General features: G+C 45.4%; 3 protein-coding genes across 4 annotated transcripts; 2 read left to right on the top strand and 1 right to left on the bottom strand.

Annotated features, from left to right (window-relative positions):
• The first annotated feature begins 11,929 nt into the window (after positions 1-11,929).
• Positions 11,930-13,825, top strand: CCRL2 (C-C motif chemokine receptor like 2). 2 transcript variants are annotated; one of them, XM_081287688.1, is made up of 2 exons: positions 11,930-12,183; positions 12,739-13,825. In XM_081287688.1, exon 2 carries the CDS (start codon positions 12,751-12,753, stop codon positions 13,810-13,812), a length of 1,062 nt encoding a protein of 353 aa, XP_081143814.1. In that variant the 5' UTR covers positions 11,930-12,183; positions 12,739-12,750; the 3' UTR covers positions 13,813-13,825. The 2 variants fall into 2 exon arrangements, with proteins under 2 accessions (XP_081143814.1, XP_081143815.1); XM_081287689.1 differs by lacking the exon at positions 11,930-12,183 and adding an exon at positions 12,242-12,300.
• A 4,447-nt stretch (positions 13,826-18,272) lies between these two features.
• On the top strand, positions 18,273-20,211 carry LOC308645539 (ATP-binding cassette sub-family F member 1-like; the record flags this gene model as incomplete). Its single annotated transcript, XM_081287744.1, is given in 2 exon segments — positions 18,273-19,770; positions 19,774-20,211. Coding segments are annotated over 2 exon segments (1,896 nt in total). The 5' UTR covers positions 18,273-18,312.
• An 8,223-nt stretch (positions 20,212-28,434) lies between these two features.
• LTF (lactotransferrin) lies at positions 28,435-58,673 on the bottom strand. The gene is made up of 17 exons (XM_081287743.1): positions 58,554-58,673; positions 53,068-53,234; positions 50,897-51,005; positions 50,438-50,620; positions 49,928-50,075; positions 48,986-49,041; positions 45,663-45,841; positions 45,060-45,234; positions 44,011-44,165; positions 42,401-42,491; positions 41,162-41,212; positions 39,786-39,941; positions 38,254-38,395; positions 33,358-33,425; positions 30,950-31,134; positions 29,914-30,103; positions 28,435-28,627 (listed from the first exon to the last, which is right to left on the bottom strand). Exons 1-17 carry the CDS (start codon positions 58,594-58,596, stop codon positions 28,593-28,595), a joined length of 2,133 nt encoding a protein of 710 aa, XP_081143869.1. The 5' UTR covers positions 58,597-58,673; the 3' UTR covers positions 28,435-28,592.
• Between the last annotated feature and the right edge of the window lie 12,584 nt (positions 58,674-71,257).

Genomic DNA, 71,257 nt, shown 5'->3' with positions numbered 1-71,257 from the left:
ACGAAAGTGACCGACAGAGCCTCTCCCATCATGGGAAGGAGTATGCGAATTCATTCAGACTGGCTGCCCACAATGGGTGGATGGAAAGGTGGATGGATGGAAAGGTGGATGGATGGATGGATGGATGGATGGATGGACGGACAGACAGACAGATGCTGTGTGCATGGCTGTGAGAAGAGAAAAGTGAAAGGGAAAAAAAAAAAGAATTAGCTTTCTTTCAAGGGCCGTTGCAGTGGTCTTTCTTATCATAAACTCTAATGAATGCTACCCAAAATGAATCAGTCAGATTCTCACTTCTAGAAATGATGATCCCAACTGGACCCACTGAGTCAGACAGTGGCCACAGTGCCCTGGAAAGAAAACCCATGTCTGTCAAGGGAGATGCCCCACAGAGCTACCCTAGGTCATGGGCTTCCTGAGTGCAGATGCTTGGCCTTTCATTCTTTGCTGTGACCAACCATCTCCCAGGCTCCCCTTCATGGCTGGGAGCGCCTGAGCCTGACTCTCTACTGCTTGCATTTTGAGTGCCTTGACTAACACAGACACCCTCTTCTCCCTCTTTCAGAGAGAAGCACTTCTCCCCTCCACTTTCCAGCCGCTCCTCACTCATTAGCTTCTTCCAGTGGAACAGACGGGTTTCCACACACAGATGTGCAAGTACAGGTGTGCTCATCATTCCCACCGTGAGGTGCCTATCTTTATGGATGTTGCTTTCTTAAGGAACTTATATTTAGTACAAGAGAATATCACTTTGCCCCCCGCAAAGTGCCACCCCTCTTTAAGAGGTCAAACAGTATCCTTTCTCTTCTGTCCATTTCCTCTTACCAAGGAGTAAACAAAGGACGATAGTGGAAAGTGTCACTATAATTTGCATAAATTATTTGCATGAGTTGACAATTACTCATTCTTTCAACAAGTATCTATTGAGAAGCTATACTTGTGCTAATGCTGGTACAGGCACAAGTTCCTCTATTCAAAGAATGATGTAAAAGTCTAAGGGAAGCCAGAGGACAGACAGGCAATCACAGGCTCAGCTAAAACCTAAGAACCCAGAGTGGGCCTTCTGGTATCTTTAAGATTATCTTTGAACCCAACAATCTAGTCCTCATTCTCAGCTGCATTTGTTTTAGAACCTCAAGTTCCCTTTGACCCTCCCTCCATGTCCAATCCAACCCCATGGTTTTTGATAGCACACAAAATTCATAGGATTTTTCATTCAGTGCTCTCTAGCTAATCCCCCCCCCCCGTTCCCCACCCCACAGTTGATCCTCCTACTGCAGCAGTTCTCAACTAGGGGGGAGACATTCCCCGCATCGAGGAGATATCTGGAGACATTCTGGTTGTGACAACTGAAAGGTTATCAGCCCTAGTGGGTGAAGGCCAGGGACGCTGCCCAACATCCCACAATGCACAGGACAGTCCCCCACATCCACGGGGCCATGGTGGAAGCCCTCGGCTTTCAGTTTGCTGAAGCCTCAGCAGGGGGGATTCTGGGGGAGGACACTTCAAGGAGGATGTGGGAGGCTGGGGCAGGCCCCTCGAAAATTTCTGCAGCAGACTCTGGAGCACAGGTGTGCGTTCCAGAACCTAGTGGAGGCTTCAGCCCAGGTAGAAGCACTCTGAGTGCAGAAGTTCATGGATTCCAACACAACCAAAGAGTATGGACTTTAGGGGACGTGAGAGGGTCCAGGCTTGGGCCTGGTGAAAAGAGGAGCAATGGTTTCAGGGTGTGGGAAGATGGCTTCAGTTTTCCGAACCAGCTGAGTTAGAAATCCTGAGGGACATCCGGACAGTGTTGGGGAAGCTGGACGTGCTGGTATTGAACTCAGCCCCTGGGGTCTCAGCACCTGAGGTCACGACAGTGGACCCACAGGGGTGGACAAAATGGCTCAGATGGGGGCTGGGGTTGTGGCTCAGTGATAGAGCGCTTGCCTAGCATGTGTGAGGCACTGGGTTCCATCCTCAGCACCGCATAAAAATAAATAAAATAAAGGTATTGTGTCCATCTACCAACTAAAAAAAAATATGCATATATTATTTTTTTTTAAATGGCTCAGGTGGACATTTTCCCAGCTATCCCTCTCCTTGGTCTATACCCAAAGGACTTAAAATCAGCATACTACAGGGACACAACCACATCAATGTTTATAGCAGCACAATTCACAATAGCTAAAGTGTGGAGCCAACTCAGATGCCCTTCAATGGATGAATGGATAAAAAAAATGTGGCGTATATTCCCAATGGAATATTATTCAGCAATAAGAGAATAAAATCATGGCATTTGCAGGTAAATGGATGGCGCTGGAGAAGATAATGCTAAGTGAAGTTAGCCAATCCCCAAAAAACAAATGCTGAATGTTTTCTCTGATATAAGGAGGCTGACTCATAGTCGAGTATGGAGGGGGAGCATGGGAAGAATAGATGAATTCTAGATAGGTCAGAGGGGTGGGAGGGAAAGGGAGGGGGCAGGGTATTAGCAAGGATGGTGGAATGTGATAGACATCATTATCCAAAGTACATAAATAAAGACACAAATTGAGTGTCAACATATTTCATATACAGAGATATGAAAAATTGTGTTCTGTATGTGTAATAAGAATTGTAATGCATTCTGCTGTCATTTTTTAATCAATTAAAAAAATAAAGTAAAATAAAACTTAAAAAAAGAAAGACAAATAAATAGATACAGAATCGTGTCATTGGCAAAAAAGTGGGGGGGCGCTCTGGTGGAACCCTGAAGCCCACAGGCAGCAAAAAAGAACCCTAAGGAACAAGGAGATGTGTCCAAAAAGGCAGAGGTGTACCTCTGGGGCATCTTAGAGCCCAGAGAAAAAGGCTGGGGAACAAGAGGAAGTGTGAGCAACTCTCTGCAGTCAAAGGCTGCAGAGAGTGAGGCAAGACAAGGGCGGAAAAAAAACATCCCCAGGCACCAAGACGCCGCCCTAATGGCAAGATCACTTGATAACCCCGTCTTGGCTTCTTCCTTGACAAAGGAACATAACATTGCATTTCCCCCTTTTCTGGGGGAAGAGGGCAACTTTTGTCCCCAAGTTCTGGGCTCTCTGGAGGGGTCAGGACCAACTTTGTAGTTCAAAGGTCCTGGTTTACTGGGATGGAAGCACCTTTCTAGGATCCTTTCCAGAGGAGGTGGCTGAATCCTTGAGACAGGAAGGAGGTGAAGGTCATGCACTCTGGGACAGAGATAGGAGGTGGCTCAAGCCAACTCCTCTGAGGCTTCAGCCCCTGAGGAGTCTCAGGGGTACCATTGGCAGAGCTGGCAGGGAGGAAGCGGAGCCTTCACAGGTCCCAGCTTATGAGCTCATAAAGTCCTTGGCCCGGGGCCAGGGAGGACCCTGGACAGCCACCCACACTGAAGATCAAAATTAGGATGGGCTACAATTTAATTTTACTAAAGGGAATATTTTAAATGAGGATGCTAAGTGGTGTGTTTATCACTCTTGTTTTTTAGCCTCTGTTCATAAAAGAAACATTTCTTAGACATATCAACATTTATGATACAGATAATATTGAACCAGTGTCTATTCAACCCGACCCGAACCCATGAAAACTGGAGAGAAGACCCTTAGGCTGGGAAGAAGAGGCCAAAGAAAAGCCGGAGGATTGGGGCTGGGAATCCCAGTTCCTCCCTGACCCTCCTCTTCACACTCTGAGAACAGTGGGCGAGTGATCAACCAAACAACCTGGTGAAGCAATGGCATGTGGCCGTGTTGAGCCTGTGTTCTTCCTCCTCTGGTGTGCATGAGCCCTGTGGTTCCACAGTCTTGTGAAACTGTGGCTTTGGAAATTTTAGTTCCCATTTCTTGTTATTCAGGGTAGTATTCAAGATTCGCAGGAAATTCAGAATCCTCCGCGTACACAGAGGACGCAGGGACCTTGCCCAGATACCTTTTTGGTTACTGCACCTCCCCACCCTAGCTGCTATGAACAGAGATGCTGGGACTCACATCTGTGCCCTCACGGGCAACATCACCTACCTTCCCAGGGGATGGCTGGGGAGAACAATGGTGTGGTACAGTGGTCTGGTCATTCTCCAAAAAGTCAGCAACCCTGGAGGGCCTTGGCAGTTCCACGGCTCCTCCTGAGGGCTGAGGGCTCAGTTTTGCCACCCTGAGGCCACTCCTCCTGCTGCCTGATCCTGCCTCATTCCACCCACCCCTTACAGGTATGTCTGCTCGAAGCCCTGCCCAGCAAGTTCCCATGCACACCTCTCCCTCTCAGAGCTGGGGATTCCCAGGAACATGATACGAAATAACCTATTCTGGGTTTTACTTTTCTTATACCAGAAGTCAGTTACAGATGAGAAGCAATATGATGTCACCACCTTGAGTTCTATTACTTTTCCTTTTCTTGTCCCATCTCTAGGAGACAAGCAAATGGTCCCTCAAGAACCTAAAAAGAGAAGACATTCAGAGAAAAGGGGAGAAGAGCAAGTGGCCCCCACATGCCTGACCTGGCTAAAACCCACTCAAGCTTCCAGCCAGGATGACACCCACCCTGGGAAACCAGGGGCCCTGTTGACTGAGCCCAGGACCCTGCATGCTTCCCCAGCTTTGCTCATCTCCCCATGAAATACAACCAGCTGTGTTCCTGACCACATCCCTCCAGGATGTCAATGCACTTGGGAGATGTGTCCTTCAGGATCTTAGAGGACTCAAGTGACATATGCAAGTTCAACTGAAGAAGGCTTAATGAAAGGCTGTTTTACAAAGATCTGGATGGGGTGCAGGGATCGCAGTGCAGGTAGAATACCCAGGGCTAATGAGAGCGGGTTGCTAGTCCCACTGTGGGTCTGGGACAGCCAAGAGGAGGAGCCTTCTGAAACTCTTCATTAGGTCCAGGGACACATCAGCCACTGAGAGCACACCAGGAGGGGCCAGGGACTAAATCCCCTGACTTCACCTTCGGCCTAAAACTCCTCATTGGCCAAGCCCAAGTAAACATCAGAAGACACAGGAGCTTGTTCTCAACAAGGCGAGTGTCCCTGGACATGGAGCAGGGGGGACAAGAGTGAAGAGTGGATACAGAAGGACAAAAGAAAGATTAAGAGAGTAAGCACTCAATGTGTGTGACATGAATAAATGAACTATGGGATTCTCCAACAAATAGTCATTGAAATACTGCTCTGTGGATATTTACCATTTTAGTCACTGTCTGATGTAGGCAATACAAAGCCCTCACACATATATTTTTTTAAAAGGCTACTAAATATAACATCGACATGGGGACAGACAGCAATGTCTTGGGCTCTGTGAGAAAGGAACTGGAACTGAAAGTTCCTGGCACACAGTTAGCACTTAGGAAAATGTGGACTGCAAGGAACGCATCATACACAGAGGAGGGCAACTGGGCACCTGGTCTCTTTCTGTCTAGTCTCTAAGTGGTCAGAAGGAAGCTGCTCTGAAAATTTAAATCCTGAGACTTGTGGCAAATATGAGGTTCAATTTGATAACACCGAGACCTTGGGATGCAGCAAAAGCAGTCCTGAGAGGGAAATTTATAGCAATAAAACCGTCATCAAAAGAAGAGAGATCTCAAATAAACAATCTAATATTATAACTTAAGGAGCTTTCTAGAAAAAAAGACAAAGTGTGCTTAGCAGAGAAGGAAATAACAGAGGGCAAAGCAGAAATAAACAAAATAGAGACCGTTCCAGGTGCGGTGGCACACGCTTGTAATCCCAATGGGTAGGGAAGCTGAGACAGGAGGATCATGAGTTAAAAGCCAGCCTCAGCAATTGCAAGGTGCCAAGCAACTCAGTGAGACCCTGTCTCTAAATAAAATACAAAATAGGGCTAGGGATGTGGCATAGTGACTGAGTGCCCTGGAGTTCAATCCCCAGTACCCACCCCACCCCCCAAAAAAAAGCAAATAGAGACAAGGAAAACAATAGAAAATATCATTGAGATTAAAGGGTTTTTGAAAGATAAACAAAATTGGCAAGACTTTAGCTAGGCAAACCTTTCTCAAACAAATTTTTAAAAAGAGAAAAGACTCAAATGATATTAGAAATGCAAGAGGATGGGGCTGGGGTTGTGGCTCAGTGATAGAGTGCTCACCTAACATGAGCAAGGCCTTAGGTTTGATCCTCAGCACCACATAAAAACTCATCTCCCCATGAAATACAACCAGCTATGTAAGTAAAATAAAGTAAGTAAGAAAATAAAGGTATTGTGTCCAACTACAACTAAAAAATGAAAATTTATTTTAAAAAAAAGAAATGAAAGAAGATGTATATCTCAGAAATACGAGAGACTGCTGTGAACAGCTATACACACACACACACACAAAAAATGTATTACCTAAAAGAAATGGGTAAATTCCTAGAAGCGTGTGATCTACCAAGGCTGAATAAGGAAGAAATAAGAAATCTGGACAGACCAATGACAAATAAGAAGATCGAATTAATAACAAAGAGTATCGCATCAAAGGAAATCCCAGGACCTGATGACCTCACTGTTATACTTAAACAAACATTTAAAGAAGAATTCATACCAGTCCTTTTCATACTCTTCCAAAAAATTGAAGAGGATGGAATACTTCCAAACTCATTTTATGAGACCAAAATTACCCTAATATCAAAGTCAGACAAGGACACTGCAAGAAAACTACAGACCAATATCCCTGATAAACAGAGTTACAAAAAAATCCTCAGTAAAATGAATTCAACAACACAGTAAGAACATCATTCACCATAAAGCAGGATTTATCCAAGGGATGTGAGAATGGTTCAACCTACCTGAATCAATAAATGCAATATTCCACATTAGCAAAAATAAGGCCCAAAACCATATGATGACCTCAAAAAATGCAGAAAAAGAATCTGACAAAATTGAACATCCACTCATTCTAAAGTATCTCAAAAATATGTATAGACCTCAAACAGTGTGAAGGCTACATAGGACCAGCACACTTTTCACATCACATTACAGCGAATAAATGAAAGCTTTCTCTCTAAAATGAAGAACAATACAGGAAGGTCTACTCTTGCCCCTTTTGTTCTGCCACCACAGCAAAGCAACAATGAAAGATCTAGAGGAGGGGTGACAGGAGATTAAGAAAAACACAGAGACATTTTTAAGCAAAGCTGAGGCTAGGTGGGACACTGTCCTCTGATGGAGGAACATTGACCCAGAACCAGCTCACATGTTTATTATATAGAGTCTCATTATCAGGAAGTTAAATTACAGAAGCCTTGTAAATTGTCCAAAGCTTGTGAGTTATTGAGAGGCTTCTTTGTGCACTAAAAAGTACAGAATTAGGAATTTCTTGCGGCTATCCTGTTGTGCCCAGAAAACCCATTTTACCGGGCTACTTTATAACTGTTAGCATCAGAGCCGAGTGTCAAGGCTATTCCCACATCTTGCCTTTGGCAGGGAATGTTTCCCAGGCACGGTTTTGCCAACACACAGGATAGGCTAATGACCAGGACTTATTTGCTCTTCACATCATTCATCATAGTACTAGAAGTCCTGGCCAGAGCAATTAGACAAGAAAAAGAAATAAAAGGTATCTTATAGGGAAGAAGTGAAATTGTCTACTGATGACATGATATTATTTATAGAAAATCTGAAAGACTAAACACACACATTCTCTCTCTCTCTCTCTCTCTCTCTCTCTCTCTCTCTCTCTCTCTCTCTCACACACACACACACACACACACACACACACACAAAATAGAACTGACTAACAAATTAAACCAAGTGGCAGGTTACAGAATCAACATGTCAAAGTCAGTAGCATTTCTATTCACCAACAATAAATTATCTGAAAAAAGAAATTAAGAAACTAATTCCATTTATAATAGTATCAAAAAATAAATAAAATACTTAGGTATAAATTTAATCAATGAGGCAAAGGATCTGGACACTGAAAACTATAAGACCCTGATGAAACAAATTAAAGAAGATGCAAATCAATGAAAAGAAATCTCAGGTTTATTAACTGGAAGAATTAATATTGTTAAATTGCCTATACTACCCTAAGTAATCTACAGGTTAAATGCAATTGAATCCTATCAAAATATCACTGTAACTTTTCACACAAGTAGGAAAAAAATCCTAAAATTCATTCGGCTGGTAAGCAGGAAACCACCTGAAGGGTTCCAGTTAGGTTCTTCAGAAAAGTGGACACTCTGGGTCCTCAGCATGTCTCTGTCAAGAAAGCTGTTTTCAGAGGCTAAGCAAAACTCAGTAGGAGGTTACCCATTAGGTGCCACCAAAATTCAATAGGAAGTCACCTGTTGTAGTGTTTTCTGTTGCTATAACAAAATACCTAAGGTTAGGTACTCTGTGAAGAAAAGAGATTTATTTAGCTTATTGTTTGGGCAGTTCAAGGCTATGACACCAGTGTGGGAGAGAGAAAGAGCATATGGCTAGACAGGAAGCCAGAAATCTGGGAGAGGCCAATCTTGTTCTTTTATATCAGCTCACTTGCACCTCCTAAAAGTTCCACCACACTCAAGAGCACCAAATTGGGGACCGAGCTTCCAATGCATGAACCATCAAGAAACACCCTCCAACTACATCCAATTCTCAGCATGTGGGGTCTGCAAAATTCACTATAGGGTGGCCACCACCACGGGGTCTCCACACAGCACAGGCAAATCATCCCAAGGGACAAAAACAGAACAAAACAGAAACAAATTCTGGAGCCAGAAACTGAGACCCCTGCCTCTTATCATAACTTCCCTACGCCTCATATGCCAGCCAGCAAAGGAGATGTGCTTACGGGGCCCAGCTCTGGAATCACAGGGCAAGACGGAGCTGCAGTGCAGAACCTCAACAACTGTGTATGGTATCCTTGGCTTTTTGTTTATTTGTGCAGTGAGGGTCCATGCAGGAAGCCATCAGTGAATTGTCATGAACTAAAACAATGTTGAAGCCATTAGGCAGGAAAGGCTGGTTTCAGGAACTCCCAACAGCAACCCAGCTGGTTTGAGAATGCCTGGTTCATGTGGCGTCCTACCTCGCTCCATCACAAGCTCAGCACAGCATCGGAGATGGGGAGACCCAGCCTCTCAGAGATGGGTGTGGCTTGCCAAAATGCCCATCAACCTGCTTCCTGCCAGACCCCTGCCACACCAAGAAGCAAGCACCCAGGACTCCTCTGGCTGCAACCTTAATCCTGCCTTTGACGTACTCCCCCTTCAACAAAGACTCGGGGCCCTTTTTCAGTTGTTCACTTCCACCTCCTATCAGGACTTCAAGACCCGTCAAGCGCTCCCCTTTTTATAACTAATTTCTGGCTCTGGCTCTATTTCTTACTAATTATTTCAGACTTTTTATTTCCCAGGCAGCTCACACCTCCTGAGCAGGAACATACCTTGTTAGAGTGGCTGGTCACCCTGCAATATGATACGGAGAACCTGTCGACCTTGTCCATAAAATTATTTCTGAAATTATCACCCAGGGTATGTTTTCAGCTTCCTTGATACAAGAACTCAGCAGCAAGAAAGGCTGAGGCCATAAACTATAACTATGGGACCTGACTGTCCTGCGCCCACCTTCTCAGCAAGGCTGTTTGGACGACCAAACCACCCTTCCTATTCTCCTTCCTCACTTCCTCTTCCCATAGAGCTACTTTTCTACCAACCTACAATCGACTTGCTTCTTTGGTTTTAGTCTGTTGAGCGTATGCCCCGTGAAGGTCAGGATTTGGGGCTGTTTTCCTCATTGATGTATCCCTGGCACCAAGAACAGGCTGACCCTGTAAGACCCTCTTAAATGTTTTTTTGAGTGAACAGTTGATTTTCAAGTTGTAGGGGGGAGCGAGAGTAGGATAGGATGGCTTCTTAGGTTTAATCTGGGGTTGAAGGCTGTGATAAGGAGGAACCCAGACCTTTAAGGGTAAGGTCTGTGAGCCACAGGCCAAAGCCACAGAATGTGCTAGAGTTTCATCAGCAAAGACGGCTGCTACGCTTTGGATGAGCACCCCCACAAAGGCCACACACATGGGGAAGGTTTGGTGCCCAGCCTGTGTTTCTATGGCAAAGTAGAGAAACCTTTAAGAGGTGGAACCTACTAGAAGGAAATATGGGAACCCCTGCCCCTTCCTGCCTCTCTTTTTCACTTTGCAGCCATTTCAGCCTGGTTTTCCTACCACAATGAGCTACCTCATCACAGCCCCAAAGGCACCAGGGGCAAGTGAACATGGATTGAAGCCTCTGAATCCATGAGCCAACTTTTCCCTCTTTAAAGTAGATTATCTCAGGTATTTTGTCACAGTGAAAGAGCGCTGACTAATACAATGTCCAGACAGTCGAATGGTAAATGGACCTTTCCTTGTGCCTCAGCTTCACACCTCTAAACTTCTCCTTCCTACCAGTTTAGAAGAAGCTTCAGGAATCTCATGGCCTGGGTGTGACTAGTCAGAATGGTGGGAATCAAGCCAAAACCAAATAATACTGAAAGTGAAGGCCATGCTAATTGAGAAGTTAGGGTGAAAAAAAAACTGAGGAAAATTTAAATTTCATGTGATTCGGTGACATGTGGTGTATGATGTGCCTACCTGCTCTTTCCCCCCCACCTTTCCCCTCCCCCCCCCCAGCCGTCCATCATCTAATGAGCAATGTGTATCCTGGTGGCTTGTTCAAGTTTCGATTCTGACTTGGCTCTCCCTCACCTACCTGGGGCTGACCACTGAGCCACCCTCACCTAGCCACCTGCCTTCTAGTGTTCTGGTGTGGCTGCAGAGTCAGTGAGACCTCAGGAGGAGGGAGAGGAGCCGCAGCCATCACCAGCAGGAGGTCAGAGGTTTCCAGAGCCTGGTAACCCCACTCACTCACCCGAGAGAGGAGAGGACTCACTGGGAAGGTCTCACAGCCTGGGTTCCCGCTGCCCCAACCCATGTCTCCCTTTCTGCTGTGGCCATTGGTATATGCTTGCAGCTTAATGTCCTGTCACACATCTATCGGGGCTTTTTTATGCTTATCTTTCTCTTACTCTTCCTAGTTTGAAGGTTCGCTTTCTGAATTCCTTGCTACCTCAGATGCATCTTTAGTGATAAAAAGGAGGTCACTGAACCAGATTCATCCATGCCAGGCAGATACATAGAACTGATTTCCAAATTAGGTGGATCCCAGGTACCAAGAGTCGTTGACCCGACAGAAGTTCATCAACATTTTTTTCAGTTCTTTTAAGTTCCTCTTCTGAGCTCACACGCCTTCCACGTCATCCCCTGTCCCCTCCCACCTCTAGATCTGTGTGTGGGCTCGGTCTCCTTTCTCCACCCCAGCCTCAGTTTGAGGTTCCACTCATTTTCCTCGTGCTCTTTCCCACCTGACCTGAAGTCCCCTCCATGTCCTCATTTGGGATTTTCCCTCCTCTGGGTTCTTCACAGAACAGGGTCAGCTGCCCCAGATGTCCCCGCAGCACAGAGGACTTCCGGGTGCCTGCAGCACTCCTTGCTGTCTTCAACATCATTGCCCAGGCAGCCCTGCACTCACAGACACTGATGCCATCTCTGCCCCACTCTGTCCCCAACCTGTCCTTCCCCGCTGACTTCCCTCGGTGGCTTCCATTTTTCCCTCTTAGACCCTCAGCCAAAGCCCACTGTGCCTCTCGAAAATAACCACAAAGATCCAAACACACCCTGCTGGCGGGGGCTCTGAGGGCAGGTTCCCCATCCGGGCACTGATGCGGGGACGCTGCCTGGGGAGGGTCAGGACCCTCAGGTCTGGACTCCGGATGGCCACAGACACACTTCTCCTCTGGTAGCTGCCGCCTATTCAGAGCGCTAATGTCAGAAGCCAGAGGGGTCTGGGTGCTTCTCAGCAGGTGACGCCAGCCGCCAACTATCACTCAAAGCAGCAGTAGCTTAGTTCCCTTATCTACGGCTGCAGAAGGACAGTTGTCTAAAAGGCCATGGGGAAATTAAAGGCGGGGTCCAGGAGAAGAGGGGAGGAGAAAACTTCCCAGTTCCTTTCAGAGGCTCCTGAGAGGGTCCAGAGTTCAACTGGCTGCTGAACTCAGCTGATCCCTGCGATCCGAGACTGAAGGGGCAGAGCCACAAAGGGAATAACAGTGAGTGGCTCCTCTTGTCCCTGAGGGTCTCAACCAGCTCGCTCAGAAGGAAGCCGTCTTCCCCCTGCCCCAGGAATTCCCACGGCTCCCTGGATGGTGGATCAAGAGACTGTGCCCCTCCCCGCAGGAACTCAGTCAAGTGGTAAGCCCTATAAGTTCTGCCCACGGGGATGCTCTGCGTGGTTTCACTTTTGCAAACATTTGTTTATCTCCCTCGAAAGGGAAACATCTCCGCCTGTCACAGGAAGCTGTTTCAAGGGTGAGCAAACTTTTTGAACATGTAGATATTATTAAGACCTACACGGATTTCTTGCAATTCAAAGCTGCAGTATTCGGTATTCGGTTCTCTTTCATTGTATGTGTTCTTAAATATTGTTTCCAAGTAGGCTAGCCTTGTGGCAACTAGAAGAAATTAAGCCAAGATGATGTCATGCCTATTTTAATGCCCTGGGGCACCTAGCACACCACTAAGTACTTAAGAGTCAGATGAATATAGTCGCTGCTGCTCCAGGGAGGTGGGCACCTGTTTTAAAAAAAAAAAAAGTGTTTAATTTCAGCCTTCTGTGTTGCAGACCTACTCTGGTTAGAATAAAGCCAGGGGACCGTGTGGCTCTGTGGGTGCCATTCCTGATTGTGGTTTCTTCTGGAATATTATTACAGCCACAGGAAGGAGAAATAATCTCTTGTTTATCCACAGGACATCCAGAAAATGGATAATTACACAGAATCCCCAGACGACTACGACGTCTTCATCAGCGATGGTCCGAAGAAGAACGACGAGGTGGAACCACCACCGTGTGACAGATACATGGCCCAGGTCCTCTCAGCCCAGCAGGTGCTGCCGTTCAGCGGCACCCTGTTGGTGGCCGGTCTCCTGGGCAATGCCTTGTTTGTGTTTGTCCTGGTCAAATATAAAGGACTGAAATACGTGGATAAAACCTATTTTCTGAACTTGGCCATTTCCAAGATGTGCTTCTTGCTTTTCCTGCCCTTCTGGTTTCACACTGCTCTGGAGAGGAGAAGCGCCGATGAGCCGCCGTGCTGGGTTTTCGCAGGACTCCGCTCAGTGGGTGTGTTCAGTGAGGCACTTTTCAACACCCTCCTGATGATGCAAAGGTACGTGGTGTTTTTCCACGTGAGATGGTTGTCCTCAGCCTTCAGGACGATGCCAGGCACTGTGATTACAAGTGTTCTGATGTGGGTAGTGGCCTTTCTGGTCACTTTGCCTGAATACGTGCTTTATCAACCTCAGATGGAATTCCAGGAATACCAGTGGTGCTCCTTGAGCAGATCCCACTTTCTGCCAGCTCATGAGGCATTCTGGAAGCATTTTCTGACTCTGAAGATGAACATTTTGGTACTGGTTTTCCCGCTGCTCGTTTTTGTATTTTGCTACGTGCGAATGAGAAACCGACAGAGGTTCAGGGAGAGTCAGCCTGACCTTTCTAGGCTCCCTTTTGCCCTGACCGCCCTCTTCCTTTTGATGTGGGCACCCTACAACATCGTGCTTTTCCTGTCTGCTTTCAAAGAACACTTCTCCCTCCAGAACTGCAAGGGCACCTACCGACTGGACATGAGCGTTCAGGTCACAGAGATCGTGGCCATCGCCCTCTGCTGCGTCACCCCTCTTCTCTGTGTGTTTCGGAACAGGACACTTAGGAGATACCTCTGCAGGCGGCTCCTCTGGTGTAAGGACACCTCGCCTCAACCCAGCGAGGGGTCAGACTCAGGTACATCAAGGCAAGATGAAGTCCACAGCACTGAAATGTAAACCAGCTAGCACCAACCGCGGGACAAATAAATGTTGACTTTTGTCTCTTTGCATTGTTTTGTCCAATTTTTTTTTTTTACTCATTTGTACATGAAATAGAATATGGAAGAAAAAGGGGCGGGTGAAAGAACATTTATTAAGCCTTGGATTTGTCCCAGGCACTGTCTCTGGCTCTTTATGAACATGTGCTCTATCTCCCTGCTCCCTCAGTCCCATCCGGTGTGGATGGGATTCATCTCATTTCTCTGAGAAGGAAACTGAGGCTCAGAAATTAGAAAGTGGCAGGAGTGAGACACAAACCCAGTATCGTTTGCCCCAGACCCTACATGTTTTACCCAAGCAGGCCGAACTACCCGAAATTATCCAACAAAATACATGAAATAAATATGAGCTTTTAAAAACCAATTGGGGGCACATTCCACAATAAGAAACAACCCATTGATATGATTTTTCAGGCACATTTTCTCGCAGATGATCAGAAGGACTGGCTACGGAAAGCAAGGCACGGTGACCTGTTCTGTAGGAGTTCTCCAAGATCCCTTGGCTACTCAGCACCCCAACGCCCCCAGGTCTCCCTAACCCATGCACCTTCAAGGTTCCTAATATTTCCTCTGACTTTATCATAAAAGTGAGGGAATCTTAGGAAATATAAGTGCAAACTTCTGTTCGGAAAGGTCTAACAAGGGGCTGGGGTTAGAGCTCGGTGGTAGAGCGCTTATCTAACATGTGTGAGGCACTGGGTTTGATTCTCAGCACCACTTATAAATAAATTAAATAAAGGTCCATCAACAACTAAAAAAAATTTTTAAAAGAAAGAAAGAAAGAAAGGTCTAACAAAATAAACGCTTTGACCTTTTAATTATACCACACACCTCAGGCCTCACCAGCCCCTGACTACAGAATGTCCCACTTCCTTTCTACAACTGAATGACACCACACAGGACAGGCCCCACCTGCCACACCAGCAGAAAGCTAGCTCCCCACACAGAGTTCCCTCCCCCAGGACCCTGAGACCTGCAAGTCTGGCTCAGTCTTGGTCTCATCATCCTCTCCCTGACCCGTGTTCAGACACAGATTCCACACTCCCTGGTCTCTTGCTAACCCCATCCCTGTCCTTGAGGACATGGGCAGTGGCCGGGTCTTGTAGACCAGGGGCCTGGGACGGGGCATCATCCAGAAGGTCCAACATCCTGCTTGCCCTGGAGGCACAGCACTGACACTTGCTAAAGATGTCACCTGGTCACCTCTCCTGCTGCGATCCAGAGCAGCAGCCAACACAGCTCCCCAGCACTGGCCATCTGTTCGTGCCCTTGAACCTCCGTGGAAAGCAGCAGGTCCACATCCCTCCTTCACAGCTAAATGGGTGGGTACGAATAAGGAGGCACAGGAAAGGCCAAATCTTTGGCCAACCAAAAAGCATCCTTGATTTTGTCTCAAAACAGTGAATAGATATGTAATTTGTATCGATGAAATAAGGTGAAGAAAATCTTATTTTCCAAGCATCGGAATTCTTTCCATGTCACCCTGAAGACTCCCCATTTGTGTTAGGTGAAGTATTTCAAAAGCCTATCAGGACGTGGGATGAGACCCTCAAGGACTTAAGTAACAATAAATGACTCCAGAGTGATTCTATGGCAGTGGTCTCAGACACAAGCACACATCACAACCTCTGTGTTGAAGCATGGATTCTGGGCCTCAGCCCCAAGTGTCTGATCCATTAGGTCTGAGAATGTGCATTGATGACAAATTTCCAAGGGATATGGATATTGCTGGCCCTGGGACCTCGCTGAGAACCACTGTTCTAGGGAGAAGGAACTCAGCTAAGGTGTTTGGTTTTGTCCCCAGGTATAGTATGGAACTTAGAGCCAAGGCTGAATTGTTTGGGAATGTAACAGGGCATGGGGAGGCATTGGCGGGGCTACAGTGGGGGAGGTAGGGAAGACGTAAGAAATGGCTGTCAGTTATAGAGAAATTAGGGAGAGAAAGGACCAGTAAACCCTTCTCATCATTCACTGAGACGTTATGGCTACATATACTTTTCTATGATCGTGATGGGGTCCAAGTCTGGTCATCTCAAGATGAGCTGGAGTTGGGCTGGGGGTGTGGCTCAGTGGTAAAACACTTGCATGTGTGAGGCCCTGGGGGTCCATCTATCTATGAAGAAAAAGATAAAGATGAACTGGAGTGAGCACAGGGAACAGGTGTAACTGAGAGAGGCATCCTTTCCTGCACAAAGGACCTTCCATTGCAAAGGTGAATGCTAGCTGACATCCTAAAAAAGAAAAAAAGAAAGAAAGAAAAGAGAGAAGGAAACCAATGGTGACATTCAAAATGGTACCAAAATATTTCAAGAAAAACATGGAGGAATTGGAACTCTCACTTACCGCTGGTAGGAATATCCAATGGTAGGTACAACCACTTTGGAAAAACTTGAAAGGTTCTTAAAAAGTTAAGTTATTACACTCAAGAATATTTGCCCAAGAGAAATGAAAACATGTAGCCATCCACAGACTTGTTCATGAATGTTCACGATCACTGCATTTAAACAGTTCCACCATCCATCAACGAACATTAGCAAGCAGGAGCATATCTATATAATGGAATACGGTGCACCAGTAAGAGGAACAAAGTACTGATTCGCACAACAACATGCATGAAATCTCAAAATGCTACAAGAAGAAAGCCAGATATATTTTTAAAGAGTATTTATTTTATGAAGCCAAGTGCAATGGCGCATGCCTGTAATCCCAGCGGTTCAGGAGGCAGAGACAGGAGGATTGCAAGTTCAAAGCCAGCCTCACCAACAGTGGAGTGCTAAGCAACTCAATGAGACCCTGTCTCTAAATAAAATACAAAATAGGGCTGGGGATGTGGCTCAGTGGTCGACTGCCCCTGAGTTCAATCCCTAGTACCAAAAAAAACTTCTCCTAGGCGTCAGGCATTGATATTTCTATTTATTATATTAGAAATTTAGACACAGAAATTTTAGATATTTATCTTATGATTTTTAAAACAATAATAAACCTATTACATGTTAACATAAATATTTCTCTAAAAAAGATCTTCATTTTTTCAAAAGAAAAAAAATTAACAAGAAGTCTTGCTTTGCCTTTTTTTTTTTTTTTTTTTTTTTTGGCATGTTATCTTAATGGCTGACTCACTAAAAGAGACTGGATTCGCTTTCTCTTTCTGCAACCAAACTGTGGGAGTATCCATTGTCAGATAGCCCCTAGAGAATTCCACTTATGAGGGAATCAGAAAGAGAAATAACTTCTTGACATCCTTATGAAACTAGTTTGTCCTCTAGGACCCCCCTGAAAGTTTCACACATGGAGAAGAGCTCTAGACTGTCTCCTCAAAAATAAAATGACTAGATTCTAAGGTGTGCCCATGTTTGTAGCTTCGAGACCCTTCCACATGGCACCATTTACACTCCCAGCTTCACAAGGTTACCAGCTCTCCAGATGGTCAAGACTGTAAAGATCAGAATAGAATACAGGTCTTCAGTGCTTGAGTAGGCAAAGGAAGTGGTTTCATTAAAACGCCCTGCAGGCTGGGGTGCAGCTCATAGGTAGAGTGCTTGCCTCACCAGCCCCAGAACCACAGAGAGATGAGAAGGTCCTGTGTCAACTGACCGTCGGTATGAGAAATAATAAAATTTGACCTCTGCTCTATGTCATCAACAAAGGAACGTGTCACCAACATGACATGGCCATGAAGGAGGCAGACAGGAGAATCTATACTGTACGATCCCACTGACATCAAATTCAAAACCAGGCAAGATAGTGGTTACTTGGGGGAGAAAGGAGGCAGCATTGGAAAACACATGAGAAGGGCTTCTGCTTATCATGTAGGTTCCCTGACCTAGTTCTAACATAAAAACCTAAAGACATCCTAGGACTACTGGGGGAATATGAACGTGAGCAGGGTGTCAGATGACACGGAATTTTCATTTTCAAGCATGACACTGAAATTTTGATGATAAGAAGAATGTCCTTGTTCTATGAAATACGGTCCTAGTCAGTTCAGACAACTACAATGAGAACTCCATAGACGAGTGGTTCAAGCAATACTTACTTATCACGGTTCTGGAGGCTGGTAAGTCCAAGGTGGAGGTACCAGAAAGTCCTGTGCTGGCAGAGGGCCACTTCCACCTGCAGACAGCTGTCTTCTCCCCGTCCCCTTCCATGGCTGAGGGAGAGCAAGAGACCTTCTCCTGTGTCTCTTCTCATAGCTGCACTAATCCCATCATGGCGGGGAGACCTCCTGACCTAGTCATCCCCCACCATATTCCCATCTCTATATATCACTTTGGGGGTTAGGATTTCAGCATATGAATTGAAGGCAGCCACAAACATGTGGTCCATAACAAATGTCATTCAAATCATTCCATCACACACACACACACCACATAAAAAGAAAGAGGGGAAAATATGTCAAAATGCTAACAGTTGGGAAACAGCACAGGGCTCCGCCAGGGTAGCAGTAACTGCCGCCGCAATGCCGAAGGGACCCAAGCAGCAACCACTGGAGCCCGAGTGGATCGGGGACGGAGACAGCCCAAGTCCCGCAGACAAGGTGGTGAAGAAAGGGAAGAAGGACAAGAAGACCAAAAAGACATTCTTGGAGGAGCTGGCAGTAGAAGATAAACAGGCTGGGGAAGAAGAGAAAGTGCTCAAGGAGAAGGAACAACAGCAGCAAAAGCAGCAGCAACAGCAACAGCAGCAAAAGAAGAAGCGAGACCCTCGAAAAGGCCAGCGGAAGAAGGATGTGGATGATGATGGAGAGGAAAAAGAGCTTATGGAGCACCTTTCTGTACCTGCCAGTGACAAAGAGGATGAGATACCTGCCCCAATTCCCCGAGCAGGAAAGAAGACCAAGGGTGGTAATGTTTTTGCAGCCCTGATTCAGGATCAGAGTGAAGAAGAGGAGGAGGAAGAAAAGCCTCCTCCTAAGGCTGCTAAGCCAGAGAAGAATCAGATCGATAAGGCTGTGTCTGAGGAGCAACATCCTGGGCTCAAGGGCAAAAAGGAAAAGGAAGAAAAGTCGAAAGGGAAGGCCAAGTGTCAAAATAAATTTGCTGCTCTGGATAGTGAAGAGGAAGATGAAGAAGATGAAATGACGAAAGAAAAGGAGCCTCCCAAACAAGGAAAAGAGAAGGCCAAAAAGTCAAAACAGGGTTCAGAGGAAGGAGGGGAGGAAGAGGGAGAGTCAAAGGCAGATAATCCCTATGCTCACCTTAGCAAAAAGGAGAAGAAAAGGCTCAAGAAACAGATGGATTATGAGCGCCAGGTGGCTTCATTAAAAGCAGCTAATGCTGCGGAAAATGACTTCTCTGTATCCCAGACAGAGGTGTCCTCCCGACAGGCCATGTTAGAAAATGCATCTGATGTCAAGCTGGAGAAGTTCAGTATCTCGGCCCACGGCAAGGAGCGGCTCCACTACTATAGAGGCAATTACACGACCTTCAAGAAGATGTACCAGCAAAAGCAGAAAGAACTGCTGAAACAGTATGAGAAGCAGGAAAAAAAGCTGAAGGAGCTGAAGGCTGGTGGCAAGTCCACCAAGCAGGCAGAAAAGCAAACAAAGGAGGCCCTGACTCGAAAACAGCAGAAATGCTGTCGGAAAAACCAAGATGAGGAATCCCAGGAAGCCCCTGGGCTCCTGAAGCGCCTGAAGGAGTACACTGTGCGCTTCACTTTCCCAAATCCCCCGCCACTCAGCCCTCCTGTGCTGGGTCTGCATGGTGTGACATTTGGCTATGTGGGGCAGAAACCACTCTTTAAGAACCTGGATTTTGGCATCGACATGGACTCAAGGATATGCATCGTGGGCCCTAATGGTGTGGGGGAAAGCACACTGCTCCTGCTGCTGACAGGCAAGCTGACACCGACACATGGGGAAATGAGAAAGAATCACCGATTGAAAATTGGCTTCTTCAACCAGTCATATGCAGAGTAGCTGCACATAGAGGAAACGCCCGCTGAATATCTGCAGCAGAGCTTACACCTGGCCTACCAGGATGCACGCAAGTGCCTGGGCTGCTTTGGCCTTGAGAGTCATGCTCACACCATCCAGATCTGCAAACTCTCTGGTGGGCAGAAAGCCCGAGTTGTCTTTGCAGAGCTGGCCTGTCGGGAGCCCCACGTCCTCATCTTGGACAAGCCAACCAATAACTTGGACATAGAATCTATCGATGCTCTGGGGGAGGCCATCAATGAGTACAAGGGTGCTGTGATTGTCATCAGCCATGATGCCCGACTCATCACAGAAACCAACTGCCAACTGTGGGTAGTGGAGGAGCAAAGTGTTAGCCAAATTGATGGGGACTTCGAAGACTACAAGCGAGAGGTGTTGGAGGCCCTGGGCAAAGTCATGGTCAATCGACCCCGAGAATGAGATTTCCCTCCTGGAAATCTCCTGAGAGACAGGCTTATATGACCTAGAAATACCCCATTGTCTCCCTCTCCTTGGAAGCCTGCCTCTGCCCTGCAGCTGACCCAGCAACCACTTGGGCACATGAAGATGGAGCTGTGACCAGGATACTACTTTGATTGCTTCCTTTGAAAGATTTGTGTGTGCCACTTTTCTTCAGACAACTGAGCTGACTTACCCTCAGCAGCCCTCTACACAAACAGAGGTGACCATCATTATTGTGGGGTTCCATCCAACCAAGCTTAGGTGGCCTCTTGTCTTGAGACTCATTCCTCAGAAGACTGCCTCTGATCTACCCTAAAGCTTCAGGCCTAGCTGCCCCCACGGGTTTTGAGTGGCGCTTTTCTCTTTTGATGGATTTAATGCTGACTTACACAAATATCCATTTGGACCTCAAAATTGGAGGCAGGTGTCTGAGGCCTGTGCTGTTATCCAGCCTAAGATTTGGTGCCTGTGGTCACTTGACTGATTGGGGACCTGAGAGCAGGAAAGGAAAGCTGCAAAACTTTAATTTTCTTTTACACAGGGAAGAAATAAAGTAAAGGAGTTGCTGCTGCCAAAAAAAAAAAAAAATGCTAACAGTTGTAAATCCAGAGGGAGGAGAGACGGATGCTTATTGAACCCTTCTTTGACCTTATCTGGTATAAATAGAAATTTCCAAGAGAACAAAGTTGAAGGGGAAACTGATTTTTGATACTGTCTAAATAAGAACAAAAGAAGAGGCTGGTGTCTTAGTCCAGTAAAACAGTATCTCTCACAGTTCTGGAGGCTGGGAACGCAAGATAGAGAGGCAGGCATCACCCAGGTGTTTGGTGAGAGCCAACACCTGGTTCATAGTTGGCTGTCTTTTCACTGTAAGCTCACATGGTAGAAGGAAGGAGGGAGCTCTCTGGGGCCTCTTTTATGAGGACATTAATCCTGACCCTGAGGGCTCCGCTCTCATGACCTAATCAACTCCCATAGACCAGATCTTCTAATATCATTACATTAGGGATTAGGTTTCAACATATTAATTTGGGAGGAAATAAATATTCTGTCCATAGCGGTTGTCCACAGGACATATTTTAAAAGAATCTTCTTCCCCAGTCTCTAATAATTGGGGTCAAACTCAGTCTGTTGTGGAGCAAGAGACAGAACAAACCTAAGCCCCTCATTTTACCCACAATGCAGTGAGCCCAGAGAAGTGAAGGGACAGCTATTCAGCCACACACAGCAGGACTGGGTGAAGCCCCAGGTGTCCCACTGCCCAGGCCTCTTCTTTTACCCACTCAGGACAGGCCTGTGGTTATTTCTGAAAACAATCATCAAATAAATGATTCTGAAAGCCCTTCATAGGTGAAAGCCAATTCCTGGGGGTGGGAGGTGGGGGTGGGGAACAGGCATCACCTCAGGCTGTGACTCCACTCTCCCCAGACCTGAAAGCACAATGTCCCTCCTGGAGTGACAAGAGGTTTGCAGCCACACAGAGTGCTTGACTTTTCCCTCAAAAGTGAACCTACACTGCTGGTCAGGAGGCCACAGGTGCACCTGCCAGTCCTTCTGCACCAGAGCACCTGGCCGTGGCTCTACAACAAGTGCAGGTGGCAGCTCCAGAGCTCCTGCAGCTCAGAGGGCACCGCTGTGCCCACGCACACCTGCACAGTGGACAGCAGGCTAGGCCCAAGCAACTGAGGTGATGCTGCAGAGAAGCTTCCGCAGGCCCACAAGACACAGTGCAGTAGGGGCCAAGGTCATCACTGTTATGCTTGAAGAATATGCTGAGGACCTGGACCTGGCACATCAGGGAGCAGAGCCCACCTCAAGGAGTGGAAGGGAGGAGACAGACAACCAATGTCTAGATACTAGAAAAGGGGTCACCAAACTACTGCCCTGGGGCCACATTCAGCCTCTCGCCCATTTGCAGCCCATGATCAAAAAATGACTTTTACATGTTCAAACAGGAAAACAATCAGAAAATAATAATATTTCATGACACATAAAAATCATATGAAATTCACTTTTCAGTGCCCATAAATAGTTTTATTGGCTTACAGCCGTGTTCATTTACATATGTATGGCCAATGGCTGCTAGGAGTTGAGACAGTCTGTATGTGCCACTCTGGTGGCTTCCAGCTGCTGCTTGGTGCATTACCAGCCACAGGGAGCAGGTTCGCTGCAACAGTGTTCCCAGTCGATACATCATCATTCCAGTAAGACTTCATTTTATGTTTATAAGCAGTGTCTGTAGATCCAGTGACAACAAGAGAAAAGAGAGTCGTGGACTTGGAATGCCACATGAATTTGGAATGACACTAGGGAGCATGGATTATTTTGTCATCAGATTACATGGCAAAGCATTGTATCTATTATGTTCTATGGTTAAAATGGGTCCCCCAAAGTTCATGTGTTAGAAACTAAATTTCCAATACAACTGGGTTGAGAGATGACCCTAAGAGGTGATTAGGTTTCCCAAAGGTCATGAATATACTAATGTTACTATTACAGGAGTGAGTTAGTTATCTCAGAAGTGGGTTTCTGATAAAGCAAGATGGGCTCCTTCTTGCTCTCCTGAGCCATCTTGCCCTTCCATCTCTGCCATAGGGTGACATAGCACAATGACTCTCACCAGATGCCAGTTCCTTGACCTTGGACTTTCCAATCTCCAGAACTATAAGGGGAAACAATGCATTTTCTTTTTAAATTACTCAGTCTCTGAAATCCCATTATTGCAACACAAAACAGACTCAAGATGTGATGCTAAAGAACACATTGTGTGTTATCATGTTCACAATAAGCACTCAACACACAGTTCCCAATTCACAGGGGGAAAAGTCAGAAAAATTAGAAATGTTAAAGTGGAATAGCTCATCACAACAGAAATTCTTCCCCAAAACAGAAACTGAAAATGATTTTCTGAAGGGCTCATTTGTTAGGAAGCAAGGAAAGCCATTTACTTAGGATGAGTTAATTAAACCATATTTGATTACAGCAGTCAAAAAAAATTGAAACAAAAATAACCGCACTCATCTGCCTCCTAGAGCACCAAATAAGGTGCAAACTACTGACAAACTTTCACAATTAAAAAATCATATGTTTGCAGATTGGTATTAGCATTTGGTTGGAGATTAGATTTTTCCAAAGACTTAATTATGTTTCTTAAGAAATGTAACATAAAATCACAAGCCAGAACATCACTTATATATGAAACATACCACAGTAAATTTGATAACCGACGTTTGAATCATAAGAATGTTTATCCATCTTATGTGCTTTCCCATGCTGCAAAGTTAACATTAGAAATGAGATCCCATTTGCATATATGTTTGCATTAGATTTATTATCTAAGCTCAGACTAGAGTTTCAGTGTTTTTAAAAACCTCAATGCAAGGACAAAAAAGATTTCCATATTTCAAAACCAACCAAACTGTGAAGTTGAAGCACTTCAAGTGGAAGTGACCTCGAATCTAATGGCATGCCATGCTAGAAAGAAACAGAAAAGAAGCTCATAGAATTCTTTAAGTATCTTTCAACTAATAAATATTTCACTAGTCAGCTTTCCATCACAGTGACAAAAGAAGTGAGGTAAACAACTTATAAAAAGTAAAACCAGAAGAAAAAGAGGTTATACTCCATTTATGTTTGATGTGTCAACATGCATTCTACTTTCATGTATAAATAAATTGGAACAAATTTTAAAAAAATTATTTTGACTCATGCTTTCTGAGGTTTTGGTGTCTGGTCACTTGGACCTGTTGCTTTGGGCCTGTGGGAGAACAGCACATCATGGCAGGAGCACTTGGCAGAGGAGAATGCTCACTTCATCACAGCTGGGAAATGAAAGAGAGACAAGAAGGGGCCAGGCCTCAAAATCCCCTTCAAGGGCACACCCCAGTGACCTAACAAGCTTCTACTAGGTCCTACATCTGAAATGTTCCACTTCCTCCCAACAGAGCCACCAGCTAGCAGCCACGTCTTTAACACTTGGCAGCCAGGTCTTTAGGGGACATTTAAGGTGCAAACTACAGACAAAATACAATTAAAAAAATCATATGTTTACAAATTGGCATTAGCATTTGACAGCACCTAACTAGGTGAAGACATTTTCAAAGATGAAATATGTAAAATCTCACTACATATCAGCATCAACAGATGAACATTTGCAATTAATGGTAATAATGGAGAATACAAGGTCTAGGGTTGTGGCTCAGTGGTAGAGCCCTTGCCTGGCATGTGTGAGGCCCTGGGTTCCATCCTCAGCACCACATAAGGATCAATCAATAAATATCAAGGCCCATCTACAATTAAAAATTTAAAAAAATAATAATAATGGAGGATACCAACTTTGAAGCCCCAATTAAGCAAAATGTTTAGAATAACCCTCCAAAAAAAATTCAATCTTCTCATTAGTCGACCTTTAATACTAAAAAAAAAAAAAAAAAAAGTGCTTGAGTCCACACTGACACCTCCCACTCCAGCCCAGGAGGCAGGCTGTGCCTCACTTTGCCCATTCCATAGTCCTGTCTTCTTTCTTTCATGGTAACTGTGGGTCCCAAAATCAACGCTCATTTCTCAATTCTACACACACATAAAAAGGTTTCAGAATTGCTACCCTCATATCAGAACTTCAAACAGAACTTGTTTGCACTTCTTGTTCTCTTTTCCTAGACTGCAGCTATCTAGTTAAATTACCATGCTCAAATGTTACAGGGATTCCCTTTTCCCTGTTTTTGTAGTAGTTATGTTATGTTGAGTTTCAGTTCATTTGTTTTTACTTGAATTTAGTTTTGGCATTTTTTCCTCACCATTTTTGAATACTGTTATAAAACATTAACATGCTTCCAAAATGAAACGCCACATAAAAAGGTGAATTCAAGTGAGTGTTCTCCCTCTCCTCTCGCCCCTTCCACTTGTCTGCCCTAGTCCTTCAGGTCACTTTATGTTATTATTGTCTAGTTTACCTTTTTTTTTTTTTTCAAAAGTAAGGACATACATGTTTTCAACAGAAATGTTTGCATTGAATGTACTACTCTTTAATTTGCTTTAACAAACAATGTATCTTAGAGATCTGTCTCTGTTCTTACATGTGGATGGTCTGCATGTTTTTCCAACTGTTGTGTCATGTTCTTTAATACAGAAAATGAACTTTCTCATATTTAACTTTCTTATATATCATGCAACTCTGCAAGTTTTTCCATGATAAAACTGGAAAGGTATCATGGCAGCTCCTCGGTTCCTCCTGGCTGTTAATAAGTTAAGAATTTTGTCAAAATAAAAAATCAGAATAATGCATCATTGCTGAGGGGTTTATCCTTCCAGCATCAACTATGGAGATCTTGAGGGCGTGGAGAAACACTTCTGGAGATGGTTTCAGAGAACTGTGTCTGCTTTATTGCACAGAAAAAAAAAAGGAAAAAAATATATATATAGTGGATATGTGCCAATTTACATATAACAGTCATGATAGGCCAGAGGTGATACACCACATATTTTACAGGATCCAGACACCAAGAGTCCAGAAACTGCCATGTAGGCCAGCCTTATACCAACAGGGGAATAACTTCTTGTGAAAAGAACAAGGAAATGGTGCTTGCCAGTGTTCTGACAGCACTCTGCTCCATTCTATATTAGGACTTCACTGCTGCACAATGATCAAGATAAGCATTCCTCCATGAGGGTTCAAGATCAGGCCCTGCAACACATCATGACATGAATATATTTTTAAAAAGAATCTTCTTGCCAGGCATTGTAGCCCACTCCTGTAATCTCAGCAGCTGGGGAGGCTAAGGCAGGAGGATCCTGAGTTCAAAGCCAGCCTCAGCAAAAGCAAGGCACTAAGCAACTCAATGAGAATTTGTCTCTAAATGAAATATGAAATAGGGCTGGGGATGTGCTCAGTTCAATCTGAGTTCAATCCCCTGTACCTCCCTGCAAAGATAAAAAGAAAGAAATGGGAGGGAATTAACATGGAACTAGCCTAGGGATGCATGGAGCGCGACTAAAATCACTCTGAAAACCTCCTCTCAATTCCCACACCATTCCTCAGCTCCTCGCTTCCTCCTGCCTGTTAATGAGTTAAGTCCAGTAATTTTTATGGACATAAGAAATAAAGACTGTTTTCAATGAAAAATGTTAAATTGGATTTCATGATTGCGTTGGTAAAAAGAAATGCAGTCCAGGACACGGGGTGGAGGGGGTGTATACAAACCCTGGGGGAAAAGAATTCATAGGAATTGTTTAAAATTCAAAGAATTTTTTTTTAATTCAGTAGGAATTGGATTACTCTGAATCCACAGGGTATTTTGTTTGTAGAATACACAGAACCACAGGGAAAGTGGGAAACAAACATGAGAAAATATGGCAAATAAGCAGGGAGAGGAATTGAACTTAGAGAAAGGGTGGGGACTTAGCCACCCCAGTAGAGGTGTATGGCCAGGCTTAGAGATGACCTGGAGTGGGGGAGCCACCTGGGCCATGGAGACCGACTCTGTCACAAGGAATGTGAGCCAGCAGGGCAGGAAGGGAAGGTGTGGTGGCAGAGATGGACTCCCAGGAGCACAGGGCCAGCAGGGTCAGCAGCAGAGGGCCCACAGGAAGACAGCTGAAGTCCCTCACCTGATCATGGGAAGACATGGAGTCCTTTTCCTGAACCACTTCAGGGCAGTGACTAGGTCGGAGGCAAATCACCGGTGGGGAAAGAGAAGGGAAAGGAAGAAAGTGAAGATAATCAGCTTGGACCGTGCTCTGAAGAGCATGGGGGAGCCAAAGGGTAGAAAGCTGGTAACTAGAGATTAACCAGAGGGCGAGAGCCAATAAGGCCAAGGTCTAGAAGTCTTCACGCATTTCCCTATTTGGTCCAAATTTACACATTTACTATACCAGATGATATTTACTTTAAATACCAAATAGTCTCGAATCTTCCTTATATCCAGTTTTTTCACTCATCCTTGTATTCTTATATCCTCTATTTCTGTCCTACGTTGAAAACACTCACACACTGGAGTGAGATGATATCTTAGAGTAGTTTTGATTTGCATTTCTATGATTGCTAGAGATGATGAACATTTTTTCATATATTTGTTGATTGATTGCATATCCTCTTCTGAGGAGTATCTGTCTATTCAGGTCCTTGGCCCATTTGTTGATTGGGTTATTTGGATTTTTTTGGTGCTTAGACAATAACAATAAGTGTTGGCGAGGATGTGGGGGAAAAGGTACACTCATACATTGCAAATTGGTGGGATTGCAAATTGGTGCAGCCAATATGGAAAGCAGTATGGAGATTCCTTGGAAATCTGGGGATGGAACCACCATTTGATCCAGCTATCCCTCTCCTCAGTTTATACCCAAAAGACTTAAAAACAGTATACTATAGAGACACATCAATGTTTCTAGCAGCACAATTCACAATAGCTAAACTGTGGAGCCAAACTAGATGCCTTTCGGTGGATGAATGGATAAAAAAATGTGGCATATATACACAATGGAATTTTTTACTCAGCAGTAAAAGAGAATAAAATCATGGCATTTGCAGGTAAATGGATGGAGTTGGAGAAGATAATGTTAAGTGAAGTTAGCCAGTCCCCAAAACACAAATACCGAATGTTTTCTCTGATATACGGAGACTGACTTATATTGGGGTAGGGAGGGGGAGCATGGGAGGAATAGATAGGGCAGAGGGGTGGGAGGGAAAGGAAGGGGACAGGGGATTAGCAAAGATGGTAGAATGTGATAGACATCATTATCCAAAGTACATATATGAAGACACAAATTGGTGACAACATACTTTATATACAACCAGAGATATGAAGAATTGTGCTGTATACGTGTAATAAGAATTGTAATGCATTCCACTGTCATGTATTTTTTAAAAAATCAATTAAAAAAAAAAACACTCACACACACCTTCACGTGTACACACAAATGCTAAGGCATACACATGTACGCGTGTGCACACACGACCTGGACACACACATACATACACATGGGTCTACAGGCACACACATACACACATACAGAGACAACTGTGTGAATGAATCGGATCTCCCTGGGAAAAACAGTCACTTGGCCTGTCCCCAGATTCCAGACCACTGGGCATTGTGCCCAAAACTGCAAAAGAAAGAAAGGCACATGGCTTCATAATAAAATTCTAGAAAAAAAAATGAACGATGCTTTACAAAGAGAAAAATCCAAAAGCATTTCTAATTTTATTTCTTCCTAAGATGACAGCAGGGAATTGTGAAAGCTGTGGATTGGCAAACCGCATCCTTAGCCAGGGGAGGACAAGGCTCTGCACAGCCAGGCTCGGGGGGCTGTGGGCCCTGAAGGGCTGCAGATCCCTCCGGGAGGCTGGTCTGTCTTCTTGGGGTTTACTTCCTGAGGAAAGCACAGGCATCGAGGAGCTCTGTGGGACACAACAGAGCAGGAGATTCCAAAACTGATGGTTTAAATCAATTCTTTAAGTCAATAACCCAAGGAGGGCACTGGAAAGGTTTCCTCTGCCTTCTCCCACCCCCGTGAGTCAGTGTGGGCCTCTCCCACATTTTTCCCATCTCTTCTCTCAGCAACTGCAGTGTCCAGAGAACACAGGCATGTCTAGCCTTCACCAGCCAGGGCGTTCCCCTGCTCTGGCCTAAGGGACACTGCCACCCCTCCCTACTATCTCCAAGTGATCAGTTGTCACACTCTCAAGTTCACAAGGCAGTAGTGGTCTTCTAAGTTCCAGAAAGTGAGCCACTAATGCAAATTTGTTTGCAACCACATTCTTCTACCCACTCAATCATCCCTCTGCAAACACTTCCCAAGCTCCCACTTTGCATGAGTCACCATGCTGAGAATGCCCCTGAGGTCAGCAGGAAGAGACAGCATCCCTCAAGGGCACACAGTCTCCACAATCCCCTGCTGACTGAAGCTGTAGTTATCAAAATGTGGTCCTCCTTAGCATCAAATGACCTGAAATGTGCCTCAGTCCTGGATGGGATTTCTCACCTTGACGCCATTGACATTTGGAGCCTGGTGATAACTCTCTGTTGTGGGCAGCTGTCCTGTGCATTCATTAGTAGCATCCCTGGACTCTACCCATCTGATACCAGCAGCATCTTCTAAATTGTGGTAATCAAAAATGTCTCCAGGCATTGCTAAATGTTCCCTCACAGGCAAATTTGTTCTGAGTTGAGAACAAGCCTCTGCCTCCCTGGGTGAGGGACCAGGAATACAAATCTGGTTGATCACCGTGCACAGAGGTGTCAAGCTAGCTGGAACTTGAGGATCATCATTGGAAGACTTACAACACTCTGAAATATCTTCTAAATATTTTTAAAGGATTTAATTATGATCGGTACATTTCCCTGGTTAAGTTTCCCTACATTTGAATTTTTTTTTTTTTTTTTTTTTTGCTGGGGAGGGGTGCTGGGGATTGAACTCAGGGGCACTCAACCACTGAGCCACATCCCCAGCCCTATTTTGTATTTTAGTCAGAGAGAGGGTCTCACCATTGCCGAGGTTGGCTTTGAACTTGCAATCCTCCTACCTCAGCCACCGGAGCCATTGGGATTACGGGCATGCGCCACCACACCCAGCCCTACATTGGAATCTTTTGAGAATCTGCATTCTAAGATGCATTTTGACCCTAAAATCTTGACCTTTACCAGTGATGGTTTCTCAGTGATGCTCTCTCTAGGGTCCTCTTACCAGAGGTTGAGCATTGCTGCAGATTAGCAACGGCTGTGATATACTGCTGTCCCAGATACTTCTCACTTGTTGTTCTGCCATGGAGTTTAGCCAGACACTCAGTGTTGTCATTGAACAGAAGGTTTTTGGTATCAGACTTGAACAGGCAGAATTCTCCTGGGCACCTACTGCCTTTTCTTCCAAACTTAACCTGTGTCAAAAGGTCAGACAGTACATGAGTAGCCAAGGGAAACAGGAGAATGTATGAACTGGGAGGCTGTTTCTTCCATTCTCACACCACTTCTGATCTCACCTCCTGCCACCTTTCCTCCCTTCTAAATTTGTGGCCTCTTTCCATAGACCTTCTTGCAGGTGACTAGGGGACAGCTGAGTATTTTTGAGGCCTGCCCTCCAAGAACTGATCACCTAGAAAATTCTAACATGTCAGCTTTCTCAGAGAGTCAGTCTTTCCACCAACCAAGCAGTTGCCCCCAGGCAGGATACTCAGCCCTCCTTAGCTGCACACAGCCTCTTCTCCATACCCAGGGTCATGGCCTTGGAAGCACCCCTGGAGTAATGGTGTCGTGATATAAAAATAGAAGTTCTAGTAGAGAATCTCAGATTTTCAGGAAATTTTAGGGTTTCCTTCAAATCACATTCACATTGATGGACCTACATCTATGGAGAAAGCTCTGAGTTTGTGGTCTCAGGGGACTTTGTCCAGAACATTATTCAGTGGCCCAGCCTCGGGAAACTGCCACAGTCACCACTCTCTGAGAGAAGAGGATGGTAATTGCCTCTTAGCCACACAGGGAATGTGAGCCCAGGGCACAGAGACTCGGGCAGAAGTCAAGTCGGTCCCAGGAAGCCCAGAGTCAGAAGCCTCTGTGGTTTCTCCTTGAGATTCCCCATGGCTCAGAGCAAATGGTGCCCCCACCAGCGTCGAGTGGAGGGGCCAAGAAGGCTTGTGCAGGCTGATTCACCTGGCTCAGGGGTTACCCAACCTAACAGGAGCCCACAAAGTTAAGAGCAAGCCAGGGGCCCTGGTGGTCCATACCTGTTGATCCTGCAGCACCTGTTCAAGGTGTGCTGCCTTATCTTTCCTAGATACCACAGCATGATTTGGGGCCACCGCCAGATGGCAACTCCGAGCCTCAGTCACAGGCTTCCGGGTGCCATCAAGGCACAGGAGCTCAAAGTCATCCAGCTTCAGATCCTTAGCCCATGCCTCCGGGTTCTTTCCTACCAAGACAAAAGAAGGTGGTATCAGTCACATCTGCCCTGCGTGGAGCCAGGGGTCTTTCTGGGTGGATGTGACCCTCCCACTGACCTCTCAAAAATATATTCACTGGGGTTGTGGTGCTGTGAGGGAGAGAGAAAAAAGCTTTGTTCTGGGCAGTGACTCAAACTTCAGACAACCAAACATTAGCATATAGTGGGACACTATTCAGCAATAAAAGGAAGCCAAGGTCACACACGGACAGGCCTCAAACACTAAGCGAAAGAAGACATCACAAAAGACCACAAGTCATGATTCCATTCGCATGAGTAGGCAGCGCCACAGAAGCAGAAAGTGGACAGTCACCTGTGCGGAAGGAGTGGGGAGGGGTGATGCTACTAGGGAGTAGGTGGCCTTCATGGGGTTGTTCAAGTGCTCTTTGCTCTGTTGGTGGCTGTACAGCTCTGTGGGCTGGAGACCACTGAATGGCACACTTGGAATGGGAGAAACTTACAGTCTGCAAATTGTATCTCAATAAAGATATTAAAAGTTCTTTAAGTTTTTTTTTTTTTTTTTTTAAGAAAATGCTCCATCTATGCCATATTTTCCAGTGAATTCCAGAAAGGAAAAAAAAACAGGTTGAGTATTTTTTTTTTTAATCAATAATGTCTGGGATCAGAAGTGCTTTGAATTTTTTTTAATTTTGTCATATTTGCTTATACAGAATGAGATAACTTGGGAGTAGGACCCAAACCAAAGCACAAATTTCTTTTATGTTTCATATACCCATGATGCCCATGAACTGAAGATAATGTCATACGGTGTTTCCAGTGTTTCTAGCCTGAATTTTGACTGTGAACCTATCACATAAGGTCAGGTGTGAAATTTTCTTCTGGGGGTGTCATGTCAGTATTCAAAAATCTTTGGGAGCATTTCAGATTTTTTAATTAAGTGTCTCAACCTATAGCTCATTTATATTCAAGAGGAACATTTCCTTTCCTTTTCAAATGCTTTAAGTGTAACCAGAGAAAGGATAGGAATTTCTAGGATTCTTGAAATTAAATTTGACATGGATCTGGTCCCTGGAGACCACTTTGATTGACTGCCATAGATCCTAAATGCAATTTCCCATGTGTCTGTGGGCGCATATCCGGGCTCACGTTCAGGCCCTGCTTGTCTGTCTCTCCTGCCCTCCCACCTTAAGGAAACACCTCACCGTCCTCTAGATCCCACTATTTGATATTGACATCCTTCTGGACCCACAGGTCTGCCCCTAATCCCTTTCCAGGAGACAAGAGGAGAGGCAGGAAGAGAAGGGAGAAGTGGCTGACTGCAGGGCTCACTGAAGGAGGGAGGCAGAAGTGGAGGCTGTTCTCAGGGAACAAAATAGCCAGCCATTGCTAAAGCTGAGGGGTGGGAGGCAGAGCAGGGCTGAAGAAGGGAGATGCTATTTGGAAGACAGCAAATAACTGAAGAAGCTTTTTTTTTTTTTTCCAACCTGGAGATCAGAAGAGTGATTGCTCTACCATCGGCTGGTGAATTACCTTTCTCATCTGCATCCACCTGTAATTTTTGTCCCCACTCTCTCCCAAGGAGCTTCCAGAACAAAGGCTCACATGAGGCTGAATGAGGCCTCTACTTCCTTTTTTACTCTATTTTTTATTTATTTGTTTTTGGTAGCAGAGATTGAACCCAGGGGTGTTTAATCACTGAGCCACACCCCCAGACCTTTTGATATCTTATTTAGAGGCAGGGACTTGCTAAGTTTCTGAGGCTGGCTTTGAACTTGTGATGCTCCTGCCTTAGCTTCTCACACCGCTGGGATTACAGGCATGCATCATTATGCCCAGATCTACTTCCTTTTTTTTAAAGGGAAATATTATTTTCATATGTTCAGTTTTAAAAATCCACATCATCCACACTCATAGGCATGTGTGATCTGGTCCAGGCAGATGGTGAGTTTCCTCAGCTTAGACAAAGCCAGGGAGACCTTTGCTACTGAGTATGGTGTGTGTATATGTATGTGTGTGTGTGTGTGTGTGTGTGTGTGTGTGTGTGAATTCAGCTTCACAATCACTGTATCACCTACAGATGTGACCATGTTGCCAACTAAGGTCAAATTTTGGAATTCTTTCAGTCAGTCTGGGAATTGCTGGAATGCCTCCTCACTGCAAAACCAAACACTGAGATGTGTTGTGATGCCAAAGACTCTGCTTTGAAAGAGGAAGGGAAATATCTTCACCTACCATCAGTGTTCTGCAAGACAGTGACATCTTTCAAAAATGCAACGTCTCCCGCCTTCTCAGCCAGGCACCTGAGAAGTTTCAAAAAAAACAATACATTACAAGAGAAGAGAAACAGAATTTTTGTAAATATTTATACTATGCATGTCAAAAACGGAAACACGAAAGTAAACATGTAAAAGATGAAAATATTTCTGGGAGTTTATGGTTTAAAATGACAGGTAGAACACATCTGTGTTCTCTCCCTTCCTCTAAAAGTCCCAATGAAATGACATTGATGAGATTTTGTTAAAACCTATTAAAAAAGAGAGAGAAAGAGAAGATAATAATCCACTTCAGAAGTCAGACAGCAAATAGCTGAGCAGTTACTGACCTAACAGAGCCAAGAAAGCTGTACTATAAGCTGGAAGGGGTTGAAACTCAGAAGAAAGCTAATGTGCACTGCAGAACCCCGGGGCGGGGTGGGGGGGGGGGGGGGCATGGCAGTTGGTGCTCTACATATCACTGAAAGTGGCTGAGAAAAGAAGGCACCCCACACCCCATGCACCTCCTCCTTCACCCTGGCAGATGGGTAAAGGTTTGTCCACTAGGAGGTTGAACCTAAAGAGTACTATAGTCTAGAGAATCAAACACAGCTGAAGGCAGACATGGAACACTGAAAACAAAGAGTGAAATGAAAAATTTATATTCTAGAAGATTAAGTCACAGCCCTTTTCCCCAACTCAGTTTGCAGAAGGCTGATTGTCAAGGCTGTGATTTCCCCCAAGAAGCAGATAGTAAATTTCTTTGTTCTGGGGAATCTGATCAACTCAAGAACAATAACCATAGAATCTGATAATCGGTTGCTCACAATGAAATGTCACAAACCAGAAACCCGACAGGAAGACCCGGTGCTTGCTGAGATTGGCAACTGATAGGAGCTAACAGTCAACACCAGAGATTCCTTCTTTTTTTTTCCCCCCCAACTCTTAATATGGATAGTCAGAGGCCATCAAATATTTGAAGGAAAACCACAAGAAATGGAGATCAAAACAATTACACTCAAAGGATACAGAAACAATGTAGGGGAGATGATAAAGCTTTTTTTTTAACTACAATTAATATTATTAAAGATATGAAAGAAAGAAATTCATAAAACAAGAATAGAAAGTTCTAAAAAAGAAGAATCAGAATACAAAAAGAGTTCTTAGAAGGTAAAAAAATAATCATCATCATAAAAATTCTTTTAAACCATATAAAACTAAACTGAGCAGATATCCCAGAAACTGTAAGACAAAGAAAAGATAATAAAATAAATAATAAGGAATCAGATGATAATCCAGAAAAAAAGTTTAAAGAGAAAATAGAAGGATGGAAATTGTCAAAGAAATAAGAATTTCCCCATACTAAATAACTTGAGTTTCCAGATGAAATGGTCAACCAAGAACCCAATCTAATAAATTGGGGAAAGACCCACATAAAGAAATAACAATCTGAAGTTTCAAAAAATTTGCCATAAAAAGTAGCTCAAAACATTTTCAAGAAGAAAGTCATATACAAAGAACCAGTAATCAAAAATGATACCTCATTTCTCAACAGCAACTCTAGAAATAATGACAGTGTACTAGTGGTTTTAAATTTTTAAATTTGTTATATTTTCCATTGTTTGTTCTTCCTGTGATACATTCCAGATAATTTATTTTTTTCATATCTTCCACCTTACTAACTTCCTTTTTAGCTATTTCCTGTTAAACTAATGGATCACATAGTTCATTTTTTTCTTTCATATTTATTTTTATATTTTTTTCCTTTTTAGAAGTTCTATTTATTCCTTTTAAAAAATACTTTTTTCTGTTGAATTTAAATCTAGCATTTTTTTCTCTTATGTGTTCAGTTAATATTATTATAGTAACTTTTTACCATGGACTGCTCATTGCCATTGAAAGAGAATTTTTAAGTAGATTTTGAGAATTAATCTGAGGATTCTGTCTTCCAGACTGGTTTCTAGAGAGACAATTAATCTGGAACCACTTTAATATATATTTATTTATTTATTTCTGGACCATCCAAGGAGGCAAAAGTTTGAATTGCAAATCCATGCAAGAATTGGTTCCTGGCTTAAATTTTTCAGGAAATTTCCAGGCACTTAAAATCCACTGAGTGGACATGGAAGCTTCTTCTGGTTCTCTCACCTTAAGGGTGTAAGGTAATTTCTTAGGGTCAAGTTTACCAAAATAAGGATAGAAGTGGTTCCACTTCACTCTCTGAATTCCTATTCCCTCCCTAGATTTTAGTCTGATAATTCCTTATTATTTTGTCAGTTATCTAGTGCTTTTAAGAATTTGTGTGTCTGAATGTAGGTGTGTATGTGCTTAATCCAGCATTTTTGCTTGTTTTTAGGAGGCAAGTTTAATGAAAATATCCTAATGTTGCTATTTCTCAAATTCAGAAATCTTATCAAAATTCCTAGGGGAAAAAAAATGTCCAACCTAGACCTAGTTACCCAAACTATAAATCAATTCAAAAATAGAATAAAAATGTCAGACAGGCAAATACTCAAAAAAATAGCAATTTCTATTCATCCTTAGTCAAGAAGCTGATGGGGGGTGTGCTCTGTTCCAATAAGACAAAGAGAGGTGATGATATAAAATCCAGGAAACAGGCCATCTAACAAGAAACAACACAGAGCAAAGTCCCAGATGATGGCCAAGAGGATTCCTAAGATCATGCATGTAAAGGTGGCCTAAAGAACGCCCAATCAGACTGTGGCCGAAGGATAGAAGTCTGCAGGAGCAACATTTCCAAGTGTGGGATGAAAGCAAGACAGCACCCAGTGTGTGTACACTTTGTGCATGGGTAAGAGATTACATTACCGGCAGAGAATTTGAATTAGTGAATAAAGAAAGCTCAGAAAATTCAGCAAATAAGAAAGGGGACAATATGAACTCCAAAGTAAATTAAAACTTTGCTCAATAAGGGAAATATAGTCTTATCATATCTCATATTTAATATAATAATAATGTTTGATTAGTCATAATAATATAATGAATATGACACAATCGTATTGGATGCTAATGGAGGTGAAGATGTGGAGTGGAAGAGGGATAGGGAGCCATGTGAGAGACTAGAAATAAAGAGCCAGCAGTAATAGGGTGTTTGTTATAATTGCAAAGGTGAATAAGAAAGACCTCTGGTTCCAGCTTCCAATTATTTTGTTAAAAAATTCCCCCTGCAGATACTGCCACATCGATGTTCATAGCAGCACAATTCACAATTGCTAGACTGTGGAATCAACCCAGATGCCCTTCAATAGATGAATGGATAAAAAAAAATGTGGCATTTATACACCATGGAGTATTACGCAGCACTAAAAAATGACAAAATCATGGAATTTGCAGGGAAATGGATGGCACTAGAGCAGATTATGCTTAGTGAAGCTAGCCAATCCCTAAAAAACAAATACCAAATGTCTTCTTTGATATAATGAGAGCAACTAAGAACAGAGCAGGGAGGAAGAGCAGGAAGAAAAGATTAACATTAAACAGAGACATGAGGTGGGAGGGAAAGGGAGAAAAAAGGGAAATTGCATGGAAATGGAGGGAGACCCTCATTGTTATACAAAATTACATATAAGAGGTTGTGAGGGGAATGGGATAATAAACAAGGAGGGAAATGAATTACAGTAGATGGGGTAGAGAGAGAAGATGGGAGGGGAGGGGAGGGGGGATAGTAGAGGATAGGAAAGGTAGCAGAATACAACAGTCACTAATATGGCAGTATGTAAAAATGTGGATGTGTAACCGAGGTGATTCTGCAATCTGTATTTGGGGTAAAAGTGGGAGTTCATAACCCACTTGATTCTAATGTATGAAATATGATATGTCAAGAGCTTTGTAATGTTGTGAACAACCAATAAAAAAAAAGTGAAAAAAAATTCCCCCTGCAGCCCAGATTGTAAATAGAATTTGAATAAAAAACAAAGCAGTAAACACAGAAATACTAAAATGCAGACGATTCCAATGGAATAAGACTTTGCTACAGGTCCAGAAAAAGAAAAAAGGATCATATGATTCTGATGCAGTCTTATCAGACATGTGTCTATTCAATATTTTCTGAGTGGAGTCCCATTACAACTTTTCCATTTGCAACACCTTAGATCCTTAAAGATATTTTTGTACATTCCAAAAACATTTTTGTTTGTTTGATTTTTACAAATCGGAGTATTGCAATCCTTACAGCAAAAGTTACCGCATTCACATTAAAAGCTCAAAGGCTAGCATTTGACCAATCTTTCTTAGACGCATGATGCCATCTGGTGGTGAAATATACTCCAGGAGAATGGAGAAAGGGGCCAGAGAAAAGAGCCTTTTTACACCCTTCCAATAGTACCACTGTGAAACAATAAAACTATAACGTGGGCTGTGGATAGTTGTTCTGACCACTCTAGGTTTACAACTTGTGAATTCTGAGAAGCTTATGTGTTGGTTGATTTTTCCCTTCACTACACTACAATACTTTTTTTTTTTTTTTTTGGTCATTTCTAAGGCCAGAGTCACTAGAGACCTCAGAGAGAGCATGGGAAAGAGAATTCCCCCCCACAACGTTGAATTGTAGGAAGCACTTGAAGACCACACACTCAACCCATTTAATTTTTTGAGGATGAGGATACTGAGGTCTGCTGCAGTTGACTTTGGCTCAGAGCACAGGGAGGAGCAGAGCAGAACTGAGGTCAAACCCTGGTCCAGCCTCCACTCTGGGTGTGATGGAGGGAACCCTCACTAGTACTGCCCATTTGATGCCCACAGGATGGCTCCTGGCTCTGCTGTGTCAGGCCATACCTGGACCCTTAGAACTGCAATGACAATGTGTTGCAGGATGAGAGACCAGACCCTTCCTGGTGGAGCTCAGTCACAGACTCACCTGAAAGCCCCAGTGTAGCCATAGTATCTCTCGTTATTGTTTGGCATACACTTATGCTCACCCTTCTCATCACCAATACACAGAGCACACAGATTGGATGTTGGGTCAGACCCAGGGGCACAGCTTTGACTGAAGAATTCACCTGAACAAAAGAAACAAAGGAAGTCAGTTCTTCCAACCTGAATCAACACAGCCTTTATCTAACAGGTGATGCAGCTTGGTTTTAGTTCAGCATATGGTCCAGGACAGAAAGAACACATTCACGGTCACAATAGGTGACCTATTACCACCAACCAAGGACACACCAGAAATCAGAAAATCTCTAGACTATAGGACTGATAAGAAACCTTCCCTTTCTTTATCCTGAACTTGGACTGTAGAAGCAGAGGCTGGACCTCCAGTTGCGATATGGGTCATGAAGTGACCTTGAGCATGGGAACCACATATGGCAGAGTAGCCAGATGTTTGAAGCCAGGTTGCTGACCCTGTGTATCATTGCACTAGCTTTGGACAATCCACCTCTGGACTTCAATTATATGAGAGACATAAACTTCTGTCTTGTTTAGGTGTCTGCTATTTGGAGGGGAGGATTCTGTTCCTTACAGCTGAACCTAATGTGAATTAACCCATGACGTGATTTAACCCAAGGAATGAGGAAATAAAGGTGACAAGCCCTGCTCTATTGAGCACGAGTCACCCATTATCAGACTCCTGCAGCCCCTGCCACTGGAACAGCCATACTATGTGTCATCCTCAGGAAAAGCTGGGGGCTTCCCACCACATCCTAGCTGCTGTCCTACAGCACAGGGGCCAACCTGGGGGGTCGTCACAAGGAGCCACAGCATGCACTTCTGGGAAGGGGCAGAGGCACATGAAGCTGCCCCCATCAGAACCGAAAACCCAGTGATAACACAGCCAGGACCCTGCTCCTCTAGGAGACGCTTACACAAGAGGTGAGCCATGGGGACAATGGGCCACCCATCTCTATATCACCGTGCCCACAGTAGACAGGGCATGGATTATGCCAACCAAAGTGAGTGTGGGATGTGGGAGGCAGAGAAAACCCCAGAAGCAGGTTGAGCCAGGCTCTAGAGGTCTTATCTAGGTTCCTTTGCAGGGTGGAGTAAGAATTCAGTTCTGTTTAAAAACAGAAACCCCCTTTTTTGGAGGCAGACAATTGCCTTCCCCCAAGATGGGAAGCCAGGGCCTGTGAGGAATTTAGATTTGGGTCTCCAAAATGTTAAAAAAAAATTGTACTTTTCATGATCTATGTACATTCTTATGGTGCAGAGAAAAAAAAAATGATACTCCAGTCTTTTACCTTGGTGAGGTAGATGGCACCTGGAAAGAGGTGTGTGGGAAACCTCCCTGAGCCTCCGTGACTCCAGGAGGTGGCCCAGGGAGAAATCAATTATACCAAAAGAGACCTGTGGGCCGCAGTCTGTGAGTCCCCTACTCTGCTCCCTTCCCTGAGGTTTCACAGCACCAGCCCTTCAAGATGACCCTCCCAGGATACCCTCAGGTCACCTTACCAAATTTACAGGAGCCTGTCTGGTTGAAGAGCAACCCCATGGGAATGTTCCAGCCTGCGGTCCTGCCCACCGCGGTGTGGCAGGACTTCCTGCCTTTCAGAGAATTCCAGGTGATGTCAGTGTCTGACTTCCTGACCGCCGCCACGGCGAGATACCCTTGCACAACAGACAACGGAAAAGCACATCTTAACCTCAGAGGTCTGGAGGGTCTGCAACCCAGGCCGACACAGGTCACGAGGCATCGCTGGGTAATGATTCCCCCAAATAACTCTCATTGTTAGGTAGCCCCAAATAAGCTGAAGACACTGCCTTATTGCAGGGGGAAGATTGATCTGGGCTCTGAAATGAAGAAGTCAAAAAAAAAAAAAAAAAAGCTGGGCGTGGTGGCGCACACCTGTAATCCCAGCGGCTCGGGAAGCTGAGGCAGGAGAGTCGTGAATTCAAAGCCAGCCTCAGCAAAAGCAAGGCATTGAACAACTCAGTGGGACCCTGTCTCTAAATAAAATATAAATTAGGATTGGGGAGATGGCTCAGTGGTCAAGGGACCTGAATTCAACCCATAGTACTACCACCCCCCAAAAAAATCTGATCCTGTAAGTGATTACAGGGGACTGTCCTCAACCAGCCACGACATGTCCCTGAGTTACAAACCTTCACATGTGGATCAATAAAGCAATAAGCCTTTAGACTGCAAGAATAGCCCCAACAGTGCATAAATCACAACCCGCTATACGCATCACAAGGGAACAGGGACTGCCACCAGATTAACTGGTTTATAGATGCAGGAGAGCATGTCTCCAAGGAGCTCCCTGTGCTGAGTCAAAACCAGCCCTGCACAGTGAGGGAGCTCACAAGCGCATCATCCTTCTCTGTTAGAGTGCATCTGACCTGCCGAGGACAAGAGTTGAGGCTTCTAAAGCTGAGCAAGCTCCAGCTCTAGTAGGCAGGTAGGGCTGGTGCACAGAGCACTGGGTGTGGCACAAGAGACTCTGGTTCAGAGCCAGAATCTGCCATGGTATACCCTCCAGCTGTGGAGAGAGGTGTCCCAATGAAACGGGTTGTTTGAACTGAACAAGCAAAGGAAAGATTGTGTGTCCTGTTAATTCTCTGGCCACTCAGGATTCTTTTCTATGAGAAGGGGGAGTAATACTGCTCCTTCCACATGATCAGGTACCATAAGGGACTATCTGAAAGTTCTCCACCAGACTGAAGGGCAATCTAAACATTAATTATAACCACTCCTCTATGAATTGTTTGTATCTCTAAATAATGGTTTCTATGGCCACGTCTCTGTGAATTTAATCAAGATCCTGCCATCCCCTCCTCTAGCAACAAGGACTTACTCTTGACCCTGAAAGTGACTGATTCCAACTCACCTTCTTGTTGTCTGTTCATACAATCAACTGAGTCCTTGTTTTCTGGGGATTCTAAAAGAACGAGGATGAACAACACATCATTTAGACACTCAGATATATTGAGAAGTCACAAACTTTTAAATCCCTGTGACAGGCATTGTGGCACATGCCTGTAATCCCAGTGGCTTGGGAGGCTGAGTCAGGAGGATCACAAGTTCAAAGCCAGCCTCAACAAAAGCAGGGTGCTAAGCAACTCAGTGAGATCCTGTCTCTAAATAAAATACAAAATAGAGCTGGGTGGGGCTCAGGGGTTGAGTGTCCATAAATTCAATCCCTGGTATCCCAAAAAATAATCCCCATAATATAGAATCAAATTTTAAAAAAAAAAAGATACTGTCCCAGTATTTCCATGCAGCAGAAACGAATATTTGCTTCCACAAAAGACACAGATGCTGATGTTTTATAGAGCACAAGTCACAATGGCCACCAACTGGAAATTACTTAAATGCCATCCACGGTGATATGGTTAAATAATTCCAGGTAGAGTCACACAGTAGAATACTATGCAACAGTGAGAACAAAAGAAAATATATAACTACACACTTACATGGATAAATATCACAAACACTGAGCAGGAGACCTCAGATATGCAACACTCTCTGTGCAACTATAGGAAGCTCTGATTGATGCTGTTTTAATTCAGGAGAAAGAATACCTAGAAGGCGTAAGGGGGCTGGCAGCAGCAGGACACAACTGGCTTCTGCAACTTTCTGTGTCTTCACAGGGGCGCCCGTGAGGTAGGGCCAGGGGAGGGGACGGTTTGTGAAATGTCATTAAGTTGTATGATTCTGTGCACTTTTCTGTCTGTGCACAATACTTTATTTAAAAAAAAATTTTTTTTAATTAAAAAGAGGAAACCAGGGGCTGGGGTTGTGGCTCAGCGGTAGATCACTCGCCTAGCACATGTGAGGCCCTGGGTTCGATCCTCAGTACCACATAAAATAAATAAGTAAAATAAAGGTATTGTGTCCAACTACAACTTTTAAAAAATAAAAAAGAAGAAGAAGAAGAGGAAAACAGTATGGGCTTGTCAATTCACAGTGCAATGAGCTTCTTGGGTAACATGGCCCCTTTTGCTTATCCTTTCTCTGATTCTCCTTTTGAATGTAGCTGTCCATCTTGACTTCTCTGACCCAGTGAGTGGAGTCACTCCACCCCACTCCCACCCCACAGCCAAGAGGGGCCGTTAACTCCACTTACGACGGTTCTCTGCCAGGACAGGCACCAAACCACACTTGCCAGCAGTGTAGATAAATCCTCCGTCCAGACTCATGGCATCAGCTTCTCCCTTCTGCAGAAGCAAAGCAGATAAACAGCAGTGAGCCTGTTTCCCTTGTTGCTGTCTTCAGCCCTGAGGGAGGCCTTAGGCCAGATATTCCAGTGAAACAGGTTGTTTGAACTGAACCAAAGGAGGCATCATGGGCACTGTTCTCTACCAGCCCCACGTGCCTTTGTGCCGTTAATTCAGTTAGAAAAAAAAAAAACAGGACATGTTGCACTAACCCTCTGTCCTCTGTTTTGCTCAGAGCAAAACACTTCCTGTATCCAAGTACTCCAGGGACACTGTCCTTCACTCATGGAGATACAGATGGGAACAGCAGGGCCCCTCTGGTCCCAGCTCATTAACACTACACTCAAAGTGCTACACATAACCAGGTGTGTGCCTGTTACGTGGTGCATGCCTGTAAACCCAGCATCTCGGGAGGCAGAGGCAGGAAGATCGCAAGTTCAAGGCCAGCCTCAGCAACTAGCAAGACAGGGTCCCAAAATAAAAAGGGCTAGGAATGTGGCTCAGTGGTTAAGCACCCCAGGTCCAGTTCCTAGTACCAAAAAGAAAGAAAAAAAAGTGCAACACAGAAAAAAGGTGCCAAATAAAAGAACTAAAATCACTGGGGCTGGGGCTGAGGCTCATGTGAGGGCCTAGCACATGTGAGGCTCTGGGCTTGATCCTCAGCACCACATAAAAATAAAAAAATAAATAGATAGATAGATAGATAAATGTATTGTGTCCATCTACAACTAAAAGAATATTTTTTTAAAAAAATCATTTTAAAAATTTTTTAAAAATTAAAAAAAAAATTAACTTGGATGAGCCCATTCTCTTAACACAGGAACAGATTCACCAGGATTGTAAAGTTCTCTCTTGGACCCAGTAATAATATTTTATAACTATATCGCAATGATTGGAGATGTGGATGAAGCTTTCTATTCAAGAATTCTCATCACAGCATTATTGACAATAGCAAAGGGATCAAAAGAAATAGAGTCATGACAAAAATGAGCCCGGATAAAAGATATTCTGAAACACTGTTTAGAAAATGTTAACAGAGAGTAAGTGTTCGAGTGGGAAAACACCCATGTTTAGTGAAGACCCTCAAAAACTACATAACTGCTTCAATCCAGGATCACCATGAGTGTGTCCTTAAAGTTCGTAGAAATCCTGGATGGAGAATTATCAAAACTTATCTTTGCTATCTGTATATGAGGCCACGGTTGGCTTGGGGGTTGTTTTTTTTGTTTGTGTGTTTGTGAGTGTGTAGGTTTTTACATCACACCTTTCTATACTTTCCAAATTACCCACAATAATCCAAAATTGTTCTTACAATGAGAGAGGAAAAATCCCCACAATAACTGCTTTTTTAAACCTACAACCATGCCCCTTTGCACCACAGGTGTGGCCCCAAGGGCCCTCCCTGGCATCCCTTCCTTGAAGTGCCCTGTAGTGGCCTCTTGGGCATCAACTTTACCGTAAGCAGATGCCCATGGCCTTGGTGCTCTCTCAGGAGCACCCTGTGACACAGGCCACCTACCAAGATCAGGGAGATGCAGTCCTCTGTGGTGGGAGCCGAGGCGCAGGTCACTGTGCTGCCACTCACATCACTCCACGTGGTGCACTTGCGCTGCTCATCCGTGCCCACCGCACACCACACTACCTGCCGCTGCCGGGCTGCCGTATCTGCCTCCCCTGTCGAGAGGTGTGACAGCCTGTGAGCAGAGCTCCCAGCCTGCCAGGGACACCCGGGCACCACCTCCATCCCAACTCTGCCCTCTTCGGAGCAGGGTTCCTGCTCAGACCCTGCCTGGGGTGGGAGCCGCCTCCTCCTGGGGATGTGTGAGCCCACACCGCTGCTCTTGCTCCACCCCTCACCTCCCCAACCCCTGCTTCAGGCCCCAAGGAGCTCACTGTGTTTCTCATTTCCATGCCCTGGGAGAGCGTCCCTGGCTTCTAATCCATCCATCAATCTAGTATAATGATATGCCCAATGTCTCCGCCCCTCCTCTCCAAAAGTTCCATGATACAGAAGCCAGTGTCCATCCCTAAAGATGACCCAGGGGACCTCCAGCCCCTGACCTCCGCCAAGGACCACAGTCCCATCATGAACTACATGCAGTACAGTCTCCCAGGTTTCCCAGGTTCCCACCCCTAACTCCCATAGAGGAAGAGCCACAGCTGGCTTCTCCCATAGCAGTGTCCCCAGCCAAGTTAGGAGTGTGGCATAAGCGGGTGTCCCACCAGGCCTCTGGAGCCATCCCTCAGGGACCCTGGCTCTCTTGGTTCATATTCCAATTTCTCACTTAATAGAAGGCTGAATGGTTTTCCTATCGGGGCTGGGGATCCTGATAGACACAGGGGCACATGGAAGCGTTCATCCAGCGGCCAGGACCTTCTTTAGAAGACACATCTCAAAATTGCCCTGACTTGGTCGGCAGAAGACACCCACGCCGCATCAGAACTGCTAAGATGAAGACCTCAGAGTGGCTGAGAGAGGAAGAGCCGGGCCACTCCACCGCTGAGGCCACAGCCACAGCTCACGGCCCACACCAGCCACCCTCAGGGCCCAGCCCAGGGCTCACTCACTTTCCCTCAGGTTCTTTATGGCAGTGAAGTAACCATAGCCCAGGTACAGCCCAGCATCTATTTTCGGGGGGACCCTCAAGAACCCCAGGGCAGTGTCCTTGAACAGTAGATCCTTCTGCCCTTTGGGGGAGCCAAAGAGTTGGAATTCTGGAGATTTGTTTTTTCCAAAATTTTCCTAGTTGAGGAAAAAGAGAATTACAGTATCAGCAATAAGTAAGGAGGAGACAACAACTGTAGGTGGACAATGAGCATCGGGAACTTTGGGATGATTCTGAGAGTGGGGACCTCAGCTGACACCCTCCTGCAGAGGGATGTGCTATCTCAGAGACACAAGAGCAGCTACAGCTTTTTCTCTGCAGAGTTGCTGGGTCCTGGGATAGGCATTGCCCTCTCCTGCCTCCGTTGTGGCCCAAGATGCTGTCGGTTGGACATGCTAGAGGATGTTTCATAGTTTCCTCTGTCCAAGGCAGAGGCTGGGCAAGTGGTCCCATGAGTCAGTGAACTACGAGGCCACAGATGGGCTTCACAAGTAGCAGATGAGGGAAGGAAGCTTCCTCCCCACTCCCAAACCCAAGCAGGTGGGGAGGATGTGGGTGGGCCTACCTGGGCCTGGTGGAGGAACTCCCAGATGAGGTCCTCCTTGCTGCCCACGCTTCGGGCCACAACAGCATGAGAAGGAACTCGGGCCAGGTGGCACTCCTTGTACTGGTCCACTGGCTTCCGGGTGTTGTCTGGACAGAGCAGCTCATACTTGTCCCTTTCTGCCTCATCTGGCAAGTCCTCTGGTGGGGGAAGGGGAGAAATGGGAAGCAGCCCAGGTGAGCCAACTCTTCACCACCATGGGCCCTGGTCCCCATAGAAGGGAAGAGAGAGAATTGCTCCAAAGATAAGTCAGAAAGGTAAAGACAGCCCCCAGAGAGCCAAAAGGCCAGGGGAGGCGCAATCCTCCTCCTTGGTCACACTGGCTGCCCTGCGGTTGGTCACAGCTGCTGCCGGCCAGAACAGATCCCAGCTGTGCTGGGCAGTTGGGCCTCAAGAGGGTCCTCTCAGAGACAAGCCAGGGAAGCTGCCTTACCAGCGTCACTGGAAAGAATAAAAATGACCAAAAAAAAAAAAAAAAACACTTTAGACAGAAAATACAGTTGACTCACTATGCACACTGGGGGCATTCACAGGAGGGAAAAGAATGCTCTTAGGAGTTCAGCCAGATTTGGGAGCTGTTCATCTATATCCAATGAAAGCTGCTTCAGAATATACAGTGACAGAAACCCGCCCAAGTCATTTAATGAGATTCATGCAACCTTGATGTAACGTCAAAGGAAGGAAGGAAGGATTACAGACCTAGTTTATGAATATAAATGTAAAAATCCCAAAGAACACACTAGCTAACTCAATCTAACAGGTTTTTTTTAATCAGTGTTAATAGGTCAGGATTAAGGTTGATCAATTGATTCTGTGGACAACAGTAGCCAACATCAACAAAGCCAAAGTCACTCACCCCAGTAACTGACTAAAGGACAGCCATGAGGTCATCTCAATTTTAACAGATGCAAAAAAAAGTATATGTGGGCTCAACATCTACTTGTGATTTGTTTGAAGTTCAGGAGATTGGTAATTTAAAGAGGTTAGTAAAGTTCTTGAATTTGGCAAATGCTTTTAATCAAAATACATACAGCAAAATTATATTAAAAAAAAAAAAGAAAATTGCTGGGCATTGTTGTGCACACCTATAATCCCAGGGACTCAGGAGGCTGAGGCAAGAGGATCACAAGTTCAAGGCCAGGCTCAGCAATTTAGTGAGACTATAAGCAATTTAGCAAGACTCTATCACTAAATTAAGTATAACATGGGCTAGGCCTGTGGCTCAGTGGTTAAGCATACTTAGGAGGAAGAGGAGGAGGAGGAAGAGGAGGAGGCGGAAGAGGAGGAGAAGAAGAAGAAAATTTAGGGCAAGAGACTTCAGAAGGAAAACAAGTTACAATATCAATGCACAAAAATCAATTGTTATTAGCAATAACCCAACAGAAAATAACATGAAACATTATATTACCAACTGGCAATTAGACTAAAAATTGTATGACACAGTGAGAAAAAATTTACACTCTATCAAAGGATAGAAAAAGAGATGTGGGGGGATTTGACATCATCATGGACCAGACACCTCAGCATTATAGATAAGTCCATTTTTCATGGATCAAATTAAATTCTAGATAACCCCAATCAAAACAAAGTATAATTTTTAAAGAAATTTATAAATATCTCAAAAATTTTAACTAGGAAAAATTGAAAAAGAGAGTAAGGTTATTGGGGCAGGGGAGTCCCTTTTTCTACCAGGTAGTGAGACCTTCTGCAAGTCAGGGAAATAGGAACATATGAACACACCAATACAATGAAATAGCTCAGAAACAGATCCAGGTGAATGTACACAAAATTAATGTAGAATTGGCTCCTCACACCGGCCGGGAAAAGTTGGAAATTTTTTTTATAGTTGTTGCTATATAGGGGAAATCATCTCATTCATAAAGAGGGAAAAGCTAAGCTAAATGCATGCCCGATTTCCTAGGTGGGTTACATGTAGACAAACATGTGCATGGGGTGGGGGAATCTTTAATCTTATTATGGGAAATTTTTGTGATTTTTAGGATGAAGATGGAATCTTCAGAAAGCCCTAAAACCACAGATCAACAAGGCAAAACTGGGATTTGAGCCTGTCAACATGAAAGACTTCCATTCCACAAAGGGCGCTATGGACAGATTTTTTTTTTAATGTTTTTTTTTTTTAAGTTGTAGATGGACACAATACCTTTAATTTATTTATTTGTGTTTTTTTTTTAATGTAGTGCTGAGAATCAAACCTAGTACCTCACATGTGCGAGGCAAGCGCTCTACCGCTGAGCCACAACCCCAGCCCAATATTGGCAGATTTTTGAGAAAAGATCTTCCTAAAGTCTAAAATCAACAGTGGTTTGATAACTAAATAGAAGGCCTCCTACGTGTGAATCGAAGTCATGAAGAAAGAAGGCATGAAACTCAACAGCAAATATCAAAGTTTACAAAGTAAGAAAGGGAAGCTCAAATTACCAGCAAATACGTTGAGACAATCAACTCACAGGATGTCAGAGAAGTTCAAATGAAACCAACAATGAGATTGCTTTACAACCTTCATTTGAACAACAAATATATATGTATGGGGAAAAAAACTTGAAGTTGTGGGGAAATGAGGATATTTGCAGAGGGTTGATGAGAACACAAATCCTGAGAGATCCTGAAAGTCCATCCAGGTGGGCCAGGGTAAATGTGATGGGTGTCTATAGTGGTTCTGGGGAATGAAGTGGCCTGTCTCTGGTAGTCCTCAGTAGAGTGATCAACCTGTTTGTACCCAAAAATTATGCTTCACTGTGGGACAGTAAGAGGTCAGACATGTAGCTGTGTGTGCCAGAGAAGAGACACACTCCCTGTCAGTCCTTCGCTAGGGTGACAGAGAGGTAAAATCTACTGGGTGTGCTCCAGGGCACGTTCCTTAACTGTTAGAACCACATACATGCTAAAACATGGATACATCTCTAAACCCAAATGCTGAGTAGGAAACCTCAGGGGCAGCTTGATTTCTAACACTCAGTAACTCGTGTTACTTCAAGTATGAACTTGAACCCAGAGACACAAACCAGCACCGTCTATTTTGCAAAACCAGGTTCATCCTGGAGGACACATGTCAAACACTTTGGCGTGGGCTTCTGGGAGGGAAAGAGAAAGAGGGGGGCATGGGAGATTGAAAGAACACTGATGGTTTAAAATATGGAAGAACATAAAATAAGAGCTGTGCCCATAGGGAAACTTGATACAGTGCGCCACGAATTAAGGAATCTAATTAGCTGAACAGTCAGAATTATGAAATAAGATAAAAGGGGGAGAGCCATGGCTCTTACCAAACACTGTACTCTCTTTGGCAAAAGCCACATCTCCGGCTCCATCTCTCAGACACCTGTGAAATGAGAAAGCACCAGAGGATAAGTCCGGGGTTGCTCTTCCCTGCCACCCTTTCCTCCCTGTGGAACAGTGGCCCTGGCCTTGGCTTCTGAGGACCTCTGCTTCAAAGGGAACAGGGCTCTGGGGCCCCCTCCAGGTAGCTTCTCAAAAAGGGCTCCAGTGCCAACCAGAGTCCCCTACCTTCTTCTCTGAGGGCTAAAAGGGTGTAACTTCCTTTTTCTATGTAAAAGATTTTCGCAGCTTCTACCCTCAAGGGTAAAAGCTTGGTGACCCTGGCCAGGTGTCTCTTTCTCTCAGGACTGAGTGTGCAAACATGTCCTGGCCAGTGGGGAGCCGGGGAATTGCTTTCTGCAGATACTCCTGAGCCCCAGAAGATGACTGGGGAAGGGGCAGCTCAGCCCTGGCAGGGGCACAGGGGAGGCAGGCCCAGATCAGGCAGAGCTCACTCCCTTCCACACTGGGGAGAGGCTGTGCAGGGCAGAATGGCATCAGCCTGGATACAGTGGCCATCCTGCCCAGCTGGGAGCCTGAGCCTGGACATCTCACAGTAAGACTCCACCATGGTTAGGGGATGGGTCAGCAGCCAGCAGGAGAACCCAGGTCAACAGAAGAGCTTGTCAGATCTGGGCTGCTCTGGAAAGCTGGGAGGGCCACAGCTGAGGCAAATTCCTATCAGGCTGGTGTAGAGGTGGGAGCCTAGCTGGGGCTCTGGGGCTGGAGAAGAACATGCACTGGACGAGGTCAGGTCCTCTCTGGACTCAGGTTCTCTGTCTCCTCTATGGTCCCTGCCAGCAGGCGGAGCCCTATTAGGCCCATGGAAGGCGTCCTGGCCTGATGCTGGGTGGCCCATGGGCCACTGGGAAGAAGACAACATCACTCACTTGAAGGCACCAGAGTAGCCAAAGTACGGTTCCTGGGAGGAGGCAGCACATTTATTTTCCCCTGTCCCCACACACAGGCTACACAAGTTGGGAAACAGTACTCCATCCGCACCAGGAACACAGCTGCCTGAGAAAAACCTGGCCACAGCTGTAGAACAAAGAGAAGTGGACCACAGATGTAAGCCAGCCCTGGCCACAGCACTCACACCTCCCCACGGTGTCCCCAGGGACCCTTCCTCCACCCTGCAGGACAGACAGCCTTGGGCATGGGGTCAGGAGCCCAGGGAGGTACACCTTTGCAGACCCCATGCTCAGCTGCCACCTCCCAAGAGCTATGGGGTGGTCGGGCCTTGCCAGTGCCTGACACCAGCAGTTAACCCCCCCCCACACACACACACCTTGATTCCACCCTACACCGTCACCTATGTGATCCCAAAGGGGCCTGTATGTGTAACTAGCTGGAGGAGACACCTCTGCCTGAGATCAGCCAGGATCCCCAAGCCAACTTACCTGCCTCCAAGGGCTCAGGTGGCCCCACCCAGTTTAAGAACGGACGAAGTATCCCTATGGGGACGTTCCAGCCCGCGGTCCTGCCAAGGCCTGTGTGGCAGGACCTCCGGCCCTGTAACTGATTCAGCTGGAAGCCAGTGCCCTTCTTCACAATGGCCACGGCATAATAGTAGGTTCGCGGTTCTGTAAAGGGGCAGAGAATGGAAAGGTCTTAGTCTAGACCAGAGGGAGAAAAATGACCCCCCAACCACCACCATCAAGCCTCTGTAGGGAGCCAGACACGTTTCCCCCTCCCCTGTCAGGTCAGTGTCTGCAAGAACAGCCTTCATCCAGCCCAAAAGCCTAGAGACTCTTGTTTCCTGAAGTGCAGAGCCAAGCAGGACCCCACCTCTGCCTGCTGTCCTGCTCTGACTCCACAGAGCCCAGGCTAAAGCCACAGGCCCCCTGGGGACAACTCACTCGCTTCCGTCCCATAGACTTCTGCTGCTACAGGTCGCAGTTTGTAGGGGTCCTGGCCGGCCTCAAACACCAAACCACCATCGAGGGTTACAGCATCTGCCTTATTTTTCTAAAAGAAAAGACACCAGATCAGCTCAGGAGAAAACCCAGCCAAAGCGGGGCAAGTGGGGAATCTCAGGACTTCAGAAAGGCTCCATGGCAGAAGAGTCTTCAAAGAGGGTGTCATGTCCACATGTCCTGTAAGAGATGGCATGAGTCAAGGGTCCCTCTCTCTGGGCAGTGAGTACCACCCAAGCCCTTTAGCTCCAGGGGGTTGGCTTATGCCCACTTCTTTAGGTACCTGCCCACCTGTATCATCACTCCCTCGTTTAAACTTGTTCGCCCTAGATGCTTCCTCTAGATGCTTCGTATTTCTTTCTTTTACATTCTTTATTGAACAGAAAATATAACGACGACAATATCTTAAGATGACTGTAATCAGCCACGTTCTTCCTTCTTGACACAGCTCACCTGTTTCACCGGGTTGCCTTGTGGTTCCAATCACATTTTGTGGCCCACTTTGGTCATCTGAAACTGCATGCATTTTCTACTTCTGCAGAGTTTTATGGATTTTATTGGCTGTATAATATTGTATGATAATGTGGATGTTCCCAAATTTATTAAGTAATTCCCCCAATTATTGGACTATTTCTAATTTTTGACTGTAAAACTATTTTATATGAATATTTTGCCCTCAGCCTTTTCCTTCTGTTGACATGTGTCCTTGGGATAGTCACAGCAGGGTGGAAGTCACCATGGCAGTGAGCGCATTTCTCTTTCTGGCCCTGGATGCTGCTGCCATTCAGTCTTCCAGAAGATCCATAATGCCCTGTGAGGACCAGGGGGCACTGTAGAATCACCAGCAGGACCAGAGATCAGTCTACAAACTGTTCTTACTTTAGAAAATCCAAGTGCTAACAAATCACCTAGGTCTGATTATTAAGGGACACATGTTGCAACTGATGCTCTGCTCATGCATTTTTCTAGCGGCTTCTCTTTCCTATCAGTTTGAACTGGTTCTTTATCAAGTGTGAATAGTAACCATTTGTCAGAGCCAGTGTATATGCATCCACTCTGGTGCTTTCTAAGATTTTGCTTAAATGCTTTTATCGGCTATGAATTATTTTTTTTTTTTTTGTATTTTATAATGTCAGTTTCTTTCATGATTTATTCCAGAGTTCAAAAGCTAAAAAATTTCTATTCTCCCTGTAGTTCTGCTAGGTTAATCTGTCCCCTAGCATTTCAATAATATGTTTTATTTTTAACCATTTAATCTATCTCAACAGCATTTGGATGAATGGTATGTTGTACTGATTTCAAATGGGGCTCTTATTAAAAGGGAAGACTTTGTGCCCCCCCCTTCACAGATGTTTAGATATTAAAATAAAAGACCTAGGAATCTTCATTTTAAATAAGCAGGGGGCCTCAGTGCTGTTCATCTACAAAGTGTCAAAAAATCGCCTAATACATTCATGCAAAGAGATTTTTCCCCTCCAAGAATTCTAATAACTATTATATTTACAAAATAATCCTACACTAGTTATGTCCACTCTGTGCTGGAGTCACACACATGCATGGCTCTAGCACCCAGTTGGCACAGAGAGCATTATCTATTGAATGAGTGAGTCAAAATTATTTTGGCTTAAAAATTACTATATTTCAACAAACAAAAAGAATCAAAAACCATGTACCATTCGTGATATCCTTTTCTCTCTCTCTCTGTCTCTGAATCTGTCTTGGGAAAATACCTTTCTAATGCCCAGTGCCCTGGCAGGCCCTTGTCCCAGCAATGTGATGTGGCACTTACATGTGACCTTGACAGGTTTATTTCTCAAGGGCTTAACCTTGACTTTTGTCCATGTTACATATTCATCAAATAGAACTGCTTATGCTTCACTGTTGAAGAGCTGTTAACCACGTATGTTGAGACCTCAGTTGCCCCACACGTGGCCTCTCAATACTAGATTCTTTCTCAGAGGCTCCTATTAACCCAAACTGCTCCCAACCTACAAGTGTCTGAGAAGTAAAGCAGAAGAAACAGGGCAAGCACATTTTTCTGTCACATTCCATTCCTTGCCCTTGCCGTTCCCTCCCTCCAGGTTGGTCCCACCCAACCCATAGCATTGACTCACAGCAATGGCCTGGATACACTGAAGGTAGGAGTTCTTCCTGACACAGGACAAAGGTGGGGCACGCACTCTTCTCATATTCCTCTGCAACTGAGAGCATTTTGTTGCCTCGGGTTGTGATATGGTGCACCATCGAACGCTGCCTTTCCTAGAGGCAGCCAAACACACTCCTGGGAGAAAGAGGCCAAGGTATTAGGGTATTATGTCTGTGGAGGTGACCACATCACCCTCTGATGGAATCTTCCAGACTCTGAACTCTCAGCAGCTCCATGTCCCTTTGAATTCCATGGCTAGGTCCAGCTGTTCTCCTCAAGAGGAGACACCTTGCTGGACTAACAGAAATTCTGCCCTGGCCAGAAGTCTGTGATTCTCAATTAATTAAAAGCAATAGAATCTTTTCCTTCGTATGACTTTGACATGTTTGCTATCTCTGAAAACATAATAACAATCCATCCCTCAAATCAGTTTATGGATCTTTCTAGCCGCTTTGTCCCATTTGTACCTGGGACTTGGGCAGGAAAGAGACCATTATACATGTTTTACAGATATAGAAACTGGTTCTTAAGGAGGCTGATTGTTGTGTCTATAAGCATCTCCCCCAGAAGATGCTAAGAGAACAAGGGAAAATACATCTGAATCTATGCATAATCACAGTGAACAGTGGTTTGATATGCAGGGCCAAATGAGTCACCAAGCCTGGATTGTTGCCATTTACCTCTGTGCAAAAAGACTGACTTTCCTTCAAGTCTACCTTTGGTGCTATAGCCTAGAATTAGGGAGGAGGCTAGATCAGACTTGCTTATCTGGTTTCCTGAAAAAGACATCTATGAAAAACCAATGATGAATATCATGCTAAAATAGTGAAAAGCCAAATGCTTTCTACCTGAGATCAGGAACAATGCAAGGGAATCAGGAACAACACTAGAGGTACTTGTCACAGTAATAAGGCAAAAAAAAAAAAAAAGAAAAAAGAAATGCAAGCCATCAGAATTAGAAAGGTACAAGTAAAACAGTTTTATTTGCAGTTGACATGAGCCTCTGCAGAGAAAATCCTAAAGAATCAACAAAATACTATAACTAGTAATTACAGCAAGGTCAAGGGACAACATTTTAACATACAAAAATCAATAACATTTTGCATCCATGCACTGAAAAATATAAAAATAAAATTAAGAATATAAGCTGGGCATGGTAGCACACGTCCTTAATCTCAGTGGCTTGGGAGGCTAAGGCAGGAAGATCAGGAGTTCAAAGCAAGCCTCAACAATTTAGCAAGATCCTAAGCAACTCAGCAAGACCCAGTCTCTAAATAAAATACAAAAAAGGGCTGGGCATGTGGCTCTATGGTTGAGTACCCCTGGGTTCAATCCCCAGTGCCAAAAAAATTTTTTTAAATAAATAAATATTATATATAGCTTTATTTATAATAACATCAAAAAATCAAATACTTAATGGATAAAATATTACAGACATTTCAGCAAAGAATATATGAATGGCTAATGAGCACATGAAAAGATGTTCAACATTATTGGTCATTAGTAAAATACAAAATTTTTAAATGTAATATTTCACATCCACTAGAATGGTTATAATGGCTAAAATAGCCAATTTTTGCACATGTTGGCAAGGTTGTGGAGAAACAGAAACCCTCATGCATTGCTAAAAATGAAAAATGGTGCAGCCAGTGTGGAAAATGGGTTGGGAAGTTTCTCAAAATGTTAATCATGGAGTAACCATATGACCCTATAATTGCACTTGAAGGCATATACCCAGTGGGGGGGGGGGGGGAGAAAGAACGTCTGCATAAAGATTCACACATTAGTATTCACAGCAGCATTATTCAGAATAGCAAAAACATGCCAGGAAAGATGGCTCCCACCTATAATCCCAATGACTCAGGATGCTAAAGCAGGAGGATAGTGAGTTCAAGGCCAGCCTTAACAACTTAGTGAGAAACTGTCTTAAAATTAAAAAGGGCTGGGAAATATGGAAAGCAGTATGGAGATTCCTTGGAAAACTTGGAATGGAACCACCATTTGACCCAGGTATCCCTCTCCTCAGTCTATACCCAAAGGACTTAAAAACAGCATACTACAGGGACACAGCCACATTAATGTTTATAGCAGCACAATTCACAATGGCTGAATTGTGGAACCAACCTAGATGTCTTTCAATAGATGAATGTATTTTTAAAATGTGGCATATATACACAATGGAATATTACTCATCAATAAAAGAGAATAAAATCATGGCATTTGTAGGTAAATGGATGACATTGGAGAAGATAATGTTAAGTGAAGTTAGCCAATCCCAAAAAAACAAATGGAGAATATTTTCTCTGATATAAGATGACTGACTCACAGTGGGGTAGGGAAAAGGAGCATGGGAGGAATTGACGAACTCTAGATAGGGCAGAGGAGTGGGAGGGGAAGGGAGTGGGTAGGGGGTTAGCAATGATGGAGGAATGTGATGGACATCATTATCCAAAGTACATATATGAAGTCATGAATTTGTGTCAACATACTTTATATACAAACAGAGATATGAAAAATTGTGTTCTATATGTGTAATAAGAATTGTGATGCATTCTGCTGTCATGTATTTAAAAAATATAAATAAATAAATAAATAACTTCTGGGGATGTAGTTCAGTAGTAGAGTATCATCAGGTTCAATCTGCAGTACCCCCACCCCCAAAAAATAGAATAGCAAAAACATAGGGAAAAAACTATACATTCAGCAATGGGTGAATGGCTAGACATTGCAGTACATATAAGCAATGAAATATTATTCAACAATCAAAAGGAAGAATTACCAATAGTTGCTACAACATGAATGAGCCTCATTTATGCTAAGACCACTTGCATGAGACATCCAGAAAAGGTAAATTTATAGATAGGAAGTGGATTAGTAGTTGCCTGATATGGAGTGGGAATGGGAATTATCTGTACATGGATTTGAAGGATTCTTATTGGGGGAAATAAATGAAAATGTTCTAAAAGGGATTTATGGTGATGACTGTACCATTCAGTAAAGTTACCAAAAATCATTGAATTGTACCCAAAACAGTTTTAATGATGAACTTAATGATGTATAAAGTACACTCAGGAAAGCAAACGTGATTCCAAGAGCCCTCTTCTCCTTTGGTTATGCTCTGAGGTGAATATTCTGCCCTCTGGCGCCCCCTATTTCTGAGCCATCCCCTCACAGTCAGACCCACCTAAGGCCTTTGAGGAACTCTGGGATCTGGGGCAGGAGACCTGCAGCTCCCAAGCCCACTCAGCAGGGGCACCAGGTGGCACACTCCTCCACCACCACCGTCCCTGGGAAATCCCAGAGGAGGCCACCTAGCCCTGGAAACTCCACAGAACTGTTCTGCAGGGAGAACTGACCCAATCCAGTTCAGCTATTTGTGACTCAGTGAGTGTTAACTGGATGTCCACTGTATCACATCTCTCTGTGTCACACAGAGGAAAACGTAAATAGACAGAACTGCACCTCCCCTCTCACTGAAGAGGCAAAAGGTCCTTTTAATGAGGGACCCAATTATGGCAAGTGTTCTAAAAATAATAATAATAATAACAACAACAACAACAACAATAACAACAACAACAAATACCAAATCACGAGGGTGGTCCTGAGGTCCAGCTAGTGATTAGAGTGGGGGCACTGCAGGAAGCAAAAATGATGGGCGCATGCGCACAGCTAATGTCTCAAGTGTGTACGGTGGCAGGTGCTTACTCAGCGTTTCACAGCCTCTCTCCCATTCATCCTCCCAGTTTCTCTGTACTGTGAGTTCTGCCAGCACCTTCTTCTCCAAGGGAGGCAACTGAGGCTGCAGTTATGGGGCAGGAGTTACTCACCCGTGGCTCACAGGAGGGCCCAGGCACACTGCTGGGCCAGATGGGAATCCTCATTGGCTCCTTCTAACCCGTGACTCCAGGGGCTCCCCACTCGCTGTTCCCACAGCTTGCATCCAGCTTGGATCCACCCCACCAGAACCCTGCCAGCCTCAACACACAGCCCTGGGGAGCAGAGCAGGAATCCCACAGAGCAGCTGCCAACCTCCTCTTTTGAAGAGGAGGATTTCAATGGCACTTTAGAGTGCAGACCACCATCCCACTGATTATATCATTTAAACTACAGACCTCTCTGTAGGAGCCAAGAGAACAAAAAATCCAAATTAAAATGGAGCCCAGTGCTGCAACACTGAGCCGGAGTCCTGGACCATCAAGCCAAGCAAGCCCTCCCTCCTGCCCAGCCCCAGTACAGCATGGCACACAGGAGGGAGCATGAGGGAAAGAGAACAGTTTGGTCCTGGCCAGACCCAATCTGCCTTAGAGAAGAGAGGGATGATCAATATCCACTGGCAGAAAGAGTCCGAAGGACAGGGGCACAGGGTGAGCTCACGTGCCCTGCATTTGGGGGTGTACCATCACCGTTGCCCTCTAACCAACACAACCCCCTTCCTATGCAGGAAGTTCCAGCCCCAAGTGGATGCTCTAAGTCAAGAGAAAACAGGACACCTGGGCTTCCACTCCATCCCACCCACTGCCTAGGTCCTGATGCCTGATACAGCCCTTTCTGCTGCAGCTTCTGCCTCAGACCCTCCCCTCTGGCACTGCAAGAAGCCCCTCAGTTATAGCTTAAACCCCTGCTGAGTGCCCCCTAAAACGCCCCAGGAATATCTGCAATACCTAGCATAGAACATTTGTTTAGAGCCTTCTCTTTGGTCCCTTCTATTGTGCCTCTTCTATTCTGGGCACATTTCAAGAGGGAAATAAGTCATTCCCCTCTCAAACTGTCTCACACAAGGGGTTCATGAGGAGGTACTGCACTCCCTCTGCCCCTCTGCCATGGGAGGTGTGCATACACTTTAGCTTAGCTTTAGTACCTGGCTGCTTCCTCATAACCCTGGGGGAAAAAAAAATGGTTAAGTCGCTTTTGAAACGAAGAAAGAAAGGCTTAGAGAGGTTCTGTCTTGCCCAAGGTCACACAGTCCTTTCAGGAGCTAGGATCTAAACTCAGGTCTCCTGTGTGTCTTAAGTAAATTGCTCACCCTCTCTGAGCCTCACTTTCCTCCTGTATAAAAGGTGTGCAAGAGTAGGATGGGTGCACACAAGAAGACAAAGTTCCCAGAAGAACATTGTGAATCTGGGATCTCTGATCAAGCCCCATCCCAACTTCCAGGAGCAGATGAGGGAACAGAGGCGATCGCACAATCCCAGCTTAGGAGTATGAGCCCATCCTTGTGTCTCTGCCCTCTGCCACTTCTCCAAATCCTTCCCCAAAATATTGGACATCCTTATCTTTCCTAAGGCAGATTGGGTCTGGCCAGGACCAAACTGTCCCAAGCAGGGACAGGTGGACCCCATCCCACTAGTCCGCAGATTTCCTGGCTTCAAGCGCAGGGACCCGCACGCCCATCGCCAAATCGCACAGCGTCCTGGAGGCCCACATTCCCGGCAGTGCGCGCCCCCGGGCACTCACCAAGGGCCCCAAGGAGCAGCGGGGCGAGGAAGAGGAGCCTCATGTCTGCGGACCTAAGGCGACTTGGAGAACCAAGGCTCTGACTTCCGCGCTCTCCTGCGCCCCTTTATCCAGGCTTGGTGACCTCACCGGGTCCCGCCCTGTGGCCCAATAAGCTTCTCCTTTCCTCCCCACCAGGTTACCTGTTGCCAGAGGCGGGGGGGGGGGGGGGGGGGGGGGAGGGGAGGAGCGGAACCTGGGCGACTCCACACAGCCAAAGGAGACCCAGCCAAAGGAGACCCAGCCCGCTCCCACAGCCCGGGTTCTCCGGCCTCTGGCGATGTTCTTTCCCTCCCACTGCAAGTCCTGGGGAGTCACAGCTCTTGTGTCTCAGTGCCTTGTGGAGGGCGGGACACAGCAAGAGGACCTGTATTAGCGGCGCGACTTAAGACACCTGTGAGAGTGTCCAAAGTGACTGGGACCCAGTTAGCTCGCAGGTGGATTCGCTTCCACCCTGGCTCCAGCCCCAGATCAGCAGTGCGCAGGGAAAGCTGACAGGGACAATAGAGACTGTCCAGAGGGGGACACAGGTTTCCCGCAGGTTCCCTCTCAACTCCCAGAATACAGAGCCAGGAACCCCCAGAGGAGAATGCCCACCACCCAATGCTGACTTCCCTGTCACATCATTTGCCAATGAGGAAGATGCCCTATGGCTTGAATTTCTTCCCTCCTCCTCTTCTTTCTTTGCATTCTCATATTGTGTGTCTGTCCTTCTTTCTTTGCCTCTTTCTTCTTTGCTTTCTTCCTTTTTAGGTAATAGTGGTATGAGGGGTGAGATGGGAACCTCAATCTCATTTTCATCCATGTCATATTTGTCATATTTTAAAATTCAGAAGCTAGAATGCTGCTTGTAAATGCACCCATGTCGTACACAAGGGCTCAGCCCAAAAGTCTCCAGGGCACAGATGCATGTCATTGATTAGAAGAAAACTAAATACGCTTTCTGGAGAGCATCACCTAAAGTGGAGTGCTCACGCATGAAGTGGAACACTGGGGGCCTTGTCAAGAACATGGCAACTCTGTACATACAGAGATCAGCAAGAGAAGAAGCCAGGCACTAACCCTGAGGGAAGTCATAGATCACTGGAGCAACTCTCTAGGCTAGATGGCTCTGTCTGGCCAATATGTGACTCTAAAATTTGCTTCTCTTGAAAGACAGGTCTTGACCTTGCTTTGACTTCTCAGTAGTAAAAGTGTTTCCTGGAGCAGAAGAGCCATATTCCAGGGAGCCAGCACTGCACGGGTAGGTGTGCAGTAGGCACTCAGCCTGGAGAAACAGGTCCAGCCTGAGTCTGAGAGGCCATCCCTGGATGTGGATCCCACCAAGGCATGAGGGTGCTGCTGTCTGATCACGGGGTCCTGCTTGCCTGGTGCAAGAATGCGGTTTGGGGTTTGGTGCTAGAATGACCTGCTGGGGTTTGGGGTGATAGATCCAGGACCTCTCATTTGGAAACAAGATATCACAACATTGAAAGTTTCTTTCATCAATAATTGCAATAAGTCATTTCAAAAAATGATGAAGAAATGCAAAATTGACTAACCCTCAGGAGTGCCGAAGCATCTTTTGTACCTGAATTAGCAACTAGGCCTTGCCTTTTCATATAAGAGTATTAAGAAACATTATAACCCAGGTTTCTCTCTGAGTACAAGTTAGAGGAAAAAAAAGATGAGTTGGGAGGTCAGAAGCCCCTAGACGCTGGTCTGTATGTTACAGTGTTAGTGAGAACAGAGAAGCTGGAACCACAATCTAGAGACTGAGCTGAGGGGTGCCTGGAGGCAGGACCAGTCAAGCAACAAGGTTGTCTGTTTCCCATTGGATCTGCTGTGCCAGCCCCAGGGCAGAGATGCTCTCCTGTAGATACAGGACAGAGCAGTCTCCAGCCTCTGAGTTCATATCCAAGAAGGTGATTAGAAGATGCGTCTGTAGAAAGACAATTGAGGGTCTTCTGGCCTGTTTTCAACACTCATTCATTCATTCGTTCATTCATGCCAGAAATGATGGGAGTCATAAGAGACACAGAGAAGAGGGGTCTGCCCTTGCCCTCAGGAGGTAGAAGCATGGGCTTCTGGCACATGGCCCAACCTGGGGAAAGGTTAGGCAGCATAAACCAAGCCAGGGTGGGATCCCAGAGGAGGATCAAGAGGTCCCACCATGAGAACTCCAGAAGAGTTTGAAAAAGACATTTGACCTGGGTACCTGAAAGGCAGGCAGGATTCCTACAGGTAGAGTATTCCAGATAGAATAGACAACCCAATGAAGGCTTGAGAGCCAGCACTGAGGGACAACAAAATGTCACTCTGGATTTGCGGCCAGAAATTCTGGCATAAATAAAGCCCTCCTCCTCTACCCTGAGCGCAACATCTCATGTCCATATGCCTCTGGACAGCAACTTTTGCAGGTCCCTTGGATGCTTAATGCATCTAAAATGCAACTCATCTGTTCCCTTCAGCCTGGCATCTCTCATATTTCTTACCTCTTTCCACAAAGCCTGCCAGACAAAGGCCACAAAGTCTTCCTCAAAAATCTTCACCCAGCAGGGAACTGTGGCTCATACCTATAATCCTAGTGGCTCTGGAGGCTGAGGCAGGAAGATCACGAGTTCAAAGCCAGCCCCAGCAACTTAGCGAGGCACTAAGCAACTCTGCAAGACTCTGTCTCTAAATAAAAATAAAAAAGGGGTGGGGATGTGGCTTAGTGGTAGTAGACAGTGGTAGAGCACCCCTGGGTTCAATCCCTAGTTAAAAAAAAAATAACTTCCACCAGCTAGTTCCCTGCATGCAGTAGACAGTTGATAATCACTATCAGTCAAAGGAATGAATGAATGAGGAGGATGTACCAGCTGAAAGAAGGACAAAAGTATTCTGTAGAGCCTGAAGAACAAAAAATGGCTGGGCTACTTAAGCCAGGCCACCCCAGAGCCTGTGGACATGGCCTTACTCATCAATCCATCAATTCACCTTCAGTGTGCCAGGAGGTGGGCCAGATTTGAAGAGCATGAAGGCAAGTAGAGTGCAGGTAACCAAATGCTGACGCAGTGGGATGAATATCTGGGATTGCCTGGTGGCTCAACCCAGCAGAGCCTGCAATCAGTCATGGTGGATGTATTCACACCATGGAAACCAGCAAATGACTCTTCCCATGAGAGGAGTTTGCCAGCACGCCACTCCCTGAGTTCATCATCATTAGGTGGCACGCGGTGCCCATGTTAAGTGTGGGTAAGTTCATATGTGCCTGGCTCTGCCATCCCTGGCAGAAAGAGAAGATTTTGTTTGGTGCTTGTATGGTGCTTTTAACTTCAAACAGAGCTGTCAGGAACCATTTCACATGACACTAACTGCAGCTTAAAGTTCCCATTCTAAAGACAGAGAGATGAGAGCTGCCTGTGGTCACATAGTGAATGGGACACAGGCAGAACTGACTTCCCTGAGTTTTCCATTAGGCCTTTCCTTCCATGGGGACTGATAACCCACAGCTCAGGATGCAGAGACCAAACCAAGACCCAGGAATAGACAGACACAGCCCTTGTGAATCCCAGAAGGAAAGAAACCAACAAGGACTGTACCCCTTCTGAGGACCAAGCACATCCAACCCCTTCCACACGTCTCTGCTGCTCTTGATCCTTGCAGAAGTACCCATCAGACAAGGGGATGCAGGCAACATGGCCTGTCTAAGGTCACACAGCTGGTGAAGGATGGAGAAATCCATCCAGTGACTCCTTGGGGCACTTGGTGCCTTGGTATTGATCATTTCTTTGCTGGTCATCTGAACAGAAGGGCAGAGACTGGACAAAAATGAGAGCGAAATGGAGAGCTCCCTATTCCTCTACCAACCCCAAATCCTCAAGAGATTCCAATCATCTGCAGAGGACACCTCAGCCTGTGGCCCTGCATCATCAGTCCCTTGAGTAGATCCAAAGGCCCTTGGGTGTCTAGACATGTTTCTATGGAGAATGGAGAGGTGGGGGACCACCATCAGGAGGAAGCTCAGCTGGAGGGCAATAGGCAGGAAAACAATGGTTTGTTAACCAACAGGCCTCATTGCCAAATGTCACCCGGTTTACAAACAAAGAGCTTCTGTCTTCTTGGCTCAGCCCTCTTGTTCCTGTTCCTGCTTCTCCTCCGCTTGCCCACTTCTCCTCATAATCGGGACCCCTCTGTCCTCTGGGGTCTCTCTTCACAGGGACCAATCTTCCTGGACCTGATTTAAAAATAAAAATAAAAAACCTGCTAAGCAACTCCCCAGTGATGGAAACAGCTCAGGTCTCCATCCCTTCCCCAGTTCTGAGATTTCAATTCTCCTGGCTAGGGTAGCGTCCCGAGTCCCTGGCAGAAATCTGAACTGCATGAGCACGTAATCACCACATCTGTTGGAATGAAGAATGTGTAGCAGGTCAGGTTCAGGGGAGTCTTCTGGGAAGGAAGTCACCAGCCAAGGGCAGCCTGGAGGGTATCAATGGATGGCTTAGGGCCAATCATTAAAACTTCTTCCCAGAAGGAATGAAGCCCTGGCCCAGGGAAAGCCCCAGCCAGGAAGGCCCAGTCCCCCTTTCTTGGGGCTGCACTCTGGCCAGGGAGAGGGAGGGCTCTGGGCCTGCTTTCTACACCCCGTGAGGACAAGGTCAGGAGGACCCTTCACTAAGGAGGCTGAGATGGACACAGAAAAGTCAGGAGCCTCAAGTTTCCTCCATTTCCCTGAGTGAAGCGCTGCTCCTCCATTCTCTACGCCAAGAGAGCTACTACAATTTAGTTTTGCCTCCTTTGAATTTTATATAGAAGAAATCATACAATATGTGCACTCTTGTATCTGATTTCTTTCCTTTACCACTATGTTTATGATGTCATTCTATTTTTAATTTTCTAATTTTGATTTCATTTTGTAATAATTGCTACTATTAGAAATACAACCTGTTTTTTGTATTATCCTTAGGTCTAGTAACCTTGTTCAGTTCACCTATAAAGTCTAATTACTTAGAAACTTCTATGAACACAAGAATAAGAGCTCTGTTACTTTTTTTTCCAATAACTTTGTGCTGGATGGGACTTTCAGTACAACTTTGAATAGGTGTGGAGATAACAGCATCCGGGTCTTGTTCCTGATCCCAGAAGGAAGGTTTCAACATTTCCTGCATTAAATATGGTATCCTCTTGCTTTTGGTTTGTAGATTTTCGTATTAAAATGTTCTTTAGATACCTACTTTTGAACATAAGTGAATGTTGAATTTCAGCAGCTATTGAGATCATTGATTTTTCTTTTTTTTTTTTTTTTTGTTTAAGAGAGAGAGAGAGAGAATTTCAATATTTATTTATTGAGTTTTCGGCAGACACAACATCTTTGTTTGTATGTGGTGCTAGGGATTGAACCCCAGGCAGCATGCATGCCAGGTGAGCGCGCTACCGCTTGAGCCACATCCCCACCATGATTTTTCTTTTTTGTGATGAATTGCAATGATTTATTTTCCAATACTAAGCCAGTCTTATATTCCGGAGTGTGTTTGTGTGTGTGTATATATTCTGAACATGTGTGTGTGTGTGTGCACGCGTGTATTCATTCAGTCTCTAATATGGTAATATTTGGTTTTGAAAATAACTTTTTATTAAAGTATAACATACATATGTATATATAGCATATGTAATATAACAAATGCTCAGATCATAAATATATAGTTTGATGGGTTGTAAGGTTTTTAACACCTTCCTATAAAACAGCTCTTTTTTTTTTTTTTTAAGAGAGAGTGAGGGGGGGGAGAGAGAGAGAGAGAGAGAGAGAGAGAGAGAATTTTTAATATTTATTTTTTAGTTCTCGGCGGACACAACATCTTTGTTGGTATGTGGTGCTGAGGATCGAACCCGGGCCGCGTGCATGCCAGGCGAGCGCGCTACCGCTTGAGCCACATCTCCAGCCCTATAAAACAGCTCTTGATTCAAGAAATAAATTAGCACCAGCCCCCAGAAACCCCACACAAGCCCTTTTACAGTCAATCCCAAAGATAACCATTGTCCTGCCATCTAACACAATTAATTATTTCTTATTTTTTGTAAGTTTTTATAAATGAAATTGCATAGAATGTACATGAGTTCTCTTATTTGAAATTTTGCTTATGAGATTCTCCCTTGTTTTCTCATGTAGAAGTAGTTCTTGTATTCTCATTGCCATGTAGTTCTTATTTATGTGAATCTATCATATCTGTACATTATCTGTCCCTTCTCTGGATGAAACGCTTAGGTCATTTTAACTGGGGGGCTATTACATAGTGCTGAGTTAAACCTGCATGTTCATCTCTACTGGGCTTACACCAAGAAGTAGACTTGCACAGCATGTGCATATGTTCTGCTTTAGAAAATTCTGCCAAACATATTTCCAAGAGTAGTCATGACAATTTTTCTCCCACCAAAGTTAAGAGAGTTCCAGATCCTTGCCAAGGCTTAAAATTCTCTCTTTCCCATTTTAGTCACTCTTTGGGGGAATGTAGTGATGTTGCATGATGACTTTAATTTGAGCTTTCCCTGAGGACTAATAAAGTTGAGCACCTTTTCCTGTTTGGGGAGGGCATTAAGATACCTTCTTTTTGGATGGGGCTGCTCATGTCTTTAGTTTTTGTTTTGTTTGGTTGATTTGTTGGTTTGGTGGGTTCAGTCTGTTTCTTCCTGACTGACCTGCAACCTCTAAATATTCTTTGGAGGTACCACCATCTCCCTCCATGAGCCTGCTGCTCTCTTCCCTCACTTCCTACAAATCCAAATATAGTCTAGCTTCTCTGAGTTCATCCCAACCTGCATTCAGATGATTCCTTTTCCCTTCTTTCATTCGACTAGATGGTCTAGTACCCTGAAAGGCAGGGAGAGTGACCAGAGTGGTTAAAATTCACAGGAGTGGGAGTTTTAAACCAGCTCTATTTTTTGCCCTGAGCTTCGGTTTCCCCATATGAAAATAGGAATAAAATACTTTCCTCATAAAATCCTTAGGATTTAATGAAGTCATTCATAAACCTGCTTAGAACCATGCCTAGCATATGGGGGATGCTCAATTAATATTTTTTTCATTCACACCTGAATGAATGTAGGATGTTCAATACAAGACCAAGCCATATTTGGAAACCTTAGTAAATACGTTATCATTGCCATTGTTTCCAAACATTTCTGAGCCCCGCTACAAGCCAGTGCCAATGCAGAATGCCTGAGGATCTTCAAGGGGGTCCCTTTCCATGGTCTCCAGATAAGTCATGATCCAGCGTGGGGACAGAATGGACAGAGGCAAGCCCACCTACAAGGGAGGACAGGGAGGGAGGAGGAACCTTGCAAAGTGAGGACCACCTTCCCCACAGTCTCCTTCTTGAGACTGAACGAAGCACTGTGCTCCGAGTCCAGACTCCAGACATCTGTCTTATTGTCTTTGGACACCTATCCCCAACTCAGTTTCCCATACTCTTCCTCTGTCCTGTTATCTGAAACTTTGTGGCTCTCTTTTGTGACCTCCACCTCTTTCTCAGTCACCAGATCTCTGTCTCTCATCTCTCTCCACAGCTTTCTTCCTGCAGCCCCTCCAGCATCTTCAGTGCCCCCTTTTGCACTACCTGCCCTATCTCCCAGTCAGCTGCCTCCTAACCCTTAGTCCTGCCTCTGCTCCACATCTCTCCACCTAGGGTCCTCGGGGCTTCAAAGCAAGCTCCTGTCCCTAGGAGCTGAAGGTCACTGGGTTGGAAACTAGGAGGAAGTGATACACTTCACCTCTCTGCAGGCCAGCAGCAGACATGGTCATACCCATGGAAAGTGCCAACCCAGGGGTGAACCCAATCCTGCCTGGGTCTTCACCAGCACTCTCCCTCATTGGAAAGTCACACAGGATGTAACATGGAAGCCAGAGGGCCAGGATGAGACCTAGAGCAGAACACACTCCTAGAATGAGGAACTGGGGGGGTGTGGACCTGGTAGATGAAGCAGAACCTGGTAGCTATTTGGAAATGGAGGAAAGAATCAGCAATTTCCAGGATATTTGGAAACATCTTGGCTTGCGATGGCTCCTATGACATAATTTGACCAAGAAAATCAAACTCTCTCAGAGCTGAAGTTCTCCTTGTTGCCATTTTACAGACAGGGTCTCCGAGCCCAGGGCAGCAGAGAGCCTACCCAGACCTTCTCTTTGGGGAGGTAGAATCAGGCTCCCTGACTCCTGGCACTGAGAGGTTTTCCCTAGACTGAACACATCCTCATGGAAGACTGACTGTGGCCCAGGTCTTTGTGGAGTATTGAGGTTACCAGTGTGAGTCAGACTTGTTCCCTGCCCCTAAGGACAACAGATAAGGGAGCCAGCAGTTCCCTCTAGAGGAGATGGGAATGTCCACTGACCACAGGGATTCCAGAGACATGAAGGACCACACTTGTACCCAGTGCTCTATAAATGGTGGGGGCCCTGCCTTCCACCAGTGACAGCTCTGGAGAAGGGATAACAGGTCCTAAAACAGGCAGGAAAAGCTCCCCCACTCCCCCCCACCAGGGATCCTCCAGCAACCTCCACAAGATGGGCTTGGCTGGAACTAAAGGATTGAGAGAGGGATCATAGGGACAGGATTTGTGGGAGCTGGTGGGTAAGCAACAGAACTTAGGCTTTTACCCTGAGGGAAGCGGAGCCCTTACAAGGGCTAAGGAAGGACTGAGGAGAAGGGGCAGAGAGGAGCAGAAAAGTGATTCTCAAGGCTTCGTCCATAATGCAGGAGAGAGAGGAGGAAACTTAGATGAGGACAGGAGTTAAGAAGTAGTGAGGCAGATTGGATGTCAGACATTCTAAAGGTGGAGAAACCTGGGGTATGAAGGAGAGGAGTGGAGGATGGCACCCGGTGTCTGGGCCTGAGACTGGAAGGAGGGAGTTGCAGTGACTGAAATGGGGAAGAGGTGAATCCGGAGCTCCATTTTGGACATAGTGAGACTGGCGGATCTTGGACACCCAGGTGAGGGAACAAACTCCCTGGGTGCCACTCAGGGTGGCCCCAACACTGCAGAAGTCAAAGGGAGAGGTCTGGAACTTTAGTGAGAATTATTATGTGAACCGTGGTTCCATTGCCTCCCTAGGACAATGCCCATATCTATTTACACAAAATGCCAGGTCCAACTCTGGGGGGTTTGTGGGATACTTCACATCACATCTGTGGAAGTCTGGGGTCCCACAATTTTCCTAACCACCCCTTTGAGTCGGACTCTAACCTTTCTGACACACTCCTGCCCTGTACTTGTGGAAGCAGCATGTGTAGCCAAACCTCCATTCAAGCCTTCTGCTCCAGGGACTGAAGATCACCTGCCCTCCTTCCTGCATGATTCCATCCTTACACATAGACTCAGAGGATGCTGAGATTTTTTTCTCTGCCCTAGCCATATCTGGTACTGAGCTTGCCTATGGGTGTTAGCTAAACTTCATGATTGATTTGTGACCTCGTCCTGGCCTCTAGGTGAGAGACCCAGCAGGAAATTTATGTCCTGGCTTCAAGGACAATAGGCACATTCACAAACCTCAGAAGGATTTGTGTGCAGTGTGGAACATTGTTTATTCATAACCTCACGGGTCACTCTGCATTGTCTGCAGGCCTCAGTGAACAAAAGAGTTTACTGAAATGAGAAGGCGGTTGTCCATCAGTTAGCTGTGGTTGGTGAAGCAGGAAATCAGAGGTGTCTGCAGGAGGAAAAAGGAAACAAAGAAGAGTGAAGTCAAACATTCCTAGTGTGTGCTGATAGATGGAGCTTGCCCAATCTGTCTGTCTCCTGGCCGTTCCCCTCCACTGCCTGAGGCCAGACAGGTAAACTCTCCCACGCTGGGCTGGGGAGAAAGGTTCACAGGATGTAGAAGCCTGGCCCCTGGGCCATGTGCCCACCCTTACCCTCTGTACCCAGCCAACCCCTCTGACTCCCCAGCACCTGCTAGGGCAGGGGGAAATGAACCTTCTTCCTTCCCTTTGCTAATTAAATTATGGACCAATTTAGACTGCAATCCAGGGCCCAGTTGGAGTTTCAAAGCTCAAGGGAGATGGTAGCAGAAAGCTCAGAGGTGCAGCCTGGCCAAACCAGAGGCAGGTGACAGAAGGTCACCATAAGGGCTGCTGACTGGCCCCCAGCTTTGTTCTCCTCTGGGCCCATAGTCCTCTGGGCCCAAGCCAGCTGTGAGAATTGTGACACTGCTCACTGGGAGCAAGGCAGAGCACCTTGCTGGGGAGCAAGAATGAGCAGAAACTCCCCTGTACCGAGGGAGGGAGGGAAGGTGGGGTGGGAAGCTCTTTCTCAGGGATGGATAGGACAATCTGGTAGGAAAGAGGGTATGGTGTGGTGTGCAGCTGCCAGCTGTCAGTGAGGGACCATGTATTCACTTTATGGTAATCACAGGGACTCTGAGGTCACAGGCCAAGCTGGGGAGGGAGGAGTAGGCAGAGGCCCCAACATGGCTCCTAGTTATAAGAGCCTACAGGAGGCACCCCAAACCGAATTCTCCCCTTGCCCAGACCTTCACCCCTTACAGAACTGTTGACATGGACCAATTCCCTCACTTTCCATAGGTCTTGACACTCACACATGTAAAGTCGTCTTCTCAAAGCTTTGGCATCCACGTTCACTGCTGTCATGCCATCAGTCGCTGGCGCACTATATTTGCTGGTTGCAGAAACCAAGGCAAAGTCAAATCCACCCTTCAATAATCGTTGCTCAGGCTGAAGCTTGGAACATCCTTGGATGTGGGCCAGACCTGTGCTATAGCCCACTGAGCAAGGACCTTCTGCTTTGTGCAGATGTCTGAGGAGGCCTTCAGGCTATAGCTGGGCACTCACTTCTTCCCAGAGGAGGAACCAAGGCAACAGAATGGATGAAACCAAGAGGATTCTGGAGATACCGAGGCCAGAACTCCACTCTCTATGCTTCACCCAGAAAGGGCACAGGTAGGAACCTAGGGGGGAAAAATGTCCCAGAGAAACTTCTTCAGAATCTTTTAAGGTCTGCCTGAGAGAAGAAAGACAGAAAGGGGAGGAGAGAATGGGGTTGGCCTGTCCCCTGGAAAGGAAAGGAGTGAGTGCAGGGTTTTGGGTTCTCACAACTCTGTGTCACTAGGCCTGACTGAGGACTCACTCTGCCCCAGTCCTAGAATCACAGGTGTTTGAGCTGAAAGTCCCTAAGGGGACTTGGCCAGCAGCCTCAATTCCTACAAGGCCCACATGGAGGGATAAAGAAAGCTATGGGGCCAAGAAAGTCCAGCTCAGCCCCAAGGGCAGGATCAAGGTTACTTACTACAAAACAGTATGCTGTGTTGCCAGGCCAGACCTTATGTTTTCCTTACCTCTTGATTGCATCAAGAGGCCATGTCACAGGGTACACACTACGATGTTCACACGAGGAAATCACCCAACGACACGTGCTTCTTGGAAAGTGTCCCAGCCTTAAGCAGTGCTTGAGTATATATGCTCTGGCATAAATTCTTGAAGCATCTCTCCTTTATAAGGAGCACCATGATAATTATCTTGGTACAAGGCGCTGGAAGAACATTGCAAGGAGGGGACACTCTTGCAGTTTCCATCATGGGCCAGCAGAGGGCAGTGCAGTGCAAGCACCCGCTGGGTACTCTGCGCCCTGGGTGTGCTGACAACCTTTTCAGCACCGTGAGTCCTGGTGCAGCCTATGTGCTCTGAATGCCTGCTGTCCAAGTCTCTCTCCAAGCTTCTGACCAGCTTGCAGCCCCTACGATCACATATTGAGCTGCCACACCACCTGCACATGGCTCAGGTGCTCAGAAGGCCTCTTGTCCTTCCAAATACCCATACCACTGGTTTTTGACCCAGGATTGCTTACTGCTGGCCCATCAGCTCCAGGTCAGGACTAGTCTGACCACATCCCTATCAATAGGAACCTTCTCCAAGTTTGTCCTTCCTTGGGCTGTCAACCTGGAAGGTGAGCTCAGGCACACCCTGTATGGGGATAAAGTTTATTCCAGCCAATGGGTAGATGATTTTGCCCAGGGTGGGGGACAAATTCTAGATCTTAGTGCCAAGCAGCATCAACAAAGGATCTTGAGTAAGGGTGATGGGAGATGGAGAAAAACACAAAGAAAACACAAATTTTCAAGTAAAGCTGGGGCCAGGGGGGACACAGCACTCTGATGGAGGAACAGTAACCCAGAACTAGCTCCACGCGTTTATTATATAGGGTCTCATAATTTGGAAGTGAATCTGTAGGGGCATTGTAAGTTGTGAGTTTTCAAGGCTTGGGAGTTATCAAGAGGCTTCTTTGTGCACTAAAAGTTACAGAGCTAGAAACTTTTTGTGGCTATCCTGCTGTTCAACAGTGCTAGGAACATCCTGCAATTGTCCCTCTGTACCCAGGAAGCCCATTGTACTGGAATGTATGATAACTGTTAGTGTCAGAGCCAAGTGTCAAGGCTGTTAACATCTTCGCCTTTTGGAAAAGGAATGTTTCCCAGGCTTGGCTTTTGCCTTCACCACAGGATCAGCCAATGACCGGGCTCTCCTCTCCTCTCCACAACTTAGAATTGGTACTCCCGCAGGTCTGGGATTTTTTTTTTAAAGGAGAATGAGGAAACTGCAAACTGGTTGTTGCAATTATATTCGTTGACAATAACAACACAGGATATTAATCAGCGGTGGGTCACTTATGTTGTATGACCCAGTTAGAAATTGTGATAAGAA

This window comes from Spermophilus citellus (genome assembly GCF_964194105.1).
Source record: "Spermophilus citellus genome assembly, chromosome: 3".
Lineage (NCBI taxonomy): Eukaryota > Metazoa > Chordata > Mammalia > Rodentia > Sciuridae > Spermophilus > Spermophilus citellus.
This window is presented reverse-complemented; position numbering and strand designations above follow the sequence as displayed.

What these genes read in the sequence shown, in the direction of transcription:
- LTF (XM_081287743.1), bottom strand. Translation starts at nt 58,596, where the DNA reads ATGAGGCTCCTCTTCCTCGCCCCGCTGCTCCTTGGGGCCCTTG. An exon ending in GCTGCTCCTTGGGGCCCTTG is followed by an intron (nt 53,235 to 58,553) that starts GTGAGTGCCCGG and finishes TCTTTCTCCCAG; the next exon opens with GAGTGTGTTTGGCTGCCTCT. An exon ending in TGTCCTGGCAGAGAACCGTC is followed by an intron (nt 41,213 to 42,400) that starts GTAAGTGGAGTT and finishes TCGTTCTTTTAG; the next exon opens with AATCCCCAGAAAACAAGGAC.
- CCRL2 (XM_081287688.1), top strand. Translation starts at nt 12,751, where the DNA reads ATGGATAATTACACAGAATCCCCAGACGACTACGACGTCTTCATCAGC.